Source organism: Moschus berezovskii, chromosome 6, assembly GCF_049115385.1.
Source record: "Moschus berezovskii isolate FMDL1 chromosome 6, NW_MosBer_1.0, whole genome shotgun sequence".
NCBI lineage: Eukaryota > Metazoa > Chordata > Mammalia > Artiodactyla > Moschidae > Moschus > Moschus berezovskii.
Window position 1 is genome coordinate 61,900,445 of NC_142465.1, and position 61,979 is coordinate 61,962,423.

At 39.8% G+C, this 61,979-nt stretch overlaps 2 protein-coding genes and 1 pseudogene across 2 annotated transcripts; 2 read left to right on the forward strand and 1 right to left on the reverse strand.

Moving 5' to 3' along the window:
* Positions 1–9,920: 9,920 nt before the first annotated feature.
* On the reverse strand, positions 9,921–19,886 carry LOC129537008 (17-beta-hydroxysteroid dehydrogenase type 6). Its single transcript, XM_055396270.2, has 4 exons — positions 19,563–19,886; positions 16,242–16,500; positions 12,671–12,834; positions 9,921–10,539 (listed from the first exon to the last, which is right to left on the reverse strand). The coding sequence occupies exons 1-4, from the start codon at positions 19,873–19,875 to the stop codon at positions 10,322–10,324; spliced, it is 954 nt and encodes a 317-aa protein (XP_055252245.2). The 5' UTR covers positions 19,876–19,886; the 3' UTR covers positions 9,921–10,321.
* A 2,643-nt stretch (positions 19,887–22,529) lies between these two features.
* On the forward strand, positions 22,530–23,780 carry LOC129537009 (ubiquitin-conjugating enzyme E2 R2 pseudogene; annotated as a pseudogene).
* Positions 23,781–41,595: 17,815 nt separating this feature from the next.
* PRIM1 (DNA primase subunit 1) lies at positions 41,596–60,351 on the forward strand. Its single transcript, XM_055394817.2, has 13 exons — positions 41,596–41,784; positions 42,652–42,809; positions 46,926–47,032; positions 47,104–47,177; positions 48,470–48,606; positions 49,036–49,094; positions 50,216–50,325; positions 50,829–50,920; positions 51,090–51,231; positions 53,321–53,390; positions 53,798–53,883; positions 57,708–57,806; positions 59,237–60,351. Exons 1-13 carry the CDS (start codon positions 41,682–41,684, stop codon positions 59,254–59,256), a joined length of 1,257 nt encoding a protein of 418 aa, XP_055250792.2. The 5' UTR covers positions 41,596–41,681; the 3' UTR covers positions 59,257–60,351.
* Positions 60,352–61,979: the final 1,628 nt, after the last annotated feature.

Below are 61,979 nucleotides of genomic sequence, written 5' to 3' on the forward strand. Positions count from 1 at the left end.
CTCTCTAGTTACAGTGAGCAGGGGCTACACTCTGTGTGAGGTGCTTGGGCTTCTGGTTGTAGTGGCTTCTCTTGCTGCTGAGCACAGACTCTACTAGGCATGAAGGCTTCCAGCAGTTGTGGTGTGGGGGCTCTAGAGCACAGGCTTAGTAGTGGAGGCTCATGGGTTTAGATACCCATGGCATGTGGAATCTTCCTGGCCAGGGATGGAACACATGTTCCCTTCATTGGCAAGCAAATTCTTAAACACTGGGAAGTCTGAGATGCATGTATCTTTTTGAATTAGAGCTTTCTCCTGATATATACCCAGGAATACGATTGCTAGATCATATGGCAACTCTATTTTTGTTTTTTTAAGGAACTTCCATACTATTCTCCATAGTGGCTGTATCAATTTACATTCCCACCAACAGTGTAGAAGGGTTCCTTTTTCTCCACAGCCTCTTCAGAATTTGTTATTTGTAGACTTTCTGATGATGGCCATATTGACCAGTGTGAGGTGATACCTCATTGTAGTTTTGATTTGTATTTCTCTAATAATTATCGATGTTGAGCATCTTTTCATGTGCCTACTGGCCATCTGTTTGTCTTCCTCAGAGAAATGTTTCTCTATGTTTTCTGACCATTTTCAATTGGGTTGTTTGGTTTATTTTGATATTGAGTTGAATGAGCTGTTTGTTTTTTTGGAAATTAAATCCTTGTCAATCACAATATGTGTAAATATGTTCTCCCAGTTCATAGGTTGTATTTTCACTTTGTTTATGATTTCCTTTGCTGTGCAAAAGCTTATAAGTTTCATTAGGTCCCATTTGTTTATTTTTGCTTTTATTCCTATTGCCCTGGGAGAGTTACCTAAGAAAACGTTGCTACAATTTATCTCAGAAAAAATTTTGCCTACATTCTCTTCTAGGGGTTTTATGGTATCATTTATGATCTTATATTTAAGTCTGTAAGCCATTTTGAGTTTTTGTATGTGTGTGTATGGTATACAGGAGTGTTCTATCTTCATTGATTTATATGTGACTGTCCAACTTTCCCAACAATTGCTGAAGAGACTATCTTTTCTCCATTGTATATTCTTGCCTTCTTTGTTGAAAATTAATTTACCATGGGTGTGTGGATTTATTTCTGGGCTCTCTATTTTGTTCCATTGATTCATATGTCTATTTTTGTGCCAGGACCCTGCTGGTTTGATTACTATGGTTCTTTATTATTGTCTAAAGTCTGGGAGGGTTATGCCTCCAGCTTTGTTCTTTTTCCTCAAGATTATTTTGGCAATTCTGGGTCTTTTATGGTTCCATATAAATGTTCAAACTATTTGTGTTAGTTCTGTGAAAAATATCATGGGTAATTTGATAGAGATCACATTAAATCTGTAGATTGCTTTGGGTAGTATGGTCATTTTAACAATATGAATTCTTCTAAAACAATTAGAATCATTTCACGCACAACCTTACATAAATTTATATATGTATATGTACACACACAAATTTAATTTTACAGAGGTTTCATACTACTGTGGAAGTTCAGAATAGGCTTCCCCAAGATATGATACTTCGGCATGTGGATTATTTGGAATGAAAGGCAATGGAAGTCCAAGTTCAAGAGAAACTATTGCCTCTCCCTTGTCTGAGGAGGCCTTACAAATACCTAAGGAAAGAAGAGAAGTGAAAGGCAAAGGAGAAAAGAAAAGATACACCCATCTGAATGCAGAGTTCCAAAGAATAGCAAGGAGAGATAAGAAAGCCTTACTCAGTGATCAATGCAAAGAAATAGAGGAAAACAATAGAATGGGAAAGACTAGAGATCTCTTCAAGAAAATCAGAGATACTGAGGAAACATTTCATGCAAAGATGGGTGCAATAAAGGACAGAAATTGTATGGACCTAACAGAGGCAGAAGATAGTAAGAAGAGGTGGCAAGAATACACAGAACTGTACAAAAAAGATCTTAATGACCCAGATAACCACGATGGTGTGATCACTCACCTAGAGCCAGACATCCTTGAACGTGAAGTCAAGTGGGACTTACAAATCATCACTATGAACAAAGCTAGTGGAAGTGATGGAATTCCAGTTGAGCTATTTCAAATCCTAAAAGATGATGCTGTGAGAGTGCTACACTCAATATGCCAAAAAATTTGGAAAATTCACCAGTGGTCACAGGACTGGAAAAAGTCAGTTTTCATTCCAATCCCAAAGAAGGGCAATGACAAAGAATGTTCAAACTACTGCACAACTGCACTCATCTCACATGCTAGCAAAGTAATGCTCAAAATTCTCAAAGCCAGGCTTCAACAGTACATAAATCATGAACTTCCAGATGTTCAAGCTGGACTTAGAAAAGACAGAGGAACTGGATATCAAATTGCCGACATCCGTTGAATCATAGAAAAAAGCAAGAGAACTCCAGAAAAACATCTACTTCTGCTTTATTGAAGCACCAACGCCTTTGACTGTGTGGATCACAACAAACTGTGGAAAATTCTTAAAAAGATGGGAATACCAGACAACCTTACCTGCCTCCTGAGAAATCTGTATGCAGATCAGGAAGCAACAGTTAGAACCGGACATGGAACAACAGACTGGTTCCAAATCGGGAAAGGAGTACGTCAATGCTGTATGTTGTCACTGTGCTTATTTAACTTATATGCAGAGTACATCATGCAAAATGCAGGGGTGGATGAAGCACAAGTTGAAACCAAAATTGCTGGGAGAAATATCGATGACTTCAGATACGCAGCTGACACCACCCTTATGGCAGAAAGTGAAGAGAAAGTGAAGAGCCTCTTGATGAAAATAAAAGAGGAGAATGAAAAAGCTGGCTTAAAACTCAACATTCAAAAAACTAAGATTATAGCATCTGGTCCCATCACTTCGTGGGAAATAGATGGGGAAACAATGGAAACAAAGCCAGACTTCATTTTCTTGGACTACAAAATCACTGCCGATAATGACTGCAGCCATGAAATTAAAAGACGCTTGCTCCTTGGAAGAATAGCTATGACCAACCTAGATGGCATATTAAAAAACAGAAACAATGCTTTGCCAACAAAGGTCTGTCTAATCAAAGCTATAATTTTTCCGGTAGTCATGTATGGATGTGAGATTTAGACTATAAAAAAAGCTGAGCACCAAAGAATTGATGCTTTTCAACTGTGGAGAAGTGTTGGAGAAGGCGTTGGAGAAGACTCGAGAGTCCCTTGGATATCAAGGAGATCCAACCAGTCCATCCTAAAGGAAATCAGTCCTGAATATTCATTGGAAGGACTGATGCTGAAGCTCCACTATTTTGGCCACTTGATGTGAGAACTGACTCATTTGAAAAGACCCTGATGCTGGGAAAGATTGAAGGCAGGAGGAGAAGGGGACGACAGAGGATGAGATGGTTGGATGGCATCACCGGCTCAATGGACGTGATTTTGAGAAAGCTCCAGGAGTTGGTGATGGACAGGGAAGCCTGGAGTGCTGCAGTCCATGGGGTCGCAAGGAGTCAGACACGACTGAGCGACTGAACTGAACTGAACTAACTTCCTAGAAGAATTTAAATTGGGGAACTTTTTCCAGAAAAATAATTATTACCAGATACAACTTGTTTTTAATCTTTTGCCTATACCATGTGGCATACAGGACCTTCGTTCTCCAACCAGGGATGGAACCCACGTTCCCCTGCAATAGAAGCTCAAAGTCTTAACCACTGGACCACCAGGGAAGTCCCTACCAGATATAGCTTTTATCTAAGTAACCTCATATATATGGCAGAGCAAACCTCTAATTACTAACATCGGCTGCTCTTGTGTACTATTAATAACTCTCTTGTCCTTGGAAGCCCCAAGGCCCTATCCCATTCCTTAGCTTAGGATGGCATACATATCTCATTTTATCTTTCTGTCTCTGAACCTCTCATGTCTGTGGGGTTCTCATACATATAAAATTCAATTCCATTTTCTTCAGTTAATATGTCTCATGTCATTTTAATTATTTAACCAGTAAAAAAGATCCAAAGAAGGGAAGGGTAAGGCAACTTTTCCTCTTCCCAACACTATACATGCAACCCTGTATTTTTTACTTAATAATGTATGTGTCTCAGACACAGCCTTCCATGTAGATAAGAAGTTAATGATTTAGAGATTTTGCTGAAGCCATTTACAGGAAGATCACTGTTTTGTTTACCCTGTCCACCAGGTCTAAATTAATGTTCAGAGGCTTCCAGCATTACTCAATAGTGTAGTCCAATGGTAAGACTCCTAACCATACATAGAGAAGTCTTACTCTTTTGTGTCAGGTCAACAATTTAAATTCTGACTCTTGCTGCTAGAATTGCTAAATTCTCAAGAAAATATCCCTCCCAAAGCATCAGAAAAAAAGTCTTTACTTTTCACATAGTTTTATATTTCCTATATTTGTTTCATTCAGCAAGTATTTATTTAATAACTACTGGGTCATTAAATAACTTAGGCAAGGTCCTAGAAATTAACATTTTATTGACATATTTACTGATGTTTTCCTTTCCAGGGACTAAGCTATTTATAATGCTGGTGCCCTCTAAATGTTCTATTCCTCAATCAGTTGACAGGATAGAAAAGTCTGTCTGTTAATGATCTACTTGAACAAATTTTTTAAAACAGTCTTTAGCCTCACTAAAATTTCCAACAATAACCACTGAAATGAGAATATATGAAAGTAGATTAAAATAACTACTCTGTATTGAAAAAAAAGTTTATTATTTACATTCAACATTTTTTTTAACTGTTACTATACACAAGGCATGGGGGCTTCCCAGGTGGTGCAGGTAAAGAACCCACCTGCCCAATGCGTGAGATGTAGGAGACCCAGGTTCAGTCCCTGGATTGGGAAGATTCCCTGGAGAAGGGAATGGCAACCCACTCCAGTATCCTTGCCTGGAGAATCCCATGGACAAAGGAGCCTAGCAGCCTACTGTCCACAGGGATTGCAAAGAGTTGGAAGAGACTAAAGGGACTTAGTTGGCTGGCCAGCCACATACAAGGCATAGGAAAAGGTATTTAAAGAAGTTGTCTCTATAGTTTGAGATTACACAGACTATTACTTCTTTTTAATTTTTATTTTTATTATTAAATATTTGAGTACTACAAAATAATATATATGTTCATTAACATCTGCACTGTGTTCAGTTCAGTCCGTTCAGTTCAGTCATTCAGTTATGTCCAACTCTTTGCAACCCCATGGACTGCAGCATGCCAGGCTTCCTTGTCCATCACCAATCCTGGAGCCTACTCAAACTCTTGTCCATTGAGTCAGTGATGCCATCCAACCATCTCATCCTCTGTTGTCCCCTTCTCCTGCCTTCAATCTTTCCCAGCATAAGGCTCTTTTCAAATGAGTCAGTTCTTTGCATCAGGTGGCCAAAGTATTAGAGCTTCAGCTTCAGCATCACTACATGTTCTTCCAATGAACATTCAGGATTGATTTCCTTTAGGATGGACTAGTTGGATCTCCTTGCTGTCCAAGAGACTCTCAAGAGTCTTCTCCAACACCACAGTTCAAAAGCATCAATTCTTTGGCACTCAGCTTTCTTTATAGTCCAACTGTCACATCCATATGTGACTACTGGAAAAACCATAGCTTTGACTAGAAGGACATTTTTTGGCAAGGTAATGTCTCTGCTTTTTAATATTCTATCTAGGTTGGTCATAGCTTTTCTTCCAAGGAGCAAGCGTCTTTTAATTTCATGGCTGCAGTCACCATCTGCAGTGATTTTGTAGCCCAAAAAGATTAAGTCATCACGGTTTCCATTGCTTCCCCATCTATTTGCCATGAAGTGATGAGACTGGATGCCATGAACTTAGTTTTCTGAATGCTGAGTTCATCAGAGAAAGGCAAATCAAAACCACAATGAGATACCATTTCATGCCAGTCAGAATGGCTGCTATCCAAACATCTACAAGCAATAAATGCAGGAGAGGGTGTAGAGAAAAGGGAATCCTCTTACACTGTTGGTGGGAATACAAACTAGTACAGCCACTATAGAGAACAGTGTGGAGATTCCTTAAAAAACTGGAAATAGACTGCCATATGATCCAGCAATCCCACTGCTGGGCATACACACTGAGGAAACCAGAATTGAAAGAGACACGTGTACCCCAATGTTCATCGCAGCACTGTTTATAATAGCCAGGACATGGAAGCAACCTAGATGTCCAACAGCAGATGAATGGATAAGAAAGCTGTGGTACATATACACAATGGAGTATTACTCAGCAATTAGAAAGAATACATTTGAATCAGTTCTAATGAGGTGGATGAAACTGGAGCCTATTATACAGAGTGAAGTAAGCCAGAAAGAAAAACATCAATACAGTATACTAACACATATATATGGAATTTAGAAAGAAGGTAATGATAACCCTGTATGCGAGACAGCAAAAGAGACACAGGTGTACTGAACAGTCGTTTGGACTTGTGGGAGAGGGCGAGGGTGGGATGATATGGGAGAATGGCATTGAAACATGTAAAATATCATATGTGAAACGAATTGCCAATCAAGGTTCAATGCATGACACAGGATGCTCGGGGCTGGTGCACTGGGATGACCCAGAGGGATGGGATGGGGATGGAGGTGGGAGGGGGGTTCAGGATGGGGAACACATGTACACCCATGGCAGATTCAAGTCAATGTATGGCAAAACCAACACAAGATTGTAAAGTAAAATTAATTAATTAATTAATTAAAAATAAATAAATAGTTTAAAAAATAAAAGAATTATAAATAATTCTAAAATGAGTGGGTAAAAGTTTAATGAGGAATGGGGCATTTATATAATGTTGAAATATCCTGACAAGTTACTTTTTCAATATAAGCTTTCTTTTAATGGAAAATACAGTGTAAAAACTGTGCCAAAACTCAGAAGGTGTTTGGTGATAACTTTCTGTGTTTCTGAAATATTAAGATCATGATCTTTTTGATAATTGTTTTTACTTTTATATTTTGTACAAATATTAGGTGTTTCTATTTGCTGTGAAATCTCCAAGTTGTGTGATATTTTTAAAAATTTTTATTAGTGTACAAAAATTACTTATTAAGTTCAGTTCAGTTCAGTTCGGTTCAGTCGCTCAGTCGTGTCCGACTCTCCGCGACCCCATGAATCACAGCACGCCAGGCCTCCCTGTCCATCACCAACTCCAGGAGTACACTCAAACTCATGTCCACAGAGTCGGTGATGCCATCCAGCCATCTCATTCTCCGTCGTCCCCTTCTCCTCCCGCCCCCAACCTTTCCCAGCATCAGAGTCTTTTCCAGTGAGTCAACTCGTCACATGAGGTGGCCAAAGTATTGGAGTTTCAGCTTTAGCATCAGTCCCTCCAATGAACATCCAGGATTGATCTCCTTTAGAATGGACTGGTTGGATCTCCTTGCAGTATAAGGGACTCTCAAGAGTCTTCTCCAACACCACAGTTCAAAAGCATCAATTCTTCGGCGATCAGCTTTCTTCACAGTCCAACTCTCACATCCATACATGACCACGGGAAAAACCATTGCCTTGACTAGACGGACCTTGGTTGGCAAAGTAATGTCTCTGCTTTTTAATATACTATCAAGGTTGGTCATAACTTTCCTTCCAAGGAGCAAGCGTCTTTTAATTTCATGGCTGCAATCAGCATCTGCAGTGATTTTGGAGTCCAAAAAAACAAAGTCTGACACTGTTTCCACTGTTTTTCCATCTATTTCCCATGAAGTGATGGGACCAGATGCCATGATCTTTGTTTTCTGAATGTTGAGCTTCAAGCCAACCTTTTCACTCTCCTCTTTCACTTTCATCAAGAGGCTTTTGAGTTCCTCTTCACTTTCTGCCATAAGGGTAGTGTCATCTGCATATCTGAGGTTATTGATATTTCTCCCAGCAATCTTGATTCCAGCTTATTAAGTACATAGGAAAAAAATAGCTTTATGGTGGAGAAACATGGCAGACTACTTTAACCAAGGGTTCAGACTTAACAACCAGTACTGAGATACACTTACATCTGTGCCTACTGATGGGATGCACTGAGAGGGATACAGTGATGCACTTCCGTGTCATTTCTGCTAAAATGCATAACCTGGATCTGATCATGAGAATGGATCACATAGTCCAAACTGAGGGACACTTTGCATAACTGGCCTGTACTCTTCCCTGGTGGCTCAGACAGTAAAGAATCCGCCTGCAATGCAGGAGACCTAGGTTCGATCCCTGGGTTGGGAAGATCCCCTGGAGAAGGGCATGGCAACCAACTCCAGACCAACTGGAGAATCCCCATGGGCAGAGGAGCCTGGCAGGCCACAATCCATGGGGTAACAAAGAGTCGAACATGACTGAGTGACTAAGCACATACAGTACATACTCTTCAAAGGGCTTTCTTGGTAGCTCAGCTGGTCAAGAATCCACCTGCAATGCAGAGACCCTGGTTTGATTCCTAAGTCAGGAAGACCCCCTGGAGAAGGGACAGGCCACCCACCCCAGTATTCTTGGTCTTCCCTGGTGGCCCAGATAGTAAAGAATCTGCCTACAATGTGGGAGACCTGGGTTCAATCCAGTCCATAGGGTCACAGTGTCAGACATGACTGAGCAACTAAGCACAGCACAGCATACTCTTTAAAACTGTCAGAATCGTAAAAGGTTTTTAAAAATTGTTACTGGAGTATAGTTGATCCACAACATTATTTTAGTTTCAGGTGTACAGCAAAGTGAATCTGTTATACATATACATATATCCACTGTTTTTTAGATTCTTTTCCCATATAGGACATTACAGAGTATTGAGTAGAGCTCCCTGTGCTATATAGTCCTTATTAGTTCTCTATTTTATGTGTAGTAGTGTGTATGTGTCAATCTCATTCTTCTCATTTATCCCTCCCTCCCTTACCCCCTTGTAACCTTAACATTATTCTCTACAACTGTAACTCTATTTATGTTTTGTAGGTAAGTTCAATTTGTACCCTTTTTTTTAGATTCCACATATAAACAATATCACATTTGTCTTTCTCTGTCTGACTTATTTCACTCAATATGATAATCTCTAAGTTCAACAGTGTTGCTGCAAATGGCATTATTTCACTCTTTTTATGGCTGAGTAAGATCCCCTGGAGAAGGAAATGGTAACCCACTCCAGTATTCTTGCCTGGAGAATCCCATGGACGGAGAAGCCTGGTAGGCTACAGTCCACGGGATCGCAAAGAGTCAGACACGACTGAGCGACTGAACTGAATGGAATGGAATATTCCATTATATATATGTACCATTTATGGCTAAGTAATATTCTGTTGTATTCATCCAATCCTCTATTGATAATGTGCAAAATCCTACTGTATAGCACAGGGAACTACATTCAATATCCTGTGATAAATCATAATGGAAAAGAATATGAAAAAGAAAGTATATATATATATGCATAACTGAGTCACTTGGCTGTACAGCAATAATTAATACATTGTAATACAACTATACTTCAATAAAAAATAAATTTAAGAAAAAAGGAAGAAGAATGGAGATAAAGAAAATGGTCAGGAAAGTGGTGTAAAGATTATATTCTCATTTAGCCTAACAGTAAGTTAATCAAAAATGTCTAAAATTAATAAATCAAGAAATAACGGTATAAAGTATATTATTAAAAAATACAGTGATGTATACCAGAAGAAATAGCTGAAAGTCAAAAGCACTAGTCTCTGAGGAGCAGCAATGCAGGTGGGAAACAATTATATTTTCATTTTTAAGCTTTTGAGTAATAACTGAATTTTTAACTAAGCATATATTACTTTTAAATTTAAATATATCAAATTAATAACTACATTACTTTTAAATTTTAAAAAATTAATAATCAGTTCTTTTTAAATAAAGGAGAAACATATCCAAAAACAGCTGGCTAATAGGAAGAAGATGAAATTAAACATTTATTAAAAGTACCAAAGTACAGACCCATTTCAAGTAAGAATTAAACAGACCCACATTTCTCAATAGTCCCTAAACAACAGTTGATCACAGCACAGAACAGCTATTCACTTACATAAAGAAATAACATCAAAACAAGCTAAACTGTTTTTAGTCTACTCTAACAGGGCAAGGAAGATTGATGCATTTTGGAAATATTGTCATCCAAAAATGGCTAAAATAGTAGAGATTTAGCACCTAAAGGGAGTAAGCTTTGGATATCTATAACATCAACATGTTGGTTCTCTGATGGTGTCAGATAAATGAGTTTAAGCAAGAAAGTTGATTGCTAGAAAAATTATAGATTATGCATTAGGATTAGCCAGACACCATCAATTCCAGATTTTTGTCTTCATTTCAAGGGCCATCAAACCATTTTTCTTTAGACTGCCTGGGCTGGTTTGGGCCAAGATCTAGTCAATATGTAGTCTGCCAGGGATGTAGGTAAATAAGATAGAGGGACAAAGAAAAACTGAGCATCCCAGCCAGCTGAGTATCGAGTGCGGGGATGCACAGATGTCAGAGCGTGTTCCATGCAGTCGGTGACCAGGTTTAGGTTTGTGCTACAACCCAGCAGCCCTTGTTTCATGAGATCGTGATCTGTAAACAAAAAGAAAAATGGTGGTTAGCAATCTTATTGTTTAGGGATTCCCTGGTGGCTCAGATGGTAAAGAGTCTACCTGCAATTCAGGAGACCTGGGTTCGATCCCTGGGTTAGGAAGATCCCCTGGAGAAGGAAATGGCAACCCACTCCAGTATTCTCGCCTGGAAAATCCCATGGACAGAGGAACCTGGCAGGCTACAGTCCATGGAGTCACAAAGAGTCAGACACGACTGAGCAACTTCACTTTCACTTTTCACTTTCATGCATTGGAGAAGGAAATGGCAACCCATTCCAGTGTTCTTGCCTGGAGAAACGCAGAGAAGGGAGAGCCTGGTGGGCTTCCGTCTATGGGGTCGCACAGAGTCAAACATGACTGAAGCAACTTAGCAGCAGCAGCAGCACCAGTTGAGATGTGCTGTAAGTATAAACTACACATCAATTTTCAAAGACTAATAGGGAAAAAATATAAAATACCTTATCAATAACTTTTATATTGATAATAAATGTTAAACGATAGTATTTTGGATATATATATGGGGTTAAAGTAAAATGTATTAAAATTAATTTAACCTGTTTTTGTTGTCCTTTTTAAAAAGTATCTACTGGAAAATTTAAGATTATATATATGGTTCTCATATATCTATTGGATAGCACTGATCTAAATTATTCTGATCTAGGGACAAATAAATGAACAATTTCAACTCCTTTAAATCATTAAATATATATATCCCTCCTTTTACATGAAGCCACTTCTTAGTAAATTCTCTTTTCCCTTGATTTCTATTGTCAAATATACATACTCACAAGGGGATACAAATTCTCTAATCGTTTAAAACTTTAGGTAGAGAAGAGCTCAAAAGAGCAGCTGGCCGCCTGACTTGTTAGAAATTGTAGTTCCCTAGCTTTGTATTCCGGAGAAGGCAATGGCAAGCCACTCCAGTACTCTTGCCTAGAAAATCCCATGGATAGAGGAGCCTGGTAGGCTGCAGTCCCTGGGGTTGCTAAGGGTCGGACACGACTGAGCGACTTCACTTTCACACATCGGAGAAGGAAATGGCAACCCACTCCAGTGTCCTTGCCTGGAGAATCCCAGGGACGGGGGAGCCTGGTGGGCTTCCGTCTATGGGGTCGCACAGAGTCGGACACGACTGAAGTGACTTAGCAGCAGCAGCAGCAGCAGCTTTGTATTCTGAGAGGCTCAGGAAGTTTTCTATCAGCCTTTCCTTGATTCAGTTTCTCTCCTCTCTGTGGACAGTCACCCCCCTAAGCCTGATGTAAGACAGGGCTGTAGGTCAGGAGTCTTCCACGTGCACATTCCCCTTCTCCTTTCTCTGTACTGAGATATCACCCAAAGTCAAGTCCAGGGCTACTGCTACCTGCCACAGGGCCTTTTCTGCACGGGAAAAGAGAGCTGCTCCCTTTGGCCTTGGCACGCTGCTAAATTCTTTATGTGAAGAAAAAGTACCCCTTCCCCAGGAAGGTGCACCCCACACTAGTGTGCATGACTTTGTTCTACTTGAAGAACTGCCCTCCCTCTTCCCCCAAAACCGATCCTCCTCCACACCATGAAATTGAACCTTCTCACTCCTGCAAGACTCCCATGGTCTGCACATGAGGTCCAGCCTCTGGGAATGGCCAACAGCGCCCTGCAAATCCTGTCCTAATCCACTTACCTCTCCCCACCTATATGCACCCTCCCTCCTCTCATAAAAAAATGTGGAGTTTGTGGCTAGGCTGTTATCCAAAGAGTAGATAATACTGAATGCTCAACTAAGCAGGCCTCCCACACCAGCCCCTTCAAACTGTGGAGGGGCACCCCCTCACAAAATCCAGAGATTCCACGCCTCCAACCACATAATACCTCCCTGGAGATCTGGTGTCCAGGCCCATAGGTGACAAGGCAGGGCAAGCTCTGGCCTGAGGCTGCTTGTATGGCCTCTTCCTCAGCCACAACAGCCATCACCACACCAACTGTGAAGGCACTAGGACCTTCCTGAACCTTCCCTCTTGTCTTGGGAAGGCTTTATTGAAGGTGATTTATTCTTAGATCTCCCAATCACTCTCTACCAACCACCTTTGCCCTTTTCATGCAAGATTATCCATCATGCCATTAAAAGAAAAGCTCACAGGCATCAAAAAACTTCTGTCCATAGCTCTCCTTAATATGCGCAGGGGTTTCTTTCCAGGTTTGTTTCATTAACTCTGAGAACTTCTGCACATCTGTCATTGATGTTCTGAAGTAGCCAGGTTCAACCATACTGACTTTCACCCCAAAATGTTGAAGCTCACGCCTAGGGGAAAAAAATCTCAAGTTAACTCCTCTGATTGAAAGATACCACAATTTCAATGTTTTCAGGGAGAAAACAAAACAAAATTATTATAAAAACACCTTTACTGAATATTTTAAAGGATAAAGAAATGGAGGGAAACAAAATAAAATTTTACAGATCCCTAGGTGCAATAATTGGGATATGATTATACAAACTACCATAACCATTCAATTCCACATCCATTTATTTAACAGAGTTATTCACTTTTGACCATGTGGTATACACTGGAAAAATGAAGACTACAAGGAATAATAAGGAAAATTAATGTTTTTATGGTATCTACTGGGCTAAGTGTTTTGCATGCACAATCTCAGTAAATTAAGACTCTGCTCACCACCCCTGAAAAGCCCACAGTGAGTGAGTCTGATAAATAAGCAAATAATTGCAATACAAGTCAAAAGAATTATAAAGGCAAGGTATTCAAGGGGCTACACAAGTAGAAAAGAGGGTGTCGATTTTCTGAGGGAGTCAAAGAAGGTTTCAATAAGGAGAAAATGTTTCAGTTGAGCCTCCAAGGATAAAGAGGAAATTTCCAAGTGAAGAAAGAGTGGAGTGGAATACCATACTGATGGAATTGCACACACAGAAGCAGGGGGCTGTGAAAAATTACAGTGTGTTCAAAGGCTGCAAGAGACCATTAGTGGAATATGATGTGGGCATTAAATTGACAAGTCACTGGTCACTCCAGAATACTCGGGTTAGTTCAAAAAACATTTTCGAAAGTATTCATCGGGGGGCTGTGTAAGTATCAGGCACTATGCGAAGTGTTGCCTTCACCAAGTGAAGTAAGATGGCGTTGTACACCCTGTGAGGTATTCTTTCAGTACTCCGGGACAGTAATGAGGGGTGCTCCTTGCTCTAGAGGTTGGAGCGCCTTGCTAGAGAAGATGAAGCCCAAGTTGATGTCAAGGAGAAATGTTTGGAGCAGTGTTTCACAAGAATATAAAACACAAAGCATCGTGATCCTCTAAAGCAATGAATGGTTCTCAAAGTGTGGACCCCAGATCAATAGCATCAGCATCTGGGAGCTTGTTAGAATGCAGATTACTGAGCCCAAGTCTAAATTTACTAAATCAGAAACTCTGGGGTTAAGAACCATCAATCTGTCCAAAGTAGCCTCAGGTGACTCTGAGGCATGTTAAAAGTTAAGAACCACTGCTCTAAAGGAAAACCCTCCCTTATCAGAAAATGATTCTCCAGGTGCCTGTGTGTACTGGAGCAGAAGGAGGGGCTAGGCAAGCCAGGGGTGCTTTGGCCCTTTGCATTTCACTTCCCCTTGCAGCTTTCTCATACATTCCCAACACACCACATCTCCATACCCTTTAAAACTCTATCTCAAATGGGGAACAAAACTTCCTTTTTCTGTTTATCCTTAGCATAATTAAGGCAAACTGGAATTTGCTACAGGAACTAAATAATGATTTAAAAGTTGGAAGGGCATGTCTTCGCTCCTGGCCTGGGAATGATTCAAGGAGTCCAAGAGGCATGAGCAGTGGTAAATCAGCAGGCAGCGGCCCCATGGAGGTGGTCAAAATATTGGATAGGCAGGAAGCCAGGAAAGATGCCTGCCATATAGTAACAACTCATGTAATGTCCTCAGCTATTTCCCTACTCCTTTCCTAAGCAGATAATATGATATGCACATTGTATTAGATATACACCAGTCATGGCATGCAGTAAGTTAAATAATGACTCCCAAACATATCAGATCCTAATCCCTGAAACCTGTAAATGTTACCTTATGTGGCAAAGAATTTGAAAGTTTGATTGAGTTAAGGATCTTAAGCTAGGGAGACTCTGCCAGGTGATCTGGGTGCATCCTAAGTGCAATCACAACTGTGCTTATAAGAGAGTCATAGGTAGATCCAAAGACCAACAGAGGAAGAGAAGGCAAAGTGACCATAAAGGCAGAGGTTGATGTGGCCACAAGCCAAAGAATTCCAGCAGCCACCAAAAGCAGGAGGCAAGTAACAGATTTTCTGCTAGAGCCATCAGAAGAACATGGCCCTGTGAACAAGTGACTTTGGCCCAGTGATGCTGATTTCAGACTCCTAGACTCCAGAACTGTGAGAGAATATATGTGTGCTGCTGTAAGACACCATGTACCATAAATTACTTGTGGAAACTTATTACTACTGCCCTAGGAAGTTAATTCACGATGTCTATAATATTCGTAGCTTGTTTCTAAGAGAAACTGCCCCTAGAATCAGCCTCTGCTAAAGGAGAGTCTGTGCAGCACTATTCTGTACCATGTGACTGCATCCTCATGTCTACAGCTGGCATGACCAGGAAGGGTCCTTAATGGGAGGAGAGCCCCTCTTAGGACTGGACAGTGACTCAGCCTGTTATTACCGAGATGGCCATGGCAAATTACTGAAGCTCTGTGCCTCAGTTTCCCTAGACATATAATAGGGATAAAAATAATTTCTTCCTTACTGGGGTGCTGTGAAAATTAAATGATTTATTAGATGTAAAATACCCACAGGAGTGCCTAACAGATAGTAAGTGCAAAAAAAATCACATCATGCAGTGTCATACAGAACACACAAAAAAATTATCTCAGGCCAAACAGGATTCTCTGTCTCAGCAATTAAAATATGAAGGGAACTATAAAAAGAAGGAACCGCTGAAAGAGGAGCAGGAAGCTGAAATGAGGTATTTTAAAAAGCCAGGAGGTAGAGGCAGGGCCATTAGAGGGTTGTGGCAAACTAAAGTTATAAGAAAGGAAAGAAACCATTAGACAAAGAGAAGATATACAGAATAAAGGGATGAATAAGTTAACTGGAAGCAGATCAGCACCAGAAAGAGTCACTGTGAAGAGATGAGGACAGGAGGAAAGAGAACAGTCATCTTCTCTTCAGAAATAAAATTTTATCAAGGATATATCTTGAAAGTTAAAATGTGGTGTGGTGACAAGAGACAAAAACTTGGGGTCAAGACACGAGTCTGCCAAATCATCGCTGTTGCAGGTGAACTCTGAATAGATACCAAATCTGAGCCTCACCTTTCTGTATAAAACAGACTAGCAATAATATTTAGTAAACAATAATATTTAATTATTATCTAGTAAATAATATCTAGTAAACATGTCACATTTTGTAAGTGATGAAATAAGATAACGTAGGTGAAAGTGACTAGTGACTAGTAGGTAGTGGTGACTAAGACATATTTAAGTGCTCAGGGGTTGCTTTTGTTTGGGAGTTTCTTTGCCACTTTATTCTTTTAATTGAGGGATAATTGCTTTACAGAATTTTGTGGTTTTCTGTCATACATCAAAAAGAATCAGCCATGTCCCCTCCTTCCCACACCTCCCTCCCATCTCCCTCCCCATCCCACTCTTCTAGATTGTTTTAACTTTAGAGTCTTACCTCAGAATATCTGAGAAGGCTTCCACTCCATACTTGGAACAACAGTAGATTGATCCAAAGAAAGCAATTCTTCCCAGAATGCTGGAGACATTGACAATTCTCCCCTGTGCTCTCCTTACCAGGGGAAGCATGCTCAGGGTCACCTCTATCACACCAACAAGGTTCACCCTAAGGGTATCCCTGCAAGTCTCAATCTTCTGCCACTCAGTGTAGCCATGTGAGTGAAAAACACCTGCATTGTTGACCAGACCCCAGAGTCCTAAAACAATAAAAATCAAAGCAGGAGTTCAGTTTCAGACAAAAATGATAGACTTCTACCTTGATCAATCTTTCTGCTGAAAACAGCTAAAAATGCTAGACAAAATATACTTTTTCAATCTTAAACAAATCAAAATATGTTTTTTCAATCTTAAACACATCTATCAGTAAGAAAATAAAAGAAGGTCAAGCCAAAAACAAAGAGAAGGCAGGAATCCAGGGAGGGATAAACAGAAGCCTAATGATAGCTTTTGATTTGAGGGAATTTGCCAAACAGTGTGAATTGAACTTTAGTATTTATAGCATCAAAAAATGTACACAATTAGAAGATATGAAGTCCAAGGCCCACTAAGGTAGGGAGTCTAGTAAAAAGACTCTTTCTGGATTAAATGGCTATATTATCACTTTAAGGATGAAACAGAAAGTACTTCCAAAGGACTGAAAGTATAACTTCCTGTCTTGAGCTCTGGGGTTGGAGGGAGAAGAGAAGAATCAGTCTCAAGGACCAAAATGAAAAGCAGATTTGGTGAAGATGAGACAATAAGAGTTCTCCTTTAGATTTGGTGAGTTTGAGCTTCCAGTAGAATTTCCAGTTGAGAAAACCAGCAAGTAGTTGGAAATTCAGGTGTGATGAACAAGAAATAATTTAGAAATCAAGGGCATAAAGGTAATAGATTAAACTATGTGTAAATGAGATCCATTCAACACTTGTGGAGCCCTTAACATGTACCAGACAGTATGTTAGAAACTGGGGGAATACAGTGATGGTTAAGAGAGATCCATGTCCTTGATGAGCACACTCTCTAACAGGTGGGAAAACATTAACAATAATAATAACAATACAGTAGAAATAAACCACTACATACAGCACAGAGGCTATAACTAACCCTAACTTCTGACTCTGGAGTCAAGAACATGCTCAGGTAGAAGTAATATTTTAAAATCAGTTTTCTAATTTAAAGAAAATTTTTTAAAAAATAGACTTTCTTCAATCCAAAAAAATAATTTTATTACTATTTTAGAACTCATTGGATGAATAGACATCTAGGAGGTCCAATTATCAGGACCTAAAGTTATGACCAACCTAGATAGTATATTAAAAAGCAGAGACATTACTTTGCCAGCAAAGGTCCGTCTAGTCAAGGCTATGGTTTTTCCAGTGGTCATGTATGGATGTGAGAGTTGGACTGTGAAGAAAGCTGATCGCCGAAGAATTGATGCTTTTGAACTGTGGTGCTGGAGAAGACTCTTGAGAGTCCCTTGGACTGCAAGGAGATCCAACCAGTCCATTCTAAAGGAGATCAGTCCTGGGTGTTCATTGGAAGGACTGATGCTGAAGCTGAAACTCCAGTACTTTGGCCACCTCATGCGATGAGTTGACTCACTGGAAAACTCTGATGCTGGGAAGGATTGGGGGCGGGAGGAGAAGGGGACAACAGAGAATGAGATGGCTGGATGGCATCACCGACTCTATGGACGTGAGTCTGAGTGAACTCCGGGAGTTGGTGATGGACAGGGAGGCCTGGCGTGCTGTGATTCATGGGGTCGCAGAGAGTCGGACACGACTGAGTGACTGAACTGAACTGAACTGAAAGAATCATAAAACAAGTAGAGAAAGAAGAAGGGGATCAAAGAGGATTTGGATCATATCCAGAGAAAATAAACTTTAGAAAAGAGAATTTATCCATAACTGCCAAAAAATTTAAAACAACCAAGATGTCCTTCAGTAAGTGAATGGATAAACAAACTGTAGTACATACAGTGGAATATTATTCAGTAATAAAATTAAATGAGTACTCAAGCCACAGAAAAACACAGAGGGACCTTAAGTGCATATTGTTAAATGAAAGAAGCCAGTCTAAAAAGCTACATCCAATATGATTCCAATTGCATGATATCTGAGAAAAGGCAAAACTATGGAAAGAGTGGGGACAACAGAGGATGAGATGGTTGGATGGCATCACTGACTCAATGGACATGAGTTTGAGCAAGCTCCAGGAGATGGTGAAGGACAGGGAAGCCTGGTGTGCTGAAATCCATGGGGTTGCAAAGAGTTGGACACAACTGAGTAACTGCACAACAACAACATGGAAAGAGTAAAAGGCTGCACAGTTGCCAGGATTTGGGAGGTGGGGAGAGGAGATGAATAGGTGGAGCCAAAGGATTTTTCAGGCACTGAAAGTATTTTGCATCATACTATAATGGTAAATATAGGATATTTTACATTTGGCAAAACCCATTCAGTTCAGTTCAGTTCAGTCGCTCAGTTGTGTCCTGCTCTTTGCGACCCCATGAATCACAGCACTCCAGGCCTCCCAGTTCATCACCAACTCCCTGAGTTTACTCAAACTCATGTCCATCGAGTCGGTGATGCCATCCAGTCATCTCATTCTCTGCCGTCCCCTCCTTCTCCCGCCCCAGCATCAGAGCATCAGAGTCTTTTCCAGTGAGTCAACTCGTCACATGAGGTGGCCAAAGTATAAACTACAGACTTTCATTAATGCTAATGTATCAGTATTGGTTTATCAATGTAATAAATGTACCACACCAATGCAAGATGTTAATACTAGAAGAAACTATAAGAGGGGGGTTGCATATGGGAACTCTGTGCTTTCCAACTTTTCCGTAAATCTATCACTGCTGTAAGGAATACAGCCTATTAATTAGAAAAAATAAAATGAAAACTTATTTAAAAAAAAAAAAAGACAATCAAAGGCTGGCTTCAAGGAATGTTTGTATTTTAGATGGCAGCCAAGGGAAGAAGCAGATTCTTAAGGACCCCTTGAAAATTCTTCAAATATAAAGAATTGTGAAGAAAAGAATTGTGGTTGTAAATACCTCACTTGCAAGGTGAGATAACAGCCTGAAATCTACTGGGTTCATTTGTTAATACAAGCATTGTTAAGGAAAGGAAACACTGCCAAAGATCACAACTGTCTTTCAACTGACAAAGCCAGCCTTTCAAGCCCTGCTTTTGAGATTATATATGTGTTATATATATGAACATGAAATGTTAACATCTTCATGCCTGAGTAAATGAAAGGAGGAAAAACTTCCCCATACCTCTGTCCCCAACACGCTTCTTCACCCACTCGGTGGCCGCAGCAATGCTCTCTGTCTTGGTGACGTCCAGAATCACCGTCTGCAGCCTGTCTGATGTCTGGTTCCTCAGCTGCTTGGCCCCTTGCTCTGTCAGACACGCAGCCAGGACCCTCAAGCCTCGCAGGTCCAGCTGCCTGGCCAGCTGGTTCCCAAAGCCCGAGTCACAGCCCGTGATGAAGACGAACTTTTCCTGGAGGTGGCTCACGACCTGCCTCTCCCGGTACCAGCGCAGGAGGTAGTACAGGCCCACGAGGACCGCCAGGTATAGCCACATGGTGAGAGGACCTCCTTCAAAAGAAAAAGAACAGCTTTCATTTTATCCCTTCCTTTTTTCTTTAACCAGTATTTACTATGTGCCAACCATTGCACTATGTGCTAGGACTCGGTATTAACTAATACATGGTCCTACCCTCTAGCCAGTCTAGATAGGGGAGTCAGGGAAGTAACCAAACAACTGCATTGCAATGTGGTAGGTGCCAAACAGAAGTATATACAGTCTGATGGAGGTATAAAGGAGGATGGCCCACTACCTGCTAAGTTAGACTTAGCTTCACAGAGGCAATGATTTTTTAAATACTTTCAATAAAATAGTTAAAGAGTTCAAAAAGTGGATAAGGATGAAGTGACATTACAGGCAGCAATAATGTGTACATGAATGGAGGGGTGAGCAGCATAAAACTTCCTGATACCTACAAGCAGCTCAGGTAATGTAGAGAGCCTACGGAAGAAGAAATGGAAGGTGAAGTGGTGAAGGGCCAGACCAGGAGGGGTCCTGTAAACCACACTAAGGAATCTGGATGTATCTTATAGGCAACAAGAGTGTGCCATTAGAAGGTATTAAACTGAAGGCTAAGATGGCCAGATTTAGCTTTAGAAAGATCTGTCTCACAGTGGGAATGAAGTATGGATTAAACAGTGGTGTGATGAAGGCAAAGAGATTAGTTAAGAGACCCAACAGTTTGGTGAGACATTGCAGCCAAAGCAGTTTGTAAATATAGATCAATCATATGCATTGTTGAAATGAATGTTCAGAAATGCCTACACTTCAATACATAGTTCTAGAGAAACATCCACCTTTTGGGGGCAATCTGTAGTTTCTGGCTGAACTAACATATGACTCATAAAGTCACGAGCATGCTCAGTTGCTCAGTCGTTTCCGACTCTATGCGACCCCATGGACTGTGGCCACCAAGCTCTTCTGTCCATGGGATTTCCCAGGCAAGAATACTGCAGTGGATTGCCATTTCCTTCTCCAGGGAATCTTCCCAGCCCAAGGATTAAACTCGAATCTCCTGAATCTCCTGTGTCTCCTGCATTGGCAGGTGGATTCTTTAACATGGAGCCACTTGGGAAGTCATTGATAGAGGTCAAAGATGGGTGTAGGGGCTTCCCTGGTGGTCTAGTGGTTGAAAATCACTTTGTAATGTAGGGGACAACAGTTGGATCCCTGGCCTGAGAAGATCCCATGTGCCATGGGGCAACTAAGCCTGAGCACTGCAACTTATGAGCCTGTGCTCTAGAGCCTGAGAACCATAACTACTGAGCCCACATGCAGCAAATAACGAAGCCTGCACGCCTGGAGCCCATGCTCCACAACAAGAGAAGCCACTACAGCTAGAAACCCACATGCCATAACCAGAGAGTAAGCCCCCGCTCACCGCAACTAGAGAAAGCCCAAGTGCAGCAACAAAGACCCAGATCAGCCATAAATAAAGTTTTTTCTAAATAGATGGGTTTGGGCCCACTAGGACACCACAAGGCCTGCAAGATGCTTACCTTGGCTTGGCTGTAAGGTCTCCCCAGTTCTCTGGCCCCAGATTTCTTTCTTAGCCTCCTCTTTTACTCACCCTCTTTTGCACCCTGCTCTTTAGTTGTAATAAGCACCTTTCAATAACCCGCACAGTACAGGCTTTTCATACCCAGGATACAATTCTGTCTATAATTCTTTCCCAGCTCTATCCATTTGACAAACAATACTCATCTGTTAAGACTCCACTGAATCATTTTCATTCAACAACATCAATTCAACAGCCACTGTGAGTCAGACACAATGTTAAGCACTGATACACAAAAGTGAACAAAACAAGATTCCATTATGCATTGAATTCATGGTCTAAGTGTAAAGACTGACAAGAAAACAATGCGATATACACTGATGGGACCAGATGCCATGATCTTAGTTTTCTGAATGTTGAGCTTTAAGTCAACTTTTTCACTCTTCTCTTTCACTTCCACTGTGACACATAAGAACATATACTACATGATTCCATCTACACAAAGTTTTAAATACAAAACTAATCTATGTTGGGACTTCCTTGATGGTGCAGTGGCTAAAATTCCACACTCCCAGTGCAGGGGACCAACAGTCAATCCTTGGTCGAGGAACTAGATCCCGATGCCACAACTAAGACCTGGAGCAACCAAATAAATAAAACTATTTTTTAAAGCTATAAATTTTTGTTAATTAATCTATGTTGATATTAATACAAATCATATTACTGGTTACTTTAGGGGAAGAGGTAGGGTTCAATGAATGAGAAAGGTATTAGTAGACTGTCTATGGTGCTCATAATGCTCTATTACTTGACATGTGTGGCTGTAACAGAAGTGCAAATTTTGTAAAAATTCATTGAACTGTCACCTGTGCGTTCTCCACTCAAATTAGAAAAATTAAAATACCACCTTGATTAAAAAGAGAAGAAACAGTCTGAAGAAAATCACTTCTGCATTTGTCATAAAATTCTTATCAAAAACACTGTAGGGCCCCGGCGGCCCCGGAGGAGAACAAGAGAGCGAGCGAGCGCGGCGCTCCCGGGCCATCCCGGCCCGGTCTCCTCACCGTCGCCGGCCTTTCGCCGCCTTCCTCCGCTTCCACCTCTTCTCCCCCCGCCACCACCAAGTTGAGGCCCCCTGCAGTGGGGGGAGGCCCGAGACTCGGAGCGAATTTCTTTAACTCTCTCCACCCCTCCCCCCACCCCGGCCCGAGTGTGAGGAGAAGGGCCCGGCCCGGCCCGCGTCGTGTGTGAGGAGGAACCGGGCCGGCCCACGGGCCGTGTGGGGCCTGGTCCGGGCCGCCGGGTGTGTGAAGACAGGGGCCCGGAGCTGCCCGGCAGAGGGCGAGCGGAGGGGAGGGGCCTGGTCCGGCCCGGCTGGTGCGTGAGGACTGGGGCCCCGGCCCGGCGCCGCCGCCGCCGCGATGGCCCAGCAGCAGATGACCAGTTCGCAGAAGGCCCTGATGCTCGAGCTGAAATCCCTGCAGGAGGAACCGGTGGAGGGCTTCCGGATCACCCTGGTAGATGAATCCGACCTCTACAACTGGGAGGTTGCCATCTTCGGACCCCCTAAAACGCTCTACGAGGGCGGCTACTTCAAGGCGCATATTAAATTTCCTATTGACTACCCATATTCACCACCTACCTTCAGATTCTTGACCAAAATGTGGCACCCCAACATTTATGAGAATGGAGATGTATGCATTTCAATTCTTCATCCGCCTGTAGATGACTCACAGAGTGGAGGAGAACTGCCCTCTGAAAGGTGGAATCCTACTCAAAACGTCAGGACTATCCTGTTAAGTGTAATCTCATTGCTTAATGAGCCCACTCCCCAGCCAATGTGGATGCTTCGGTTATGTTCAGGAAATGGAGGGACAGTAAAGGAAAAGACAAAGAATATGCTGAAATCATTAGGAAACGGTGTCAGCAACTAAAGCCGAAGCAGAAAAGGATGGAGTGAAGGTCCCTACGACCCTGGCGGAATACTGCATCAAAACTAAAGTGCCTTCCAATGACAACAGCTCAGATTTGCTTTATGACGACTTGTACGACGACGACATTGATGATGAAGATGAGGAGGAGGAAGATGCCGACTGTTACGATGATGATGATTCTGGAAATGAGGAGTCGTGACGTGCTCCTTCAAGGCCCCTGTACTGCCCTGCCATCTCAGGCCAAAGGGAGGGGAGCAAGTGGGGACCTAGCAGTGGCCCCTCGGCAAAAAGCTATCACGGGGGTGGGGAAAACAAACACGGCTCCTGCTGACTCCCCTTATGGATCTGTTTGCTCCTTTTTATGGACCTCTTAATGGAGAGAAAGTAATCCTCCACAGAATGTCTGAATTCTTGCATTCTTTACCCTTCCATCACTGTATTGATTTTTTTTTTTTTTTCCTTTCTTTAAATCCAAACTCCTGCTTCACTTTGCCTCTACAAAGCGTTCACAGCAAAACACGTTTGGTCTGTTTTTAGATTCTTGAAGAAGTAGTCTTTCACCAAGACGTTTAATGTGTTTAAAGCTGGGAACCCATTGGGAGTTCACAAGTGCTGCATATGCTGGGTAGAAAAACAAAACAACCACAAAACCCCCAGAAAACAAACTTTTTTTTTTTAAAGCAGATTTGCCAAGGTTTAGCTGCTCATTTACGTGTGTGTGCATTTGTTCAGCCCCATGGTGGTGAGTTTTGTTTCTTAAAGCTGGAGTACAGTGGGCGTCAGGGACTTTGTTCTGAACCTGATGAGACATGTTCCTAAGGGCACAGAACCGTTCAGCCTCCAGGAAATCATCCTCACACGGAAGAGAGGAATCAGATCTTGTTTTTTGAAATTGGGATCTAAAGCCTGAAATAAATATTCATACTTTAAAAAAAAAAAAAGAACACTGTGTAAGATCCCACGTGATAAATCCTGTCATGCATTTAGTACCAGGAAAGATTTTGTCTTTTCTAAGTAAATAGTATACTATCGATTATTTTTAAAGTATCTAATTTTTCCATATCAGTGGTTTAAGGCCAAATTTAATCTATTAGTCCTCATAAATAGCATTTTTTTCTTCTTCTTTCGTCTTTCAACACATTGATTTTCTTTTTCTTTTTATGCTTCCATTTGCATTTTAATAACTTTTTTGTGTGTATGTGTCTTTTACTATAGATTACCTCAAACTCTTTTTGAAGATGCTGCATTTGTCCAAGAATAAAATCTAAAAGAGTCACCAACCTCAGTCTCATCCCAAAATGAGAGTCTAATCCCCAGAGGGATTGAGTGGGAAAAAAAGTGGGAAAAAAATTAGCAAATACTCCAGTAGTTGATGCCATGTACTGGCATATATATACACATATACCTATGTATAACATGATAAAATGTATATATACACATATACGTATATCATACTGCATTTCATATCAGTATATGAGATTCCACAAAGAGAAAGGAAAAATGTTACCTGAGGAATTTTTATTTCACCCACCTTTGGAATTTTACTTCTCTGTTCTCCGCAGGATTAGAAATGTAACAAGAGAGAAGGAATAATGGGACTATTAAACCCTTGTTTACTTACTGGTCACATGGGTTAAAAAAGAAAAAAACAATTTCACCACTCCCACTGCAAAGAGCTTGCTCACAGTAGGAAATGGGGGTAGGGTTAGGGCAGGACAGAACTAGATCACAGAGCTTCAGCAACACAACTTTCAGGGCTTAATTACATAAAGCTGCTTTTGCTTATCCAAAAGTTCACGAACTTACTCCACAGCTCCTAGCATTAACTAAAAAAGAGCTGGTTTTCCACACTGTCAAGATTCCCAGTTTACAGAGCATACCCAAGGGGTCTTCTGTGTAAGTATAAAATCACTCTCAACTTCTAAACAATATTTAAATTGCAAAAGAATAAAGATCAAAAAAGCAGAGAAAACCATCAGTTCAGCTCAGTTCAGTCACTCAGTTGTCCTATTCTTTGCGACCCTATGGACTGCAGCACGCCAGGCCTCCCTGTCCATCACCAACTCCCGGAGTTTACTCAAACTCATGTCCATTGAGTCGATGATGCTATCCAACCATCTTATCCTCTGTTGTCCCCTTTTCTTCCCGCCTTCAATTTTCCCAACATTAAGGTCTTTTCTAATGAGTCCGTTCTTCACATCAGGTAGCCAAAGTATTGGAGTTTCAGCTTCAGCATCAGAGAAATCCATGGTGATGAATTTTCTTTCAGAAATCAAAGTTGAAGGGTCTTTTAAGAAAATTATAGACCACAATCAAGATCTTTCTCCAAACAGATTTTATTACCAACCCAAAACACATCCACACACACTCACACCATTTGTTCAGGAAGAGTTTTCAGAGGACTTCATGAACGCCACTGGGCAAGGTCCCTTTCCTTTCCTGCACGCTGCGCATCCCAACCTCTGCACCTCTTTCACAACACCACTCTCTTGTGGTCAGAGTTCAGGGTGCTTCACTCGCTTGTGCCCTGCCTACAGTTTTCAACAGTGCCAGCCTTGTTCAGCTGCAGAATCAGACCTGTTACAGTCAAAATTAAAAACAGAAAGCTCCCCTTCTCTAAGTTGGAGCCTCTGCTGGAGCCAGGGAATGGGGAAGCAGAGCCTGCTCTTAGACTTCCCACCTGAGATCAGTTTCTGCGAACTGGGGCTTTGGGCCTTAAGGCTGTCAGACACATTTCCAAAAGATCTGCCGTTGCTTTATGATTTAATCCATTCTAGCAAATCAGTCAAACCCAAGGAGGGAGTCATCAGTTCAGTTCAGTTCAGTTCAGTCGCTCAGTCGTGCCCGACTCTTTGTGACCCCATGAATCTCAGCACGCCAGGCCTCCCTGTCCATCACCAACTCCCGGAGTTCACTCAAGCTCATGTCCATCGAGTCGGTGATGACATCCAGCCATTTCATTCTCTGTCGTTCCCGTCTCCTCCCACCCCCAATCCCTCCCAGCATCAGACTCTTTTCCAGTGAGTCAACTCGTCGCATGAGGTGGCCAAAGTATTGCAGTTTCAGCTTCAGCATCAGTCCTTCCAATGAACACCCAGGATTGATCTCCTTTAGAATGGAGTGGTTGAGGGAGTCATGGGAACCTTCAATTTAAAGCCAGTCTGTCAGAAGCACAGGTAACAAACTGGGCTTACGATTAGCATATGGGATGGCGGTGGGGGGGTCTTATGGGATGAACCTTGGATCTACGGAATCTGACACTACCTCTGGGTGAATGCATGTTCAGTCACTTCTTTGCAAAGCTGTAGACTGTAGCCCACCAGGCTCCTCTGTCCATGGGATTCTCCAGGCATGAATACTGGAGTGGTTACCACGCCCTCCTCCAGGGCATCTTCCTGACCAAGGGATCAAACCTGTCTCCTGAAGTTGGGTAGATAGTATCAGGGCTGAGATGAATTGTAATACACACAGCTAGTATCCAAAGAACTGGTTTGGAGGTGTGGGTAAACACATCCCTCCCTCACATTGGAATTGATATATTCCTTCTGCACTCTTTCACAACTCTCTCCTTTCCTGGCTCCTATGAAATCATCATCTCCTAGCTCCCCTGTTTCTGTTTCTATTTGTTATCCTTGTCCTTCACTGCCTTCTTTTCCTCCACCCAATTTTTTTTTTTATTTTTTATTTTTGCATCTCTCTTTTTCTTTTTTAAGCTTACAGATTTTTTTTTTTTAATTTTTTTTGGTAATTAATTTATTTTTTATTGAAGGCAAATTATTTTACAATATTATATTGGTTGGTTTTGCCATACATTGACATGAATTCGCCCCGGGTTTACATAAGTTCCCCCTCCTGAACCCCCCTCCACCCAATTTTTAAAGTCAGTATCTTTAAGAGTCCTATCCAGGCCCTTTTCTTCTCAATACACACACCCTCCTTGTATGGGGACCTCAGTCATCATCAACTTCAACCTGATCTACATTCTAATGACTTTATAAATCTCTGCCTTCAGTCAAGATCTCTCCTCACATCTAGCTCCTCATATCCAACTCCCTGCTGGGCATCTTTCACTTGAATTCATTCATTCATTCCATAAATATAGAGTTCCTACTATATGCTAGGTCCAACGCTATTTACTGGAGCTAATGTTGTTGCTTTTGTTTAGTCACTAAGTCATGTCTGACTCTTTGCAACCCCATGGACTATATCTTGCCAGGCTCCTCTGTCCATGGGAGTTCCCAGGCAAGAATACTGGAGTGGGTTGCCATGTCCTTCTCCAGGGGATCTTCCCAACCCAGGGATCAAATCCACACCTCCTGCACTGGCAGGTGGATTCTTTACCACTGAGTCATCAGGGAAGCCGCTGGAGCTAATAGAGGAGAGTAAATTGGCATATTTGAAATCTTAGAACTTATCATTTTAGTAGGAAAATAGACATTAAATATACATTCCTACAAATAAATATATAATTACACACTGTGATGAAGGCTATGGAAGAAAAGCGTAGGGAGCTTAGGAAATATCACAATAAAAACTCAAATTTAACTTTTCAAAACTGAAATCATGATGATTCAGTGCAATCTGATCCTCCTCATTTTCATGTTATTTCCTATCCCTACAGAACAGAACAGAACATGTATTCAACAAATACTCAACAAATTTAATGATTGCCCACTAGATGCTAAACAACTCCCTTCCAACCAGCTGCCCAATCCTGAAACCTTGGGGATCATCCTAGAGCCATCCCTCATCCCCTACCAATCAACATTAATTCTTCATAATATTTCTTGTCACTTATGTCCACCCAATCACATCCATCTCTACTGCCTTAGTTCAGGCCACATGTATTTGTGCCCTGGATTCCAACAACAGTTTCTTGGGATGGTGCTGCCTCTGGTTGCTCTTTCCCCTTCTATCTGTCCTTTACAGGGCTCCAGAGGTTATTGGAACAGATTGGTTCCAAATCAGGAAAGGAGTACAGGAAAGGCTGTATTTTGTTACCCTGTTCATTTAATTTATATGCAGAGTACATCATGTGAAATCCTGGGCTGGAGAAGCACAAGCTGGAATCAAGATAGCTGGGAGAAATATCAATAACCTCACATATGCAGATGACACCATCCTTATGGCAGAAAATGAAGAAGAACTAAAGAGCCTCTTGATGAAAGCAAAAGACGATAGTGAAAAAGTTGGCTTAAAACTCAACATTCAGAAAACTAAGATCATGGCATCTGGTCCCATCACTTCATGGCAAATAGATGGGGAGACAATGTAAAGAGTGACAGACTTTATTTTTCTGGGCTCCAAAATCACTGCAGATGATAACTGCAGGTGACTGCAGCCATGAAATTAAAAGATGCTTGCTCCTTGGAAGAAAAGTTATGACCAACCTAGATAGCATGTTAAAAAGCAGAGAGAGACATTCAGTTCAGTTCAGTTCAGTTTAGTTGCTCAGTCGTGTCTGACTCTCCGTGACCCCATGAATCACAGCATGCCAGGCCTCCCTGTCCATCACCAACTCCTGGAGTTCACTTAAACTCACTTCCATAGAGTCAGTGATGCCATCCAGCCATCTCATTTTCTGTCGTCCCCTTCTCCTCCCACCCCCAACCTTTCCCAGTATCAGAGTCTTTTCCAGTGAGTCAACTCGTCGCATGAGGTGGCCAAAGTATTGCAGTTTCAGCTTTAGCATCAGTCCTTCCAATGAACACCCAGGACTGATCTCCTTTAGAACGGACTGGTTGGATCTCCTTGCAGTCCAAGGGACTCTCAAGAGTCTTCTCCAACACCACAGTTCAAAAGTATCAATTCTTCGGCGATCAGCATTCTTCACAGTCCAACTCTCACATCCATACATGACCACGGGAAAAACCATAGCCTTGACTAGATGGACCTTGGTTGGCAAAGTAATGTCTCTGCTTTTTAATATGCTATCTACCAAACAGTAATTCATGCTACAGAGAATTTTTCATGAAAAATGAAAGAGTCATCGAATGAAGAGTCATTCATGAAGAATCAATGGATGCGGCAAACTTCATTATTATCTTATTTTAAGAAATTTCCACAGTCATCCTATCTACAGAAACCACCCCAATCAGTCAGCAGCCTTCAACATCGAGGCAAGACCCTCCACAACAAAAAGAGTATGACTCACTTGAAGGCTCAAGTGATGGTTAGCATTTTTTAGCAATAAACTATTTTTTCATTTAGATATGAGCATTGTTATTTAGACTCTTATGAGTAGATACTACATTCTACATTATGATATAGATATAAGTTTTATATGTACTGGGAAACAAAATAATCCCCATGACTCACATTATTGTGGTATTTGTTTATTGTGGTAGTGTGGAACCAGACTACAGCATCTTTGAGAATGCCTGTATAGAAGATTTGAACAACACAACTAATAAAGTTATTCCAATACATATAGAAAATTTTGTACCTAACAAATAGAGAGTAAGCATTATTTCTGAGCACAGAACGAGTACTTTAAAAAATGGACTATGTCCTAAATCACAAAAGAAGTTTCCAAAATATAAGGTAACCAGAATCAAATAGACTACATTCTGTGACTATAATAATTTAACTTGAAATCAACAATGAAAAGAAATCTTTAAAAAAACTCACCTGAAGAAAAACTAAAAAATGTACTTATAAATAACTCATAGGTTAAAGAGGCTGCTTGAAAACAGCCAGCAAAGCAGACGTGAAAGGAGGAGCATATTAAATAAAAGAACGGAAACTAATAAAATGGGGGAAATGATTAACCCTTTCCTAATTGTATATTGTGATAACCAGTGATAGGATGAGCAGAATTGGCCAAGAAGAATATAGGTATTATTTGCGCCTCTATTCCTATTCATGGTTTATTTTCTATACTAGTAATCTTTTTCTTTAGACAGTATCTAATATGGGCTAGCAAGAAAATTATAGAACTCAGGCTATAGAATATATAGTCATTGTAAAATTTTCAGCAGTGTATCTTTTCCGTATAGCGAGAAAATTATAGGACTGTGTAAGTGCAAACATCAGACTTGTATAATTATTTTCTATTTATTTAAAAGATTTTACAGTGGTCTTTAAGAGAAATTTCTATTTATATATTTAAGGTATTCTTCTTTCCCTTCTTATAGTTTACTCAAATGAGTCGTCCAGATCTGATTCTCTTTCTAATGAAATACCCGATGGCTGTTATAGTTGGTATTCCTTCCATTTCTTGGGTTAGAAGCAAAGACTTGCTTTGAATGGGCCAGTTTTTTTTTTTTTTTCACAGTCGTAGGAAAAAAGAATAAGCTGAAGTAAATTATCATGGTGTTCACAGGCTTCACATTTACATAATTTTGTGTGTGTGTGTTTCCTATGTTGAAACAATTTGGATTTGGAGGAAATATTGCAACAAGATTATAACCTCAGCTGCCACCAGCTTAAACCTAAAAACTTACTCAGAAAAGATAGCCAAGTAGAACCAGACTTAAGGCCTGTTCCTTACTAATTCAGAATATTTGAGGGAAAGCCAATCTTTTTTTAAAAATACTCCAAATTGTAATCTTAAAATTAAAAACAAATGAATGCATATATATATATATTCTGATTTGATCTTGTTGACATTTCTGTGATGACTAGTATTATCATCTCTGTGTTAAAGATATGAAAACATGCACAGAGAGGCTCAGTACCTTGGCTAAAGTCACACAGTATTAGACTTCCATTTCCAATTGTCCATTGTTCTTCCAAGTTACACCATAAATTATTTAAAGGGATAGCATGTTATTTTATTCTAATTCATACACATTAAAGCCAAAATAGTAAAATATTACCAGATAAAATGAAATATGTTAAAGATGTTATTTTAATTTATTTTCTAAACTTTTTTTTTAAAATTGGTTCAAACTGCCTTTTGTTCATTCCAAAAATTTAATCTACCTTCAAATGGTGAAGGGCTGTCTCCTCATTTTACAAATAAGAAAACGGGGGCCCAGAAAAATTAAGTGATGTGACCCAGATAACTCCAAAACAAGATTTCTAAAAATATTTCAACCAGTGTCAGAATTATTAGCATAAGCAACCTTAAATGTGGCTTCACTAAGAGAAAGACCACTAATTTGACTATCATAATTTTAGAAGCCAATCTTTCGACAGCACAGTATAACAGAGGGGTTAACAGTAAAGACTAGAGGCTAGAATCAGACTGCTCGGGTTTAAATCTCAGTTGTACCACTCACTAGCTATTGAACCATGGTTCTGTGTTCTGATCTGTAAAACGACAATCTTCCTCACAAGGTTGTCTAGAGGATTAAATGATTTAGTGCTTAGATCAGTGCTTGAAGTATTCAGTTCAGTTCAGTTCAGTTCAGTCGCTCAGTCGTGTCCGACTCTCCGCGACCCCATGAATCACAGCACGCCAGGCCTCCCTGTCCATCACCAACTCCCGGAGTTCACTCAAACTCTTGTCCACAGAGTCGGTGATGCCATCCAGCCATCTCATTCTCCGTCGTCCCCTTCTCCTCCCGCCCCCAACCTTTCCCAGCATCAGAGTCTTTTCCAGTGAGTCAACTCGTCACATGAGGTGGCCAAAGTATTGCAGTTTCAGCCTTAGCATCAGTCTCTCCAATGAACATCCAGGATTGATCTCCTTTAGAATGGACTGGTTGGATCTCCTTGCAGTATAAGGGACTCTCAAGAGTCTTCTCCAACACCACAGTTCAAAAGCATTAAGTGGACTCAATTGATTGGAAACCATTATTATGATTATACGCTAGTCATTTCTGAAAGACTCAACCAGACAAATGCTAGAAATGACTGTAGGCTGCTCTCACTCTGGAGGAGTGCCTTTCTAGCCCAGAGCACAGTCCCAGTTGGGAGGGTCACAATGACTTTGCTGAGTCAGGGAAGTGGGTTGTCCATGGTTCCAGAAAACCAAATGGAAGGGTTTTGGGGAGGTCTACTGGTGGCTCAGCGGTTAAAGCGTCTGCCTCCAAAGCGGGAGACCCGGGTTCGATCCCTGGGTTGGGAAGATCCCCTGGAGAAGGAAAAGGTAACCCACTCCAAAGAGAGACATTACTTTGCCAACAAAAGTCTGTCTAGTCAAAGCTATGGTTTTTCCAGTAGTCATGTATGGATGTGAGAGTTGGACTGTAAAGAAAGTTGAGCGCCAAAGAATTGATGCTTTTGAACTATGGTGTTGGGGAAGACACTTGAGAGTCCCTTGGATAGCAAGGAGATCCAACCAGTCCATCCTAAAGGAAATCAGTCCTGAATATTCATTGGAAGGACTGATGCTGAAGCTGAAGCTCCAATACTTTGGCTACCTGATGCAAAGAACTGACTCATTTGAAAAAACCCTGATGCTGGGAAAGATTGAAGGCGGGAGGAGAAGGGGACGACAGAGGATGAGATGGTTGGATGGCATCACCGACTCAATGGACATGAGTTTGAGCAGGCTCCGGGAGTTGGTGATGGAAAGGGAAACCTGGCATGCTGCAGTCCATGGAGTCGCAAAGAGTCAGACAAGATCGAGCAACTGAACTGAACTGAGAGGTTATCTCTTTCTTTTTTAAAATTTTATTTATTTATTTTCTGCTGCCCTGGGTCTTCATTGCTTTGTGCAGGTTTTCTCTGGTTGCGGCAAGCAGGGGCTACTGTTCGTTGTGGTGTGCGGGCATCTCATTGCGATGACTTCTCTTATTGTGGTTCACCGGCCCTAGAGTGCACAGGCTTAGTTGCTCCATGACATGTGGAATCTTCTCAAACCAGGGATTTAACCCTGTCCCCTGCATTGGCAGGCAGATTCTTACCCACTGCACCATCATAGAAGTCCCCAGAGTTCTGATTATGTTTCTTCCCTGCTTAAAAGCCTTCCAAGAGTCCCCACAGTCTTCAGACAAATACAGATTCCTGGGGAGGAACAAAGTTTGATGTTGTGTTTTGATTTGAATCTGCCATCCTTTATTTTAAGCAGCCCGCAAGGAGGAAGCTAGACCCAAAATGTATGTAACTTTATCATTAACAAGAAAATCTATTCAGTAGGTATATTGGCAGGTTATTCATCAAAAATCTGGTGGGTTTGCTACTGTATAGAACATGGAACTCTGGTCAGTGTTATGTGCCAGTCTGGATGGGAGGTGGGTTTGGGGGAGAATGGATACATATATAGGTATATGAATGACTGAGTCCCTTCACTATTCACCTGAAACTATCACAACATTGTTAATTGGCTATACCCCAAAACCAAATGTTTTTTGTTAAAATTAAATTTTAAAAAAATTGCTTAATATTATGGGTTCATTTACAGCTTAAGTGAAAAAATTCAATTTCATATATTATATCCATCAAATAGGTTAAAAAACAATTGCAAAGTCCTATAGCACATTTTATCAGCTTTGAAGTCATCATTTGCTTTGTGGTTAAAAGAATCATTCCTGTGAGACTTAACTAAAACTTTGTCATTAAAAAAAATGAGGGTACTCTTTTATTACTTTCAGTAGTTGATGACAAGTGATAAAAGTTATCATAAATTGAAATATGATCTTGGCTCCACCTAGACAGTCTCCCTTGGTTTATGATGCTTTTCTGTGAACATAACAGATTTTCTTATCTTCTCTTATTTTATTGAGGAGGAAAATAACTAGCACAGGGTAATTCAAATTTTCAACTTGTTTCAACAATATTATTCATTCCCAAGGCTTCTCACTGAATACAGATATGATCAATATTATTTTAATTTTAACCAAAGCTGAATTAAAATGGACAAATGACTTTTATTCCCACACTCTTTAGCTTGGCACACAATGCTCTGGCCATAGCTTGCCTCTTGGTCTCATCTCTTACTGTGCCTTCCCTTCAAGTCTGAGTTCTGACCATATGGAACTATTACTGGCAGTTTCCTGGAAACACCATGCCACTTAAGCTTTTGAGCCCTTCCTCCCTGTACCAATCTTGCCCAAGTCTTTAAAAAAAAAAAAAATACTGACACCAATAGACAACTGGGTTAAAAAATTATCTATAACGTTTTATTCTACTTTTTGATTTGTATCAATTGCGCCTATTAAACTATAACTTTCTTGGAAGCAGAAACCATGTCATTTTTCTCCCCAGAGCCTAGCTAAATGTCCAACACAATTTTTTATTAACTGCGGGATAAATGAATTAGTCAAAAAATGGCTGGATGAACCATATCTTTCCCAAACAGATCATCCTTTTACATGCTAAAAACATCCAGAATAACAATAAGAGCTGTACTGAAAGTCCATGAAGTAGATGTCCAAGTCTGCAAAGAACTTGAAGAGAGAGATGGAGGGCTGACAGATTACCCAAAGAGGTTGACAGTAGACATAAGCAGTAAATGTAAAAATGGTAGATAGTGTCAGACTTGAAGGACAAAGGGGTATTGCAAGTACAAGGATGAAAACACAAGGGGAAACCAACTGAATGGCAATACTGCCTCCCTGTGGCCCTTGGGATACAAACCTCTATATCAGAGCACTTCCACAAAATAACTTTCTCATTTTGAGTGGTTCTGGGCTATGAGCTTGTGCCAGGCACCTCTTAGTTTATCTCATTTAACCCTTACAACAACCCCTTGTAGACAAATAGCTTGAAGCTTAGGAGTTAATCTCATGGACTCTGGAACCAGGATGTCTGCTTCTTTCACTAACTTTGTGACTGGGACAAATTAGATCTCGGCATATGTCTCCACACTAATGGCAGAAAGTGAAGAGGAACTAAAGAGCCTCTTGATGAAGGTGAAAGAGGAGAGTGAAAAAGCTGGCTTAAAACTCAACATTCAAAAAACCAAGATCACGGCATTTGGTACATCTGCTGCTGCTGCTGCTGCTAAGTCACTTCAGTCGTGTCCGACTCTGTGTGACCCCATAGACGGAAGCCCACCAGGCTCCCCCGTCCCTGGGATTCTCCAGGCAAGAACACTGGAGTGGGTTGCCATTTCCTTCTCCAATGTGTGAAAGTGAAAGTGAAGTCGCTCAGTCGTGTCCAACCCTTAGCGACCCCACGGACTGCAGCCTACCAGGCTCCTCCATCCATGGGATTTTCTAGGCAATAGTACTGGAGTGGCTTGCCATTGCCTTCTCCGATTTGGTACATCACTTCATGGCAAATAGATGGGGCAAATAGATGGCAAATGGAAACAGTGACAGACTTTATTTTCTTGGGGTCCCAAATCACTACAGATGGTGAATGCAGTCATGAAATTAAAAGACACTTGCTCCTTGGAAGAAAAGCTATGACAAACCTGGTCAGCATATTAAAAAGCAGAGACATTACTTGCCAACAAATGTCCATCTAGTCAAAGTTATGGTTTTCCCAGTAGTCATCTATGGATATGAGAGTTGGACCATAAAGAAGGCTGAGCACCAAAGAACTGATGCTTTCAAACTGGTGCTGGAAAAGACGCTTGAGAGTTCCTTGGACTGTAAGGAGATCAAACCAGTCAATCCTAAAGGAAATCAGTCCTGAACACTGGAAGGACTGATGCTGAAGCTCCAATACTTTGGCCACCTGATGGCAAGAGCTGACTCATTGGAAAAGACCCTGATGCTGGAAAAGATTGAAGGCAGGAGACGCAGATGACAGATGATGAGAGGATTGGATGGCATCACTGGTTCAATGGACATGAGTTTGAGCAAACTCTGGGAGATGGTGAAGGACAGGGAAGCCTGGCGTGCTGAAGTTCATGGGGTCATGAAGAATCAGACACAACTGAGTGACTGAACAACAACAAATATGTCTCCATCTGTAAAATGGGAATATGGTTAGTACCAGTCATATATGTCCTTGACAGCATAGCAAATGCTATACAAATGTTAGCTATTATTATGTCCTTTTGCCTAATAAGAAAAACTAATGTTAAATAAATCAAGCATACAATAGGAACTCAATAAATAAACTTCCTTTGCTTTGTCCCCTTATGTCTTAGCTCCTTACAGTGTGCCCTCTTTAATGGTCCTGAAATTCAAATAGGGAACTCCCAAATAGCTAAAAGAAATTAGTTCCTAAAGGCAGCAATAAGGAATTTCCAGTAAAGAAACACCAAAACCGCCATTAAAAAGCCCAAGGGTATGCACCTCTGGAAAAGAGAACTGTTCATGTTGCTCTCTTTCTTGTTCTTTTTTTAATTTTTGATTTTTGACTACATCAGATCTTAATTGTGGGAAGCTCAGTTAGATCCCCAGTGAGGTTCTGTATCCCCTACTTTCGAAGCATGGAATCTTAACCTCTGCACCACTAGGGAAGTCCCTCTATTGGCACTCTTGCTACTGTTATTAGAGTGAAGACATTCCCAGAAATGAAATTCACTCTACCCAAAACAGGTTGTCTGGGGATTGTGAAAATCAACTAATATTGTGCATAACATCACATTTCTATAAATAATCAAGTAAATGTCATCTGTCTAGAGACTATTTTTCACCATGTTGCCTACAGAAGATGAGGGACCATGACCACTTTCAAAAATTAAAGTTCATGAAAATCATAGCTTTCAAGCAACACAACACTGACGCAATTATGAGACTACTCACCCTAGCCCACATTTGTAGTGAGATGTATCTTTACCTGGTAAGACTTATTGGCAAATCTGCACATCAATAGTAAACAGGCTCCTTTCATACTTATAAAACTCTTCATGATTCTGCAAGCTTCCTTGGATTCAGATTTTAGTATTCCTGGATGTTCTATATGAGAGACCAAATATAAAAACAAATAATGACCAGACCATATACAAAAATAGAACTCTGATCCACAATCTGCCCAAAGCACACCCAGGAAACCAACTCCCTTATCTATAATAAACATCCCAGGAAGCCAGCTTGCTTTAGGTCAGACTAAGTGAGGAAGTTAGACTGCAGTCTGGAGTAATAGTACAGGAAACTACATAACCCATATAATAATCCACCCAAAATAGTCAGGACTTGATTAAAAACTGACAGCTTCCCTAAATTTTGCCCCCACTTCCAATTTAGAACCAACCAGAGAAAGCCAAATATGCACACCTAACCAATCACATACGATGTCCCAATGTGTGTTAGCCCACTTATAAAGTACCTGCCCAATGCAAAGAGCCTTGATTCAGGATACACCTGAAACCTTCTCTCTTGTCCCTATTAAAGCTTTCCCATTCCTCTGCCTACATTTGAGTCTGTCAAAATACAAGTGAGGGTGGCTGACTCCCTTTCTGTATAAACAAGTTCTTGAATAAATAGATCCTGCTTTTCTCATTTGGTTGGTCATTTATTTCCATATATTGGACCTAGAAATCCTATGAAGAACTAATTTCCAAACCTTCTTTAATTGCTTAAATGTGTTGTTTCTAAAACAGTCAAAGTTAGCAGAGAACATCTCTTTTACTTCATCTTGATAACCGAAGTCTATATACATTCTTGCCTTGAGAACCCCATGAACAGTATGAAAAGGCAAAAAGATGTGACAATGAAAGATGAACTCCCCAGGTCAGTAGGTGCCCAATACGATACTGGAGAAGAGCGGAGAAATAGCTCCAGAAGGAAGGAAGAGGCTGAGCCAAAGCAGAAACAACATCCAGTTGAGGATGTGTCTGGATATGAAAGTAATTCCGATGCTGTAAAGAACAATACTGCATAGGAACCTGGAATGTTACGTCCATGAATCAAGGTAAACTGGAAGTGGTCAAACAGGAGATGGCAAGCATGAACATTGACATTATAGGAATCAGTGAACTAAAATGGACAGTAATGGGAGAATTTAATTTAGATGACCATTATATCTACTACTGTGGGCAAAAATCCCTTAAAGGAAATGGAGTAGCCATCATAGTCAACAAAAGACTCTGAAATGCAGTACTTGGGTTCAATCTCAAAAATGATAGAATGATCTTGGTTGGCTTCCAAGGCAAACCATTCAACATCACAGTAATCCAAGTCTATGCCCCAACCACTAATGCAGAAGAAACTGAAGTTGAATGGTTCTACAAGACCTTCTAGAACTAACACCAAAAAAAGATGTCCTTTCATCAAAGGTGAATGGAATGCAAAAGTAGGAAGTCAAAAGATAACTGCAGTAACCAGCAAGTTTGGCTTTGGAGTACAAAATGAAGCAAGGCAAAGTCTAACAGAGTTTTGCCAAGAGAATGCACTAGTCATAGCAAACACTCTCTTCCAACAACACAAGAAACAACTCTGCACATGGACATCACCAGACGGTAAATACCAAAATCAGATTGATTATATTTTTTGCAGTCGAAGATGTAGAAGCTCTACATAGTCAGCAAAAACAAGACCAGGAGCTGATTGTGGCTCAGATCATGAACTCCTTGTTGCCAAATTCAAACTTAAATTTAAGAAAGTAGGGAAAACCACTAGGCCATTCATGTATGACTTAAATCAAATCTCTTATGATTTTACAGTAGAAGTGACAAATAGATTCAAGGGATTAGATCTGATAGATAGAGTGCCTGAAGAAGTATGGCTGGAGGTTCGTAACATTGTACAGCAGGCAGTGATCAAAACCATTCCTAAGAAAAAGAAATGCAAAAAGGAAAAATGGTTGTCTGAGGAGGACTTACAAATAGCTGAGAAAAGAGAAGCAAATGGCAAAGGAGAAAAGGAAAGATATACCCATCTGAATGCAGAGTTCCAAAGAATAGCAAGGATAGAAGAAAGTTTTCCTAAGTGAACAATGCAAAGAAATAGAGAAAAACAATAGAACGGGAAAGACTAGTGATCTTTTTAAGAAAATTAGAGATACCAAGGGAACATTTCATGCAAAGATTAGCACAATAAAGGACAGAAAAGATATGGACCAAATAGAAGCAGAAGATATTAAGAAGAGGTGGCAAAAATACACAGCAGAACTATATAAAAAAAGATCTTAATGACCCAGATAATCATGATGCTGTGATCACTCACCTAGAGCCAGACATGCTTGAATGCAAAGTCAAGTGGGCCTTAGAAAGTATTACTTAAAACAAAGTTAGTGGAAGTGATGGAATTCCAGCTGAGCTATTTCAAATCCTAAAAGATGATACTGTTAAAGTGCTGCACTCAATATGCCAACAAATTTGTAAAACTCACCAGTGGCCCCAGGACTGAAAAATGTCAGTTTTCACCCCAACCCCAAAGAAGGGCAATGTCAAATAATGTTCAAACTACCACACAACTGCACTCATTTCACATGCTAGCGAAGTAATGCTCAAATTCTCCAAGCTAAGCTTCAACAGTATGTGAACCCAGAATACAAAGATGTTCAAGCTGGATTTAGAACAGGTATAGGAACCAGAGATCAAATTGCCAACATGCACTGGATCATAGAAAAAGCAAGACAATGCCAGAAAAACATCTACTTCTGCTTTATTGACTACACTAAAGCCTTTGACTGTGTGGATCACAACAAACTGGAAAATTCTTAAAGAGATGGGACTACCAGACCCCCTTACCTGCTCCCAAGAAACCTGTATGCAGGTCAAGAAGCAACAGTTAGAACCGGACATGAAACAATGAACTGGTTCCATATTGGTAAAGGAGTACATCAAGGCTGTATATTGTCACCCTGCTTATTTAACTTATATGCAGAGTACATCATGAGGAATGGTGGGCTGGAAGAAGCACAGGCTGGAATCAAGATTGCCAGGAGAAATAGCAATAAGCTCAGATATGCAGATGACCGGAGAAGACAATGGCACCACACTCCAGTACTCTTGCCTGGAAAATCCCATGGATGGAGGAGCCTGGTGGGCTGCAGTCCATGGGGTCGCTAAGAGTCGGACACAACTGAGCGACTTCACTTTCACTTTTCACTTTTATGCATTGGAGAAGGAAATGGCAACCCACTCCAGTGTTCTTGCCTGGAGAATCCCAGGGACAGGGGAGCCTGGTTGGCTGCCGTCTATGGGGTCACACAGAGTCGGACACAACTGAAGTGACGCAGCAGCATGCAGATGATATCGTCCTTATGGGAGAAAGCAAAGAGGAACTAAAGAGCTTCTTGATGAAGGTGAAAGAGAAGAAAGAAAGAGTTAACTTAAAGCTCAACATTCAGAAAACTAAGATCATGGCATCCAGTCCCATCAGTTAAGTCGCTTAGTGGTGACCGACTCTTTGCGACCCCATGAATCACAGCACGCCAGGCCTCCCTGTCCATCACTTCATGGCAAATAGATGGAACAAAGGAAACAGTGACAGACTTCATTTTCTTGGGCTCCAAAACCACTGCAGATGGTGAATGCAGATATGAAATTAAAAAACACTTGCTCCTTGGAAGAAAAGCTATGACAAACCTGGTCAGAGTATTAAAAAGCAGAGACATTACTTTGCCAACAAAGGTCCATCTAGTCAAAGCTATGGTTTTTCCAGTAGTCATGTATGGATGTGAGAGTTGGACCATAAAGAAGGCTGAGCACCAAAGAATGGATGTTTTTGAACTGTGGTGTTGGAGAAGACTCTTAAAAGTGCCCTGGACAGCAAGGAGATCAAACCAGTCCATCCTAAAGGAAATCAACCTTGAATTCATTGGAAGGACTGATGCTGAAGCTGAAGTTCCAATACTTTGGCCACAATGGCAAGAGCTAACTCATTGGAAAAGACCCTGATGTTGGGAAAGATTGAAGGCAGGAGGAGAAGGGGACGACAGAGGATAAGATGGCTGGATGGCATCATCAACACAATGGACGTGAGCTTGAGCAAGCTCTGGGAGATGTCTGAAGGACAGGGAAGCTTGGCAGTGCTGCAATCCATTGGGTCCCAAAGAGTCGGACACGACTGAGAGACTGAACGAAAACCATATGCTCCAGGGCTCATCTTTCCGCAGTAAATCGTCCCGGAATGGGTGTGGTCTTCTTCGTCCCACGTGTGCAGGGAACCTAGCCAAGAAGTAAATGGGCAGAGACCACAGGTGCACCACCTTCGACCAGAAAGTGAATGGGAAAGTCGCTCAGTCGAGTCCGACTCTGCTGTCCATGGAATTCTCCAGGCCAGAAAACCAGAGTGGGTAGTCAAGTCCCTTCTCCAGGGCATCTTCCCAACCCAGGGATGGAAACCAGGTCTCCCTCATTGCAGGCGGATTCTTTACAGTCTGAGCCACCAGGGAAGCCCAAGAATAATGGAGTGGGTAGCCTATCCCTTCTCCAGAGAATCTTCCCGACTCAGGAATCGAACCCGCGGTCTCCTGCATTGCAGGCGGATTCTTTATCAGCTGAGCTACCATGGAAGCCCAGTCGGTCAGAAGCGGCCTCGCCCAGGCCAGCCTCCAAATAGGAACTACAATTCCCAGCGGCCCCTGCGGAAGGCGGGCTGTGGCCACGAAGTGCCTGCGCAGTAGCGCACGCTCGCCCTGTGTGTTCCCGCCAATTCCTGCGGTAGTCCTTTCACGGTTGAATTCTGCGTGCCATGGAGGCGTTTGACCCTGCTGAGCTGCCCGAGCTGCTTAAGCTTTATTACCGAAGGCTCTTTCCCTACGGCCAATACTATCGCTGGCTCAACTATGGCGGAGGTGATGGAGGCAGGGAAAGGGGTGGTACTGTGTCTGCAAAGGCGTGTGAGGAGGTTTGGGGAGGGTACCTTGGAATGACAATACGAAGTGCCTCCTGTGCGCCAGGCGTTGGGCTGGGCGCCTTCGTGCGTTATCTCGAGCCCTCTCCGAAACCTCTGAGGAGTAAATGGGCCGAGAGAGGATGTAATGACCAGCCTACGCCGCACACTGAAAGGTATAGCCGCTACCACTACCACTACCACTACATGTTAGTGTGTGCTAAGTCGCTCGGTCATGACGACTTTTTGCTTCCCTGTGAACTGTAGCTCACCAGCTCCTCAGGCCATGAGATTTTTCCGACTCAAATGGTCGGACTCACTTTCCTTTTGGTGTTTACCTGCAACCACGGAGCGGAGAGCGAGCGAGGGGTGGGGGTGGGGGGAGGTACAGAGTCAGCATGAAGCTGCAAAGTCGTGTTCTGCTCAGGGACAGAGGGGCATCTCCTAAAAGAGGAGAGGTACTTAACCCTTCCCGCTTGAATTTATTAGTGCCCACCAAGGAAAGAGAGGTGGTATTACATATTGAAAATATTTCTGCATCTTTATCTTCATCTTTGTGTAAAGTGTAAGTCGCTCAGTCGTGTCCGACTCTTTGCGACCCCATAGACTATACAGTCCATGGAATTCTCCAGGCCAGAATACTGGAGTGGGTAGCCTTTTCATCTTTGTAAACCCCTTCAAATTAGGAACTAGCTCTTTTTTTTTTTTTTAACATGTAGCATAGTGATGAGCACAGAGGACTCATTAAAAATATCTTCTCATTGGTTAATGTTTTAATGCTCTGAGCTGGATAAAGTACCAAATTAACTTTAAGGTGTACATTTTGCAGTGGTAAAGAATTACTTTCAGCACCGTGAATTTTCATTCACATTGAAAGATGATATTTACATTCGCTACCAATCCTTCAACAACCAAAGTGATCTGGAAAAGGAGATGCAGAAAATGAATCCATACAAGATTGATATTGGCGCAGTATATTCCCACAGAGTAAGAAATCGGTTTTTATGTAATTTGTTGTTTTTTAAACCAAGAAAGCATTGGTGCCCCTAGCATTGAGATAAATTTGTAATGTTTATTTTATTTGAAGAGCCACACTTCAACCATTTTTATAAGGAAGTTGTAAAGTAAAAAAAAAAAATTGTAATGTCCTTTGATACTTTACTGACTGGAAATCATTTGGAAATGGATTGGCTATATTCACTGTAGGACAAAAAAACTTTCAGCCAAGTATCTGGCTAAAAGACTAAATGACAGACTTTCCTGATGGTACAGTGGATGCAGGGGACATGGGTTCGATCCCTGGTCCAGGAAGATCCCACATGCCACGGGGCAACTAAGCATGTGTGCCACAAATAATGAGCCTGTGCTCTAGATCCTGGGAGCTGCAACTGAAGCCCAGACACCCTAGAACCCATGCTTCTCAACAGGATAAGCCACTCCAATGAGAACCCCATGTACTGAAACTAGAGGAAGCCCATGCAGCAAGGAAAAGCCAGCACAATCAAAATAAATAGATTAAAAAAAAATTTTTAAGACTAAGTGAATAAGTTAGCATGGTTGAACACAGAGGATATTGGAGAGAATCATTCTTATTCCTCTGTTTCTCTCACACCTATATCTCTTTCACTAGGTAATCTCTTTAGCTTTGCCATAATAATATCTACTAACCACTGCTGCTAGTGCTACTACCATCATCATCACCTCTTATCTGAATTATTGTAAAAACTTCCTAACACTTTGTTCCTGTAGACTAAACTGTATTCTCAACACGGCAGCCAAAAGGATCCTTTTAAAACAAGTAAGATCATCATGATTCATCTGCTCAAAACCATTCTCCAGTGGCTTCTCATTTCACGCACAGTAAGAGCCACTCTCTCTCCCTCACTCACTGCATTCCTGTGCTCAATCAATTTCCACTGCCTAGAACCCATTTCCCAGAGTATCTTTTTGGTTCATTTTTCTCACCTCCTTCAAGTCCTTACTCAAAGAGGCCTGCAGCCTGCCCTTCCTCCTACCCTCTCCCCTCACTGATACATTCTAAGTGCCTAGAATACTGCTGGGCAGAGAGAGTACATCGTGTCTGTTGAATGAATGAACATAATTGCCCAAAATTGCCCTTCTTCCTTTCCTTAAAAATACACATAGGTAGGGAAAAGATACACATAGAATAATAGCTTTTGTATGAAGCTTTTTCTTAATGTTGTATAGCTTGTTTTTCGTGTCATTCTTCATTATTCTTTTTTAAAAAGGAGAACTTAGATAATTTGGCCTAGGTTACAAAATTTGTAAAGGAGGGAGATAGGACCTGAATCCAGTTTTTCTGACTCTAAATCCCAAAGGAAAAGGAGAGGAGGTAAGAAAAGACAGGCAGGGAAAATACTTTGGAGCAGGTTACTCCTCTTTTAGGGATGGAGATTAAAACTGAAGTCTATAGAAGAGCCAAGGTGTTACTCTACTCCTTCTCCCTAGCACAGAAAGGGGAAAAGGTTTCATTTCTTAAAATGGGCCAAGACAGGCATCTATACATCCTCTTTGTGTGTTTTTATTGGTTATATATGCATGTAGTTTACAAAGTCAACTACTATTAATTAGGCTTTTTTTTTTTTTTTTGGTCTCCTACTTTTGCCCCTATTTTCTGTTCCCAAGAGGCAAACTTTTTTTTTTTTTTTGGCTGTGCTGGGTCTTAACTGAGGCACAAGGAACCTTCAGTCTTCATTGCAGCATATGGAATCTTTAGTTGTGGCATGTGGGATCTAGTTCCCTGACCAGGGATTGAATCCCAGGCCCCCTTGTATTGGAAGTGCAGAGTCTTAGCCACTGGACCACCAGGGAAGTCTCTCTTCCTACTTTTTGTTTTCATTGTTTCTGCTTTCTGGGGAATTTCCTTAGAGGTTTTCATTTCTGCTATTATGTTTTCATTTCCAAGAACCTTTTTTTTCTAACATATCCTGTACTCTTTTCACTGATACATCTGATCTTGCTGAAGATATCAATGACAGTTTTTTACATTTTCTTCTGTTACACAGGTGTTTTCGCTACAGTTATATTTTTTTCTGTTTTTCCACTTTTATCAGAGGTTTTCCTCATATATCTGGTAATTTCTTGCTTGTTGCTTATATTTAAGAATAGAGTACCAAAGAACTGATTGGAAGCTCTGTGTACATGGCTGAGATTTCTTTACTAAAGAGTGATCTGACTGGGCCATTTTATTGTGGGAAGCTCTGATGTCAATTTCTCTAGGTCTTTGCTAGAATGAAAGCTCTAGTTGATCACTGATCTGTTCCTAGAGCCTAATAACAATGCCTGACACACCTGGTCGGTCTTCAGAGAGGAATCTTCCTATCTCCTGCCTGGGGTGGCAGTGGAAAGGTACAGAGGAGAGAGCTAGGTCTCAACATTCCACAAGTAAATGTCTAATTAATCCCCTGAATATCGGTACAGTACAACCTTTTTTCAGCTGTGCCTACTCTCCCCTTCTCAGTCCAGGGACCCTCTGTTTTATGCTCTCCAGGTAATGATTCAGGTGTCTTTGCCAGGGAAATGGAGCACATTCACCTAGCTCCACAGAGTAGGTTTAGCACTAACTGCTTCGTAAATAGATTTGTAATCGATCCTTCTGTTTTTAATCTCAGCTCCAGAGATACCTGTTGTCACCTATTCCTAAGACATGGGGATTCTGAGATGTAAACTGGGTTTCTTCTTGTTCTTCTTCACTGAGAGCTGAAGATTCAGCTTTTTAAGTCTCCTTATAAAAATTGTGGTGGTATTGTCTCCTCTCTGGTTCTTTTTAAAAAGACTTATACCTGTCTTTAAAAAGAAAAAATTATTTCTGTGCGGGTTTCAGTTCAGTTCAGTCGCTCAGTCGTGTCCGACTCTCCGCGACCCCATGAATCACAGCACGCCAGGCCTCCCTGTCCATCACCAACTACCGGAGTTCACTCAAACTCATGTCCACAGAGTCAGTGATGCCAGGTTTAGAGGAAGCCAAATAAGTATTTGCATTCAGTCTACCTTCTTTATCAGATAGTCCATAGCCTCAAAAGAAATTACTTAGAGCTTGAGCCAGACTGACTTGGGAGATCTTTTTGAATTATTGAAAATTTTTAAACACATTTTTGTTACTTATAATGCCCGATAACAATTAAAGGTCCTTAAAAAATCTTGCAGTAGGCTACTAATTATTTGTATGGACCTTTCCTGATCAGAAACCTAAAAATGCTTTATTATTTCTATTGATCAACAAATGTTTATTATACAATGTCTTATGTCAATTATATATCAATATGACTATAAGAAAACAAAGACTTATGGTAAAACATTTATCAAACCTTGTTTTTAGTAGATGAAAGTTACACCATCATCACTTCTGGCTGTATAGGATCAAATCGGTGAGCTGCTTTTCTATGTCAGTCACTGACAGACTTGGCATTATATGGTTTCTTTCCTTCTCTTTGGCCCCTTTTTCTTTCTAGGTAGGAAATAAGCCGGGGAGAAGGCAATGGCAACCCACTCCAGTACTCTTGCCTGGAAAATCCCGTGGGTGGAGGATCCTGGTAGGCTGTAGTCCATGGGGTCTGGAAGAGTCGGATACGACTGAGCGACTTCACTTTCACTTTCATGCATTGGAGAAGGAAATGGCAACCCACTCCAGTATTCTTGCCTGGAGAATCCCAGAGACGGCGGAGCCTGGTGGGCTACCGTCTATGGGGTCGCACAGAGTCGGACACGACTGAAGTGACTTAGCAGCAGCAGCAGGAAATAAGCCGGAGAAGGCAATGGCAAGCCACTCCAGTACTCTTGCCTAGAAAATCACATGGATAGAGGAGCCTGGTGGGCTGCAGTCCATGGGATCGCTACTAGTCGGACACGACTGAGCGACTTCACTCTCACTTTTCACTTTCACACATTGGAGAAAGAAATGACAACCTACTCCAGTGTTCTTGCCTGGAGAATCCCAGGGACAGCAGAGCCTGGTCGGCTGCTGTCTGTGGGGTCGCACAGAGTCGGACAGGACTGAAGCGACTTACCAGCAGCAGCAGGAAATAAGAATATCTGACAGTGTGGCAGCTCTTATAGAAACTGATTGATATTTTGTCCCTTTAGCCCAATCAACACAACACAGTGAAGCTGGGAGCTTTCCAGGCTCAGGAAAAAGAACTGGTGTTTGACATTGACATGACAGACTACGACGATGTGAGGAGATGTTGCAGGTGAGTTCCACATGCTTTGCTAGTAGAGTGGGTGATATCACTGACAGTGAGTAATGATCATTCTGCCCCAGTTCTGCAGACATATGTTCCAAGTGCTGGACCCTCATGACGATGGCCATACATATCATCGACCGAGCATTGAAAGGCAAGTATTGGCAGTATCTAAATGGGGTCACATGCAAGAATCTTTTTTCCTTATGAATATAAATCTGTCTACACCATTTTATAATCAATTCTCATAAATTTCTGACATGTTTCTTTGAAATACATGATAGCTAAAGTTGTAGTTAAAACTTTGATAAAGCTATTGATCAAATCATGTAATTTTTTTCCCAATTCAGTCATCTGTTGAGCAACTCTTGCATGCTAGTTACTGTCCTAAGTGAGGGAACTATGAAAGATAACAATTTTTACCTCAAGTAAGTTATGCAGTCTAAAGAGGAAACAAGAAAATTCAGGATTACGTGTGTTAATATGCACAGGGTGCTATGGGGATATAGAACAGCAGGAGTGCATACAGGGAATGGGAAGATCTTAGATCAGAAAAGGCTTCCTGGAAGAGGTGATGATAAGGATGACAGTGATGATGACTAACTTATATAAGAGGCTTATTATGTACCAGGCACTGTTCCAAACACTTTCATTTGTTACCTCTTTTAATATTCTTAGACTGGGTCTTTAGAGAGAAATGGCAATTGGTCAGGGAGAGAAATGGAAGTACTTGGGCATGAAGAAATTCTTAGCAGAGTGACCAGGATAAGTAAAGAACTGAAGGCAAGAGTTCAGGGAGCATGGGAAACTACAAATTATGTACAGTTGACCCTTGAACAACGCAAGTCTACTTATACAGATTTTTTTCAATAGTAAATACTGCAATACTATATGCTTCATAGTTGGTTAAATCTGCAGATGTGCAACCACAAATATAGAAGAACTGCTGATGCAGAGGCACTCGTCTTTTTATATATATATATATACACACATACACATACAACTTATTTATTTGTTGGCTGCACTGGGTCTTCATCACTAGGCATGGGCTTTCTCTAGTTGACAAGGAGGGCTATTCTTCGTTATAGTGTGCAGACTTTTATTGCAGAGTACAGGCTCAGTAGTTGTGGCACACAGGCTTAGTTGCCCCATGGCATGTGGAATTTTCCCTGACCAAGGATCAAGCTTGTGTCCCCTGCATTGGCAGGCAGATTCTTAACCACTGGACCACCCAGGAAGTTCAAGGAACTGTGTCTATGGAGGCCAACCATAAGTTTTATGTGGATTTTCTAGTGGGAGGTTTGGCATCCCACTTTGTTCAAGGGTCAACTGTAGTATAGTTAAGATGAGTGCATGTGGATAAGAGTTAAAAATAAGCTAGAGAAATATGCAAGAACCAGAAATTTACAAATTTATTTTAAAACTGATGATTTCTTCCCTCCTCAGAGGACTTTGGATTTAAACATCGTCTCTGGGTATATTCTGGAAGGAGAGGTGTTCATTGTTGGGTCTGTGATGAATCAGTTAGAAAACTGTCCTCTGCAGTACGTTCTGGGATAGTTGAATATTTGAGTCTTGTAAAGGTAAGGTCTTCTTAATGATAGTTTACATTTCTTCGTTAGCTAGACATTACCCAGCCTTGTATGCTTAGTAACAAAAGCAGACTATCCTTGAAGCATTCATTTTTCAGAGTAAATGATTTTACCAATAGTTCATTTAAAATCACAGTAGTTACATTTTTTAAGATTATCTCATATTTTGCTGTAAGTATCCTCCTTTGTGGCAAAAGGAAGTTTAGTTTACTTTTCTGGTCAAAGAATGTCAAGTAAAGTTAACCAAGAAAATTACAGGTATTGAGACTGTATAAAATGGCATCCAAGATTCTATACTTTGACAGAATTTAATCAATATCTTTAGAACACGTTAAAGAAAATTTTGATTTATTTCATTTATGTTATATAATATACATGAAGTTTTTTCTGTTTGTTTGTTTTTGATGGTTTGTTTTTCAGGGTGGTCAAGATGTTAAAAAGAAAGTTCACCTAAGTGAAAAAATTCACCCTTTTGTCAGGTCTGTTGGGGAAGACTCCATGAAGTTTAAGTTGTGTCTGATTTACCTGCATGTGCTTTTAGAATTACTTTATCAATTTTCTACACCAGGGTAGCATTTTACAACAATAATAGAATTAATTAATTGTCTGTTTTGTACATTCCAGTATTCTTGATAGGTGTTTCACAAATGTTCTTATTGGTCTTCACAACAACCTCAGTAGATACATGATGGTTTTCTCCACTTATAGATGAGAGAAGTGAGATTTGGAGAGATTGTATAATTTGTTTGGCTTTATGCAAGTAATTATTAAAATCAGGATACGTGTCCTTGTCTGCTTGAGTCCAAAGACCGTACCCTTTCCATTGAATTCACTACTTCTCTAGGATAATGGAAAGAGCATTGCATTAGAAGTAAGAATCCCTATTCTGCCACTTTAATATGACCTTGATAAAATATTAGAGACTCTGTTTCTTATCAGTACGGGGAGAACAATGTGTACTCCATCTATCTCAGAGTTGTGGCAGAGATTAAATGAAACAGTAGAAGGGCCCTGGCAGTCCAGTGGTTAAGACTCTCTGCCTTCACTGCAGGGGTCATGGGTTCAGTCCCTGACTGGAGAACTAAGATCCTGCATGCTGCGTGCTGTGCAGCCAAAAAAATAATAATAATAAAATAAAAGCTAGTAACCTAACATACAAATCTATATACATAAAACAGTTGATGCAAAGTCTATTTTCAAAATGCAAAGCACTCTTTAAGTGTTGAGATGCTAAAGCAAGCAATTCAGAATAGAAACTGTAGATTGTATCCCACATCCTACTTCTGATGTATTATTACATTGTCCTGACTTGGTTCCTTTCTGTCCTTGTTACATGTCTACGCTGCTATTAACCTTCTAAATTGTGAGGTTTAAGAAGTAAACATTTCTTGAATATCTAGTCTAAGCCAAGTACTATGCTAGGGTCTTTCCCCTTAGAGTGTTTAACTCTCATAACCCTGTGAAGAGGTATAATTCCCATTTTATCTAATTAAGTTCTAGAAATTCAGTGAAAATAAGTACTAGCCTCCCTAGTAAACAAAAGCCATGTGCCATATATGTCGCTAATAGTGTTGGGACTTTGTTATTATTGTTCCTACAGAAAATCTATAAACATAATAAAAAAATACTTTGAACAGTATGCCTTAGTTGATCAAGATATTCTTGAGAATAAAGAAAGCTGGGATAAAATTTTAGCCCTTGTTCCTGAAAATATCCTTTCCCAAGACCATTTCTATGTGAGCTACTTGTACTGACCTATGATATTATAAATTTGTTCTACCTGCATGTTCTCACGTACTTATATAATATGTTTTAATCTTTTTTACACATCTCCTATATTTCTGCATTTTTTTTTTAATCTCTAGTCTGGAATACAATAAGAAGTGAGGCTCTTTTATAAATAAATTTCCTCATTTTGGAAGTTGATCCTCCTAAAATTAGTGACTGCTTAACGGATGCAAAATCATCATCAAAATATATACAGATCACGGACCAGTTCTACCTTAAACCTTATAGCTATTTTGGCATTCTTTCTGTCGTACCTAATACAATTTAACAGGGGAATTTTTCTAAGGTTTTGTGTTTAATATTTGTATTTTAGAAAATAATAATTACTTTCTATATAATCTTTAGATATCCTTATGGTAATACACATTGAAATAAGTTATTCATTGATGTACCCTAAATAAGTGTGTTCCTTAATGATCCATCACCAATGCGTGATGAACTTCAACAAGGCTTCCAAAGGCATAGCAGTTCACTTCAGCGTTGGGAGAATTTGAAGAACACTGTCAACAAACATCAGGTATATTCCATTGAAATCTGTATTATAAATACAATAATGCAATTCTTCATTAAATTCTCATTTTTTCACTTACTAAATTAAAGTTGGTTGAAGATCATTTTTTCACCACCTTAAAGAAATCTTCAAAAGTTCCTACTGATCCTCATGCTGGACTTGCATCTGTTTTTAGAAAAACAACAAAAACGACAAATGTGGACCCTGGCTTGAGTGGGAGATCATGCTCCAGTATTGTTTTCCACGACTGGATATCAATGTTAGCAAAGGAATCAATCATTTACTGAAGAGCCCTTTTAGTGTTCATCCTAAAACAGGTACTATGTAAAAAAAAATGAAAAACAAAAGAAAAATCAAAGTTATTTTTTGTTACAGAAACCATGTCACTGGGTGTGAATGAATGTCTGAAATAGTAAAGCTTGAAGAATTGTTCTGTCAGCTAATATGTGAATTAACTTACTTTTCCATTGTCAATTAGTAGCTATTCAATGAGTTTCCACTATGTAAATAATTTTCAGTTCAGTTTCTAAGGTTCAGCATTAAAAGTAGAGTTGGAGAGGAACTTAAAAATCACAGAACAACAGCACATATTGTACAGATGAGAAAACAGTGGCTCGAGAGGTTAAAGTGATTTGTCCACAGTCTTAAAACAAATTTAGGGGAATTCCCTGGTGATCCAGGAGGTTAGGACTCAGCACTTTCACTCATGGGGACCATGAGCGATTCGGGGAACTAAGAGCCCACAAGCCTCGTAGTATGGCCAAAAATAAAAAAATTATGTCAGAACTGATAACAGAGTTCAATTCTTAAGACTCAAAGTTCCATGCTTTTTAGAATAGAATCACAGATGTAGAGGACAAACTTCTGGTTACCAAAGTAGAAGCAGGGGGTGGGATGAATTGGGAGATTGGGATTGACATATGTACACTACTGTGTAAATAAATAATGGGAACCTGTACCAATTATCTGCGGTAACTTAAATGAGAAGGAAATCTTAAAAGGCGGGGGGGAGGTGTAGAACTGATTCATTTTGCTGTACAGCAGAAATTAACGACACTGTACTTCAATTTAAAAAAATTCCATGGTCTTTCCACTATGCTGCCTCCCTCAGGTCTTTTTCAATAGATTTAGCTTTCTTCTTTCACTCTTCTGGATAAGATTTGATGGACTAAAACTGACTTTACAATAAGTATGATAGTAGATATATTGGCATAAATTTTGCTCCATCCAGCTAGAGGACACAATTAGAAGTATCTAGTTGTCCTTTTTAGTATCAACAATTCAACTCTACCACTTGCTGTGGGAAGTTAAGCAAACTACCCTTGGTTTTAGCATCTGTACATTGGAGATAACCTCAGTGGTTTATGGTGAAGATCTAAAAGGTAAAATGCTTAGAAAAGTGTCTGTCACATATTCAATACTCCCAAATTGCCTAGTTTACTTTAATAGTCTACAATGGCTCTGTAGTGTATACATTTATATAGCCCCTTTTCAAATCTGCCAATTATGTGTTTTTAGTTTATTTTGGTAATAAGCTTAATGTTTCTTAATGTTAATATTCTAAAGCTTCACTGAGTATTTCCCTTATTTAATATTCAAGATTTGAGGAATTAATTACCTCACTCATAAGTATACATTTTTATTATATCTTTTTCCCATTAAATGGCTATAGTCTTTTCACTCTGCCTTCCACCAGTAACTCCCAATTTCCTTAATTATTTTATTAGTCACCTGCCATTCTTTAAATTCATTATCTCATTTTTCAGATATTAATTTTATGTCATGTCCCACTTGTGGATTTTGTAAAAGGGTAATATGTCATTTATATTATTTCCAAAGATGCTCAACACATAGGTATCTATTTGATTTCGGCAAATTAATCAAAGTAATGAAGTAAACTACTTCCATCTATTTTGTGTTCCATCTTCAGGACTCACTAAATTTGAGATTGTTCCATATTTACATATTGGAGGATATAGGGAAGAGGAAAACAGAAATCAAAATAGATATAAGAGGAGCTAGGTAATAACAATCTTCCACATCTATTTTTTGGTGTTTTTAGAGAAATAAAAGACACTAATGTGAAAGTGCTTTTTTTTAAAGACCCAATTTTATTGTATTTATCTATTTTTTGAAACTTTTTGGCCACATGGCATGTGGGATCTTAGTTCCCCAGTCAGGAATAGAATCATACCCTCTGCATTAGAAGTGTGGAGTCTTAACCATTGGACCTCCAGGGAAGCCCCAAAAGTACTTTTAATTTATATTTCTAAATAAATATTCTTAACAGATTAATGTAACCCTCTTTCTAAGCCTTAAAGTTTTAGCCACAAATAACTCATAGGGGACAGCCTATAATTATTTGTATTGTACAATATTCAGTTTATAATTTTTTGTTTCTCACAGGTCGCATTTCTGTGCCTATTGACTTACAGAAAGTGGATCAGTTTGATCCGTTTACTGTTCCAACCATAAGGTATGTTCCAGGGCACTGATCACTCCTTTTTTGTTTGTGACTGTTGTAAATGTGAAGTAAATTGGATTCGATCCCTTCTGGAGAGGCAGTTTCTCTGAGGCTGTATGATGGTGCCCTTCCAGAAGAGCATTTCCTAGTGAGTTCTACAGAACACAAGTTTTTCAACTACTATTATGCAAAAAAAAAAAAAAGTTCAAATAAGTTTGAGAAATGTTGACTTAAGCAAAATTTCCTAGTCTTTAATATGCTAACCTGCATAGAAAACTCGAGAGAGTATGATGTTTAGAATATCCCAAATTCATTTGGCCACATTTTTTTCACAAAAAATCTTGTGAAATTCATGTGCTTTCATACACTGGGTAATGTTGACCAAGAATCAACTTTTAAATTTCTTCTATTATTTGTAGTTCCATTTGCCATGAATTGGATGTTATTTCTACTAAAGAAGAAAAAGAGAACGGAGCTGAATCTGCTATTAAACACAGAACCAGAGGTAAGTTAGTATATTGAAGTCTCACTTTAACATAATCTTTTTATATTGACATCTTTCTGTGACTCAGTAATTAATTTGCCTTGGATTCAGACCAGAATGGATCATTGTTTATCCTGAAACCAGCTCAGTAGCAAATAATATGATCACAATGTTTCTCTCCTTCATCAGTTGCTGTTGAATCCAATGTGAGTCAACAAATATTCACAAAGTAACATTTAATGCCAGGATCTATACTGAAAGATTAAATCGTCAATTGATTTTGACAATTGTTTGAATCTCATAGTCTTAGATTCAATAACTATGTACTTAACAACTACTATGTATGCAGTATTTTGTTCTCTACTTGTTTTTGTATCCAGATGAGTGTTATATTAAATATATGTCTAAAGGGTAACTGAATTGTATATCCAAGAATTTGAAGGAGCTGGGAATATAAAACTGCCTGTTGCTGCTGCTGCTGCTAAGTCACTTCAGTCGTGTCCGACTCTGTGTGACCCCATAGACGGAAGCCCACCAGGCTCCCCCGTCCCTGGGATTCTCCAGGCAAGAACACTGGAGTGGGTTGCCATCTCCTTCTCCAATGTGTAAAAGTGAAAGCGAAGTCGCTCAGTCATGTCCGACCCTTAGCAACCCCACGGACTGCAGCCCACCAGGCTCCTCCATCCATGGGATTTTTTAGGCAATAGTACCGGAGTGGCTTGCCATTGCCTTCTCCGAAACTGCCTGTTAGTGAAAGTCAAATCTTATACCAACACCCAAGAGACACTATAGCAATAGTTCACCAGTACTTTCTATGATGAAAATGTCATGCACTGTCCAAATGGTGATCACTAGCCTTTTCACGTGACTTTTGAGAACTTGAAATGTGAGAAACTGAATTTTTAGCTTCATTTAATTTAAATAGCCTCATGTGACTCGTGACTACTGTAATGGGCAGAACAGATCTCTGATTGATCTTTTTAGTCAAATGTTGCTACCTTTCTTTCAGAATCCAAGCTCAAATGTCACTTCATATATTTCAGCTCTAACATAAACAAGGTACATTCCTCCATCAATATTTATAAAATAATTACAAGCATTCTGTTTAAAATAATGGACCAAAGTCTCTAACAAATAAACTGGATAATAATATAAACTAGGGGAAAAAAAGAACTCAGGGAAAATAAACAATGCAAGGAACAGAGGAAACCGTTTGTTTTTTTTTTAAACTGATATCCTCAGAGATTAAGAGAAGACAGTGTATCCATGAAGCAAGACCAGAATGCTATGGGGGAAAAAAACATTCAGAATAAGAAAGAGGTCTTAGAAATCAAAAACATAATCATTAGAATAAAACTCACTGGAAAAGAAAAGAGGAGACTTCCTAGAAAGTAGTAGAAAAAAGACAAGTTAGTTATGTTTATAAGGAGGAAAAAAATAAAGAAAATTAAAGACTGATTCAGGAGGTCTAATATCTCACAGAAAAAGAACAAATAAAACAGGGAGGGGGAAAATTGTCAAAATTATATATGAAAACATCCCAGAAATGAGCCCTTTGTTGAAAGGGCTCAGCATAATGAGAATGATATGCCTACACCAAGGCACATCATTTTGAAATTTAACACTCAGAATTAAGAGAGGATCTTAAGAGCTTTCAAACCCCTTCCTAGAGTCCCTCCCCACAAAAAAGCCATGGACCTAGGAAGAATGGCCTTAAATTTCTAAGTAAAAATGAAAGTATTCATTTTTAAAATTAAGTGCTAGATAAGAAAAAAGTAGGTGCCATTCAAGAAGATGGAAAGGTTAGAATTAGGGCTGCTGCTGCTATTTTTTCCCACATAAAAATTAGTTAGTTAGTACTATTACTAGTACTATTTTACTTTTTTTTTTTTAACACAACTTTTTAAATTTAATAGTATCGCTTTGTGGACATCTTTTTACTTTGTTCAGAGGTTTTAAGGTAGCAAGTTTTGGCTCCCTATAAGGAGAAGCTTTATAATAAATATGTGTTCAGAAATAAACTGCACTTTCAAGTATTCATAAAGGCTATTAGCCATGAGTAAGTCAGGGATGCTTTAGATGAGGTAGGAGGCTGGCATAGGTGATATTTAAGTTCCTTATTATTTCTTTAATTTCTATGATTCTAAACTTTTGTCCATTTTCATTTTAATACCATTTGCTCCTTCCCTTCTACTTCCCAAATACTGGTATGTTCTCTACCCTCCTCACTGACTGTCTAATTAAAATTAATCTTTTTTCTAAAATCCAGTTCATAGCTACCTCAGTCAACTTTGATTGGTCAGTTCTTTGGACACAAATTATCCGTATGCCTGTTTGGCCTTTAATTATATATTGTCTTCTGTTACTACATAGAGGAGTTGTTTTTCCAATTCATTTAAAAGCTTCTTGAAGGAATTCCCTGATGGTCCAGTGGTTAGGATTCCATACCTCCACTGCAAGGAGCCCAGGTTCCATCCCTAGTCAGGGAACTAAGATCCTGCAAGCCTCACAGAGTGGCACAAATAAATAAATATTTTAAAACATAAAAATTTCTTGAGATAAAGTAGTATGTATGGATTATACTTTTTTATAATTTAGCATAGTACTCAATATATAATTATGGCATGTGGGATCTTAGTTCCCTGACCAGGGATGGAACCTACTCTGCAGTGGAAGCATGGGGTCTTAACCACTGGACCGCTAGAGAAGTCCCTGGTTCCTTTTCTTTTCTTTCTTTAAATTCTTTTTAGTAAACTATTATGAGTATTCTTAATTCCATGCAGATAAAATCCAAATCTCATCTTGATCTCAATTAGATTTTTTCCCTTCCTTTGGGAATTAATTATAGGTTGTATAATTAAATAATGATTAAGATTCTGTATTCAAAGTTTTATATACATTTTTAAGACTATTTTATAAATCAAAGAATCGCTGTACTTAATGCATGTGACTATAAACTTCTGATTGTTTCCAGAAGGTATGGCCCTCACTTCACATTTTCAGTGTTTTGATCTGTTGGTTAAACTATTTATTATTGAAGCCACAATTTCCAAAGAAAGGAGTGTTTGGTGGGACTTAACACATAGCAGTAGATGATGTTGGTCTAATACCAGAAAGCCTGACTACTAGAGTAGTTATATACATATGGCTTGGGTGTTTTAGAGTAGCACTGTCTGTAATACATTAGCCACGTGTGGCTATTAGGCATTTGAAATGTGGCTAGTATAACTAAAGAACAGGGTTTTGTTTTGTTTTTTTAATTTTAATTAATTTAAGCTTAAAAACTGATAACTGAGTCAATTATTGGAAAACTTTTAAGCATGTTAGAAAAATTAGTTATATGAGCTTGCTTTTTTACCTACATATACTATAAATCTAGATGAAGTATTTCCAATGATATGATAATATAGTATCTGTTAATAAATTGAGTTATACTTTAAGTACAAAATACTAGATTTCAAATACTTAGTATGAAAGAATGTAAAATATTTCAATCTTTAATGGCAACCCACTCCAGTATTCTTGCCTGGAAAATCCCATGGATGGAGGAGCCTCGTAGGCTACAGTCCACGGGGTCGCAAAAGTTGGATACAACTGAGCAACTTCACTCACTTTTTATATGTTGAAATATTTTAGATATAATGGGTTAAATAAATAAAATATACCATTGAAATTAATTTCACCTTTTTAATGTGGCTACTAGAGTGTTTTAAATTATACATTTCTCATTATTTTCTATTGGACAGCACCATTCTATAGAATTTTTACAAGAGACTAAAAGTTATATTTTCATGTTATTCTTGCTGCCAAAATGCTAATTATAACTCATGGTCTTCATAATTTAGATTATAAGAAGACCAGTCTAGCTCCTTTTGTAAAAGTTTTTGAGCAGTTTCTTGAAAACCTGGACAAATCCCGAAAAGGAGAACTTCTCAAGAGGAGTGGTAAGATTCTATACCTTTCCCTTAGAGCTGTTTTGATCTTAGTATGGGCAGTTTAAAACATCTAGCAAGTGAACAATTTTTAGAGCTCTAATCTTTGCCCTCGCAAGAAAAGTTACTAGTTTATCTTACTATCTTTAGTGTTTTGAAAACTGAGGTCCCTTAATTCAATTCAGCACATACTCATTTAACACTTTCTATATGTCAGGTTCTATGAGAAAAATAAAAATGAATTTTACAAGGATGAATTCCACATCATGACTCCCTGCCCTTAGGGAGTACTAACTGATAAAAAAAAAAAAAGTATAAAATGCTAAAAAAGCAATAGAGGTCTCGTCTGACTGAGAGAACCTGGGAAGATTTTATATGAAAAGAATGGCATTTAACTCTATTCAGTGAACTACTGTATGAATTCTAGTCCCCAGTGCCAATATATCATACTTGAGGTATAAGTAGGAATTCCACAAACAGATTTGATGAGATAAAGACACAGGAGTGGAGAAAGGAGACAGGTTGTCATTCCTGAAGGAACAGCAGAAACAAAGGCATAGAAGCAAGAAAGCATCAAGTCACTCTAGAGGCCATCAAGTAGCATAGCTTATTTGTAAAAAGATGCATCAGGGAGTGATGAGATAGAAATTCAAAGAAGCCACAGTGCAGATTGCTTTGAATTCCAGTCTTGGGAATTTGAGTTTAATTCACATGAACAGGGAAGCAATTAAAGCTTTTTGAGGAAGGGAGTGTCATGATTTGTAGTTGTATCTAGAAAGATAAATGTATTAGCAGTATCTAGGGAGAAACAGGGAATAGATTGAGTTGTTAGTATTAGGACAGTAGAGCTGGAGATCTCCCAAAAGTGCAGATACTAGAGCCATCCTTGAAACTTGGTAATGATTTTTTTGGAAGCTGAAAGATCTAAGTATAAGTGTCACAGAAGCCAAGCAACAGGAAAGTTTCAACGAGCTTATCAAGTTCTTTGACTAGGAGACACCCAAGCATATGTGTAAGGCAAGAGGAAAAAAATCAGTAGTGAGTATTATTCAAGAGATTGATGAATACCATAGAAAACTGGCAATGTTATAGAAATATAAGCCCCCTTTCCACTTCATTTTTTAATAAAACGTGATGATTAAATAGTAGTACCTAAGATAATGCTCTACTCATAGTAGACACTCAAATACGTGCTTGTTGAATGAACAGTGATGACTCTGAACTTGGAAAGCCTCATTGAAGCTGCCATTCCATTAGGGCATATTAAGTCCTTTGTATTCTCGTTCTGTACCAACTCAGCCTATAATGTGGGCTTCAGCAAATGTGAAAGCAAATCTTTATGCATGATGTGAATTTAATGGAAGCATTAAGCAAATCAGAATGTGAAATAAATGAGCTTTGTTTTCCTTTACTATCCTTGATAAAAATCTATCCTATTTCAGATTTACAAAAAGACTTCTGAAGATAACAGCTCCTTTTATATGAATATGGATTATCGTCTACCTTCAACCAAGAATCAGATACTTCAAGAACCATTTAATAAACATAGCAGAACTGTGTGTCTTAATGCTCAAAGCAAAATTTCCTTTTCTTGAGAAATAATTACGTTGAAAAGATTCGGGAAACCACCAAAGGAGAATGTTCAGATTCCTGGAAGGAGCAATAATGGGAGGATATAAGTGAATGCAGATTAATCTGTAAAATTTAATATAATCCTAAGATTACTGATACAGGTACTAACTTCTAGTAGTTACCATATATAGAAGTGAGTAGTAATATGACTAAGACTTTAACGTCAGCTCACCAGATTCAACCTCCATATATCTAGGTGTATGAGGGTTTTGTTCTTAAGTTCTTAATTAACACTTAAGTTAATTATACATGGAGTGTGTATTCAGTAACTTCCTCATTTTGTTTACTGATATTTTTATTGGTCAGGCCACACCCCACTCCCTGTCTTTTAAAAAATCATTTTAAAATGGGCATCTAAACCTTCTATAACTTTACTTCAAAAGATATAACTTAATACTGCTACAATAATAGAGCCTAGTAGACTATTTTTTACAACTGTTGGCAATTGTAACTCCTAACTTCTTCCCTCAGAGAATAATTTTCTAAGCAATTTAGAAAAAATAAACCACTTCATCAGCATAAAACTTTTTGTACTTGTCAAAACACTTGGACTTCGTATATCTCCAAACACTTAAAGGTTTCATTTCTTCCATATTTGATTTCATGTAATATATTCTGAAATGTCAGATTTCTTTTGCCTGAGTTTACAGCCGGTCTAAAAACAAAACAGTCATTCTGGTTTACATTGTCTTTTGAGAAACATTGAGAAGCAGGTTTTCAGGCTGGTGCTTTCCTTGGGGTATGAAAATTTTCCTTTCTTTGTATTACCTATAACATTGTTTTCACCGTAGCCACAGTCTTTTTTTTCCTTTTGTCTTTTGACTTATATAAAACAGATTGTATAATACAGTCAACACCCTGAAATGCCTTGCATTTCTTTCTCTTCTAATTTTTTAAGAAAAAAATTAAAGACTATTGTGTAAAATTCCTCTGTTCTGCTTGCTATATGTTGTTCAGTCTTTTTGGAAAACAGTGATTGGTCAATTAAAACTCCTGAATACAAAATTACTAAAGACTCGTTAGTCCATCTTAAGTACTCAGAATGAGAGGAAAAAGACTGGGATTACCCGTTCAATAAAAGATGTTTTAGCATTAAAGCATTTTAATACTTTAATATTAGAGCCTTTGATAAAAACTGGTATAACAGCCCATAAAATAAATTACAGAATATATTGTGCTTGTATATAACAATGTCTGGTTCTTGAAAATAGCAGAAACATGCTCAAAGACAACTGACTTCTCTAACTCTGATTTGCCAACTCATCCATGTATGAAAATTGTAGAAACAAAGGGCACAGAACTAGTTTCCACTTTCAAACTTGCCCAGTTTATAAAGAAACCCAAAGAAAGAAAGTACATCCTTTCTTAGCTAACGATTGGGCTTCCGTCTATGGGGTCGCACAGAGTTGGACACGACTGAAGTGACTTAGCAGCAGCAACAGTTATAAGTCAGTGGGCTTGCTGGGAAAGAAAGGGGAGTAGTCAGAATGTTTTACTTATCTAAGGCCACAGTTGGCTATTATGGGCCCTTTCTTCTGAAGGTATTTGGAATGCACTGAAAGCCTCCCAGATCACTATTAAGCAGAAATTCTATCAAAAAATTTAATAGTAACAATAAGTTGGCTTATATTACCTTCCTAACAATCCTATGAAGCAATCCTCACCATTATAGTAAAATAGTGAAATTTTAAAGTAGCTTTTAGAGCATTTACAGTATTCACTGCTTAAGTGTTAGGCTGTCAGTCATGTCCAACTCTGGGACCCCATGGACTGTAGCCCTCCAGGCTCTGTCCATTGGATTTCTCAGGTAAGAATACCGGAGTAGGCTGCCATTTCCTTCTGTGGGGTGGGGGGGACGTCCCCACCCAGGACTGCAACCCTCATCTCCTGCATTGCAGGCAGATTCTTTACCATCTGAGACAATAGGAAGCCCACTTATCTTAAAAGGTAGCCACAACTGTCTTAAAGCAAGTAGCTTTTAAGTGTATTTAAAGTGTTGGAGAAGACGCTTGAGAGTCCCTTGGACTGCAAGGAGATCCAACCAGTCCATCCTAAATGAGGTCAGTCCTGGGTGTTCATTGAAAGGACTGATGCTAAAGCTGAAACTCCAATACTTTGGCCATCTGATGTGAAGAGCTGACTCATTTGAAAAGACCCTGATGCTGGGAAAGAGGGCAAGAGGAGAAGGGGCTGACAGGATGAGATGGTTGGATGGCATCACTGACTCAATGGACATGGGTTTGGGTAGACTCCGGGAGTTGGTGATGGACAGGGAGCCTGGTGTGCTGCGGTTCATGGGGTCGCAAAGAGTCGGACACGACTGAGCGACTGAACTGAAAGTGTGAATTCTGTATTGAGTCCTTTTGGAGAGAGGATATGGGAATTGGGACCCCTAACCTTCTCATTAACAAAACATTTACATTCTGCTTTTCAAAAACTACTGTATAAGGAGTGGGATTCTCTAGAACGGATAAGTTTCAGGATACAGTGTCCAAAATAGAGGCAAAAAGAAATACACTGAGTATAGAAATTTACACCTTCACAATAATCTCA

What these genes read in the sequence shown, in the direction of transcription:
- LOC129537008 (XM_055396270.2), bottom strand. Translation starts at nt 19,875, where the DNA reads ATGTGGCTATACCTGGCGGTCCTCGTGGGCCTGTACTACCTCCTGCGC. An exon ending in GCCTTCTCAGATATTCTGAG is followed by an intron (nt 12,835 to 16,241) that starts GTAAGACTCTAA and finishes TTTTTCCCCTAG; the next exon opens with GCGTGAGCTTCAACATTTTG. An exon ending in ACAGAAGTTTTTTGATGCCT is followed by an intron (nt 10,540 to 12,670) that starts GTGAGCTTTTCT and finishes TTTTGTTTACAG; the next exon opens with ATCACGATCTCATGAAACAA.
- PRIM1 (XM_055394817.2), top strand. Translation starts at nt 41,682, where the DNA reads ATGGAGGCGTTTGACCCTGCTGAGCTGCCCGAGCTGCTTAAGCTTTAT. An exon ending in CTGGCTCAACTATGGCGGAG is followed by an intron (nt 41,785 to 42,651) that starts GTGATGGAGGCA and finishes TACATTTTGCAG; the next exon opens with TGGTAAAGAATTACTTTCAG. An exon ending in ACACTGTCAACAAACATCAG is followed by an intron (nt 50,921 to 51,089) that starts GTATATTCCATT and finishes ATCTGTTTTTAG; the next exon opens with AAAAACAACAAAAACGACAA.